The sequence below is a fragment of the Microtus oregoni genome, unplaced genomic scaffold (genome assembly GCF_018167655.1).
Source record: "Microtus oregoni isolate MIOR12 unplaced genomic scaffold, Mior012 000023F_ref0000262, whole genome shotgun sequence".
NCBI lineage: Eukaryota > Metazoa > Chordata > Mammalia > Rodentia > Cricetidae > Microtus > Microtus oregoni.
In genome coordinates, this window is record NW_024543082.1 from 35264257 (window position 1) to 35334242 (window position 69986).

The window sequence follows — 69986 nt, forward strand, 5'->3', positions numbered from 1 at the left end:
CCATGCTCTATTAGAAGAACCTTTCTTTATTAAAGGAACAGCAGCCTTAGCTTGGCTATTGTTGGTGTTGTTAATTTATAGAACTGCCTTTGACTGAATTCAGGGAGGACTAAAGAGAATCATGTCTACCTTGTACTGAGACACTTGGCCACCTGTTCAACATGGAGCGAAGTCATAACAAAGCCCTTTATTGACCAACTGCAAAATATCCTTCCTTCAGCTCCACCCTCTCTCCCCACCCTTTGGCAGAAAAAAACCCTGAGCAAATAAGTACACTTAGTGCCAAGATGCAGAGGTCAACAAACTTGCTTTGTCAGCGGAACCTGGGAACCAGGTCAAGTGAACTTCAGGGAATGTCAGCCCTTCCTTCCCCGCGGTGTTTAAGCCTGAGGAGAAACAGTAAGAAAGTCTGGAGTCTGCTCGCCAGGAAGATAGGCAGCAGACATCTGATGCCATGGCCTGGCTTGGGAACACCGAAGAGGTTTGGCAATGCAACCTCTGCTGACCTCAACCAGGGCTTGTGCGTTGCTGATGGAAACTTCCTGTAGCCTGATCATCACAAAAGATGGCTCCTGGTATCCCAGGCCCTGGCTGGTAAAATGCCCCCTACTCTGGAGGCTGGGTAGAACCTGTGAATACACATAGTATCCTTCTTGTGATCAGGTCACATGACAGGACAAAAGGGAAGGGGGGTGGAATACACAATGAAAGTCCCTAATCAGTGGAGTCTCTACTCAGGTAGGGCCTCCATTCTGTAAAGGTTTGATTTGCTCAGCTGTTTGCGAAGGAGGGTCCGCTGGATTGGCTGATCAATCAGATGAACCCTTAAAGGGACAGACTATAAGTCAGAGATGCAAGCATGCAGAGAGGTGAAGCAATTTAGACACCAGAAGCTAACCTCAAACCCTGTATAGGAATCCAACTTCAGCCAATGCCTTCCTTTGACTTCTGTGACCCTGGACAAGACAGCCAGGTATGGAACACAACAACTTCTGGTAGATTAGTCAAGTTTGTCACTGTGACAAAACACTTGGGGGAAAACGCAGCTTAACAGGAAAGATTTAGGGGCTCAGCTTCAGGGGTTTAGGTCTGTGGCCAGTTCTGTGTGTGCAAAGCCGGTAAGCATGTGGTCTTTGTTACATGGTGTGGAAGACAGCTACTTCTAGAAGGCTCCCTGGACAAGAGTCCTTGCTAAGCAAGAACCAGGATCTGAGTTTGAATCCCCAGTACCCACCAGGCATGGCTGCCTGTAGATGTAAGCCTAGCATTGCAGCGGGGAGGAGAGGGCAGAGGCAGGCATAGCTCAGCAGTTCACAAAACAAGCTGTCAGTTCAACGAGATCTCCTCTTAGATCATAAGTCAGAGATCAGTAAGAGGAGAGTCCCCGATGCCCTTCTCTAGCCTCTGTATGCAACACACACACACACACACACACACACACACACACACGCACATACATGCATACTTACACCATGATCACCATCAAAAACAAATACTTCACCTTAGGTGCCACGGAGGGACAACATGCCAGCATCTCTCCACGACTGTGTTTTCTGTCACCTTAGGTGCCACGGAGGGACAACATGCCAGCTTCTCTCCACGACTGTGTTTTCTGTCACCTTAAGTGCCACGGAGGGACAACATGCCAGCTTCTCTCCACGACTGTGTGTTCTGTCACCTTAGGTGCCACGGAGGGACAACATACCAGCTTCTCTCCACAACTGTGTGTTCTGTCACCTTAGGTGCCACGGAGGCACAACATGCCAGCATCTCTCCACGACTGTGTGTTCTGGCCATACTTCTTTTCAAAGCATGTGTGTGATTGATTCTTTGGTGAGGTGAAGCGAGCTGAGGTGTAAATGGAGGGATGTTTAGTTAGGGTTCTCTATTGCTGTGAAGAGACACCATGACCACAGCAACCCTTCTAAAGGAAAACATTTCACTGTGCTTGGCTTCCAGTTTCAGAGGTTCCATTACCATCATGGCGGGAAGCACGGTGGTGTGCAGGCAGACAAGGCGCTGGAGAAGGAGCTGAGAGTTCTCCGTAGGCAGCAGGTCTTCCTGTGACTGGGAGCCACTGAACCTGGGCTGCAGCTTCTGAGACCTCAAAGCCCACCCCCTAGTGAAGCACTTCCCCCAACAAAGTCACACCTACTCCAATAAGGCCCCACCTCCTAACAGTGCCACTCCCTATGGACCTGCGGGGGCCACTTTTACAGCTTACGCCACTGAAAACTATGGTGATGGTCAGGGAGGTGTTCTGTGGAAAGGGCCCCATTGTCCTCGCTGGGAGTGATCACTGCTGACCTCCTCAGAAGCCACCAGGTGAGTCAACACCACTCCTCCAGTTACAGATGTCACACAAGCTCTAAATGTGAGGAGTGGCCCCTTCAGAAAGCAAAATGTCTACCAAGACTTCTTATAGCAGGTGGTTGAGCAATAGCCAAGCCAAGAACCTGCCCTGGTGTGAAAGCTCTGATGGACGTGGTGATTGTCAGCTTGTCGTGGAAGCACACCTCCAGGCATGCCTGTGAGAACGGGTCGCCGTCCAGTGTGCTGGGGTCCTGAACTCACTAAAACGCTGAACGCCAGCATCCAGCTCCTGCTTTGTGTCCTGACTCTAGAGGTGGCAGGGCCAGCTGCCATGTATCTGTCTCCATGACTTCCCTGTGCATTCAGGCCGGGAGCCAAAGTAAATCCTTGACCCTCAGTGACTTCTGTCAAATATTTGTCACAGCAACGAGGCAGTGACTAACAGAGACAGTATGCATTTCTGTGCTTGGGCACTGTTCTCAAATATTATCCCTGGGGCTGAGCCCATCAGTCCGAGTCAGAACTGAGCGCTGAAGAGCTTGAGAAGACACAGAGGTGATGCCATGCAATCCCTACATTTGGCGGGAGAGGGAAAGTGGAGCTCAGGAGGGGCCAGCTGTGTCCCCCCACTCGTGTGTTTGGACAGTTGATCCTCAGTTGCTGGCACTGTTCTGCACCCCCTCAGGCACGAGGATTGAAAAACAGATGTAGAGCCCCCGAGTAGACCTGAGGGTTTCAGGACAGCTCCCCTTCTCATAGGAGCTGTTTCCTAACTACCACAGCAAAGTAATGCACTGCCTTATGTTTCCACTGCTGCAGCCTGGGGTGTCTTCGGGCCCCAGGCCTTCCAGCCACGGTGGCGGACTGCAGTACTGCTGAGAGCATGCCCTTGACAAACCCTTCCTCCTCCGGTTGTCCCGCAGTTGTCCGAGCCAGAGAGGAACTAGTACAGCTCTTTCCCACAGGCACCCAAGCCGAACTCTGCTTGGAGTTTGTCCTGGGGACTCGGTAACAAATCTGGAGTCAGTGGGTGGCGCTTCAGTCATCCAAAATGTGTAACCTTCTCACTGACCGGGAGGCTCGACTTTGAGTTCCTGTATCAGCAGAGCCGAGCTCCCGGGAAGCATTCTGGGGAAGGATGTTTCCTTGCCTCTTCCAGCTGTTGGTGGGGGCAGCCTTCCTCAGAGTTCCCAGCCTTTCTACTATGTCCCTCCAGCTTCTCACCCCACCTGCACATGGTCCCTTCCCTGTGTGTATCTGTGTAGTGTCTCTTCTTACGATGGTATCTGTGACGCTGGATTTAGGGACCAGCTTCACCAATAGGACCTCATGGGAATTTAAATAATTTCATCTACAAAGATCCTCTTTTGAAATAAGGTCACATTCTGCTGCTCTAAATCATTGCAAATTTTGAGAGAACACTTTATAACACACTACGTAAGAATGTGTGTGTGTGTGTGTGTGTGTGTGTGTGTGTGTGTATGTGTGTGTGCATGAGTATGCACGTACTCAGAGTTAACCACAGCCACCCGCATCACCTGCAGCTTCCCCAGCAATGCTCTTCACCACTACACCATATGATGCTATCCAGGACTCAGACGTCAGAGTTGAATGAGAGATAACCTCAGGGGGCACCTAGCCAATGGCTGATGATGAGCCCGGCTCCCAGCTACATGTGAGACATTGCCTCATCCACCCCTGCCTATGAGGGGAAAGAGAGTGGGGTAGGGTGGGCTATGGAGGCAGACACTCTTGGGACATCCCTTGGACAATGAGAGACATCACATGTGGGGTGATGAGGACCCTTCTGCCAGTGGGATGCCCATAAGTCCCGAAGCTGGGTCTCTGTGTCCCTAAGATTGATGAAAATACTCCTGAATCTCCTGCCAGACAATCAGCTGCCTATACGTTTGATTTCATCAGACACCATCTCTCTTGTGTTGGTGTCAGGCGTCACCACAGGCTTCTTGTCCCTGACATTGCCGTGACAAAGCAGAAAATCACGGGACTGAGCAAGATGCCCCCTCCCACAGCCATTCTTCAGTCCACCAGAGAAAACAACCCGATACTTGGGGGGTGGGCTTCTTGGAACCAACAGGGTGAATCCACACTTTGTTCTCTGGCCCTGCAAGGCCTCCTTTTGACAGGTTACTCCCCTAGGAAGACACCCGGAGGCCCAGACTGTGTTTAGATGAAGTCTCAAACCTATGTCCACATCAGGCTGGAATGGTCAGCCAGTACTTCAAGTCCAGCCTAATGGAGGGTGGAGGAGGCTTTGGGGTGGGAGGAAGTGCCACCTACTGGTGAGAAGGAAAGACTGGCTTGCTTGCTTAGATCTTGGACTCCGGCTTTAGGGAGACTATTCTTGATCACCTTTTCTTACAAATATCAGACAACTGAAAATAGTGTGTCTAAGCCGAACAAGACAGCTTCCCAATCAAGCTGTCAGTCTCCCGTGGAGCCTCTCTACAAAGCCTTGCCACCACCTCAAACAATGTCCCTGTGCTGTCGGGAGCCAAGAATTCAGTCTAAATGCTTCCCACCTATGTGATGAAGGACCCAATATTTTTTTGTAAACCTGATAATTCATGATCAACCCATTCTAACAACTCGCGTTTAATGGCAATAGACAATCAGAATAGTAAATTTTAAAAGATTACTTGGCATACAGCCAGATATGTTGTAGATTATAGAGAACTTTCTTTTCTTTGGGGGGGCAAAGCCTGAGTCTGCAGGCAAGGCTAGATTCAAACCCCAAGGAATCAATCTGCCTTGGCTGCCCCCGCGCTGGGGCTCCAGATAAGCCACCACACCCAGCTCAGATTTAGGGCCTTACGTCTGCTCAGGATTTGGCTGTTGTTTGTTTTTTGTTTTCTCAGAATGGCCTCAAAATCCCTTCTTGGGAAAGGGGCTGGAAACACGCTCAGCTTCTTAGTGCTTAATCCCTGAATGGGGAAATCAAATAAGCAAGTGAAAACCCTAACGTCATTGGAAGACATTTCCTGTTCTCAAACCAAGGCTGCTTTTCAGAATGGACTAACTCACTTCTGGGTGCTGGGATTATCACAAGATTACTCTGAAGCCTGTAGGCATCAGAAGATTGGAAGGGCCGTGGTAGGTGTTGGTACAGAGGCAGCAACCTCTTGGAAAGACACTCTGTCAGGGTAACAGAGCCAGCTGATCTGAAGGACTGTGGGCAATCCTAGGCCAGCCCTTGGTGCCACTGTCCTTGTCCCATCACCAAGAGTATTATGGGAAGCCACTGTAGGGAGGGTTGGGGATGAGGTGAGAGTAGAAAGCACCCTCAGAGAGAAAATGGTTTCTTTCCCAGAGGGTAGTTAAATCCACCGAAGAGCCGGAAACCAAAGGTGATCTAGGACAGGGGATGGTGGTTATCAATGAAATGAACAGTGTGTGAGATAAGACTCGATTAGTGCTCTGACCCGAGTCTTACTCTGAATAGATGGCTCCTCATGCCATCCGCCTCTGCATCTTACCGCGTCTGAATATAATGTCTTTGGACCACGACCAACTCACCTGTAATAGTTTTGGCCAGATAATGGTGGCTTTGGACTCTCTCTGACTATACAGCCTCATTCAGAACATCAGCTGTCAAAACTCAAGCTGAACCCTCAGCAGTGACCACAGTGACATTGCCCAAGCCAGGCTACAGCAGCACCGGTGGCCTCCTAAGGACACAGAGGACAAAGGAAGACAGACTGGACCTGCAAGTCCCAGATAAGCCTGTCCCAGTGGCCAGGGATCACCACTATCCATCTAGCACAATAAAAAGACCACACGCAGACCATGGTGACAGATGAATCAGAAAGGTAACTGACTTCAGAGGAAAAGCTGAACTCCTGTCATTCTGTAAGTTTATCACTTAATTTGTCCATTTGTAGAATCGTGGAGTACACATCCTTAGAACGAAGCATTTTTTATCCCGTTTACTGTAAAAGCGAAGGAGGGCTGGGGTACCCTCATATTTTTAAGGCAGTTATTCTAAGAATAACTCTGAACCACTGGAAGTGAGGACCAGGGGCTGGCTGGGGCTCTGCTGGGAATGAGCCATCAGTCACGGTGGCACACACTGAAGGGAGCCCTGAGTTCCACTCGCTCCGGGAGTTGGGGGAGGCTGTGCACGTGTATGTGCATGCAAATGTGCATGGGTATGTGTGCGGGTGTTAAGTACACACGTGCATGTGTTTGTGATGGGATAGTGAACATGCAATATACATGTGTGTGTGAGTGCACATGTATGCAATGGTCTACATGTATGGAGCGGAGGCCTTGCAGGCTGACCGCTCTCCCATCTCCATTTGCACATGTGTGTGAGTGCACATTATACAGTAGATCTACATGTATGGAGCGGAGGCCTTGCAGGCTGACTGCTCTCCCATCTCCATTTGCACATGTGTGTGAGTGCACATTATACAGTAGATCTACATGTATGGAGTGGAGGCCTTGCAGGCTGACTGCTCTCCCATCTCCATTTGCACATGTGTGTGAGTGCACATTATACAGTAGATCTACATGTATGAAGCGGAGGCCTTGCAGGCTGACTGCTCTCCCATCTCCATTTGCACATGTGTGTGAGTGCACATTATACAGTAGATCTACATGTGTGGAGTGGAGGCCTTGCAGGCTGACTGCTCTCCCATCTCCATTTGCACATGTGTGTGAGTGCACATTATACAGTAGATCTACATGTATGGAGCGGAGGCCTTGCAGGCTGACTGCTCTCCCATCTCCATCGGCTGGGAGGATCTAGAAAGGGTAACCATGTGGGGCTTTTCCCCAAAGTGTTATTGAAGGTCTGTAGTCAGAGGGAAGTTGGCTTTAATAAAAATATTAAAATTGTTTTCTAATCCTCAGCTCTCAACAACTAAAAGTGAGAATGGAGCTGTATCATCCCAAAAGCTACAGACAATCAGTCTGTGTGATTTCACCACTGAGGGTGGGGCTAGGGTAGGGTGGAGTGGGGCTGCGGTGGGGCTGGATAGGGCTGAGATGGGGCTGTGGTGAGGCTAGGGTAGGGCTGGGGTGAGACCTGGGTAGGGCTGGGGTGGGGCTAGGGTAGGGCTGGGGTGGGGCTAGGGTAGGGCTGAGATGGGGCTAGGGTAGGGCTGAGGTGGTGCTAGGGTAGGGCTGGGGTGGGACTAGGGTAGGGCTGGGGTGGAGCCAGGGTAGGGCTGGGGTGGAGCCAGGGTAGGGCTGGGGTGGGGCCGGGGTAGGGCTGGGGTGGGGCTAGGGTAGGGCTGAGTAGGGCTGAGGTGAAGCTAGGGTAGGGCTGAGATGGGGCTAGGGTAGGGCTGGGGTAGGGCTGGGGTAGGGCTGGGGTAGGGCTAGGGTAGGGCTGGGGTGGAGCCAGGGTAGGGCTGAGGCGGGGCTAGGGTAGAGCTGAGTAGGGCTGAGGTGGGTCTAGGGTAGGGCTGAGTAGGGCTGAGGTGGGGCCAGGGTAGGGCTGAGTAGGGCTGAGGAGGGGCTAGGGTAGGGCTGAGTAGGGCTGAGGTGGGTCTAGGGTAGGGCTGAGTAGGGCTGAGGTGGGGCCAGGGTAGGGCTGAGTAGGGCTGAGGAGGGGCTAGGGTAGGGCTTGGGTGGAGCTAGGGTAGGGTTGGGGTGGGGCTACAGTAGGGCTGGGGTGGGGCTAGGGTAGGGCTGGGGTGAGGCTAGGGTAGGGCTCGGGTGGGGCTAGGGTAGGGCTGAGGTGGGGCTGTGGTGAGGCTAGGGTAGGGCTGGGGTGAGACCTGGGTAGGGCTGAGTAGGGCTTGGATGGGGCTAGGGTAGGGCTGAGGTGGGGCTAGGGTAGGGCTGAGGTGGGACTAGGGTAGGGCTGAGGTGGGGCTAGGGTAGGGCTGAGGTGGGACTAGGGTAGGGGAGCCAGGGTAGGGCTGAGGTGGAGCCAGGGTAGGGCTGGAGTGGAGCCAGGGTAGGGCTGAGTAGGGCTGAGGTGGGGCTATGGTAGGGCTGAGGTGGGGCTAAGGTAGGGCTGAGGTGGGGCTAAGGTAGGGCTGAGGTGGGGCTAAGGTAGGGCTGGGGTGGGACTAGGGTAGGGCTGGGGTGGGGCTAGGGTAGGGCTGAGTAGGGCTGAGTAGGGCTGGGGTGGAGCCAGGGAAGGGCTGGAGTGGAGCCAGGGTAGGGCTGAGGTGGGGCTAGGGTAGGGCTGAGGTGGGGCTAGGGTAGGGCTGAGGTGGGGCTAGGGTAGGGCTGGGGTGGGACTAGGGTAGGGCTGGGGTGGGGCTAGGGTAGGGCTGAGTAGGGCTGAGTAGGGCTGGGGTGGAGCCAGGGAAGGGCTGGAGTGGAGCCAGGGTAGGGCTGAGGTGGGGCTAGGGTAGGGCTGAGGTGGGGCTAGGGTAGGGCTGAGTAGGGCTGAGGTGGGGCTAGGGTAGGGCTGAGGTGGGGCTAGGGTAGGGCTGGAGTGGGGCTGTGGTAGGGCTGGGGTAGGGCTGTGGTAGGGCAGAGATGGGGTTGGTGTGGGACTGGAGGTGGAGGTGGAACTGGGGTGGGACTGGGGGTGAAATGGGAAGGTATAGGGTAGGACTGAGGGTGGGACTCAGGGGTAAGGGGTGGGGCTGGGAGGGGGCTTCAGTGGGCTTGGGGGGGAGCTGGAGGCAGGGCTGGGATAGGACTGAGGGTGGAGCTGGAGGCGGGGCTGAGGAGGGAGCTTGGGTGGAGTTCAAGGCAGAGCATGGTGGTAGTAGGCTGCAACAAGGACCAGGACTGGGGATAACTACCCCAAGGAGTCACCTTCCTATTGCAACCTGTCTAAATGGAATGAGCTACAGATGTCTGTTTCAGGCACCTGAACACATATATATGGTCACATATATCTGCTCAGGCCTCTTTGAGGTGCCATGTCTCCAGCTTACAGCTCACACATGGATTATCTGTCACCCAAACACCAGCAACCTGTTTTAGATTTGATCTCACCTTTTTGAAAGACACTGATAGCCTTCATTTTATCCTTTAAATACAAATGGGAAAGTTAGGGGTGGAGGGGAGACAGAGAGAAAGGGGGGCAGTTTCACTTGAAAGTTTTTACTGGAACATAGAAATGGTTCAGCAGTTAAAGGGCTTGCTGCCTTGGGGTTCAGCTCCCTAGAGTACAGGTCAATGTCCGGTAGACATGGTGGCACACCTTGTAATTCCACCCTCAGAGGTGGAGATGGATCCCTAAAGCAAGCTGTCTAGTAAGATAGACTATACAGAGCTTTGGGTTAGACTGAGAGAGCCTGCCTCAAAAGAATAAGGTGGGAAGATTCTTGACATTGTCTTCAGGCCTCCCATGCATTCACTGTGTGTGCATGGGCACCCACATACACGCAAACACAAAGACACACATGTAGGCACATCACCCACACACACACACGTGAAAAGAACGTGTAAAAAACAATAATGTTGATTGAAAATGTTTAATTCATAAGGCACACAGTTGGTGATCATTTTAATATCTAACAGAACAAAATTAACAGGACTAACACCCTAACTTCTACCCATTAACCAAGTATGAACGCCACTTTGTAAAAGCAGGATCTAGAAACTAACTCCTAAAGAGGCACGAAATAATGTGGGCCGCGGTGACAAGGGCTAGACACGACTCTTTCCTGTGACAAAGAAACCGACTGCTGGGCTGAAGCCAGAGCTTCTAAGAAACAGAGAAATGAAGCAGCTTCCATATTGGACTTTGTGTCCTTACAAGACATTCTCCACCCAGTCCTGGATCTTACTGCTTTAAGGCATCCAAACAAATCGTCCACTGAGCAGACTATGTACGAGGATTCCAGCGCCCACCGTACTTCTCAGCCAAGGCTACAAGAGACGCTTCCTGTAGGACCCGTGACTGTGGAGGGACAAACTTGAGAAGTCTTGCAGAGTATCTAAGCAACCTCACATCCCTGCCTGGGCTGCAGCCAAGCAGCCTGCCCGCGGGCCTCGCTATGAGGTAAGGTGGCCACGGGGATGACAGAGGGAACGCCACAGTAGACGAAACACTCCTCCGCTCCTCGTTAAAGGACCGTTTTTCAAAATTGCTCAAGAGTTGGACTTTCTGGGTTTTATTCTGGAATTTAGTTTTCCTACTTGGCTTCAGAATGAGACAGAAAGTAGTCATGGATGAGCTAGCCTCAACCACATCCTCCTCACTAAAGAACTGCCATGAGCAAAAATCATAGGCTCACATGACATCAGACAGGAAGATTCTCCAAGCTGCCACTGACTGGAAGAGCTCCTGTGAAGACACAGTTCCTCGGGAGAAGAGAGAAGAGAAGGAACCAGGAAGGAAGCTAGAACAAAGGGCACAGGGGAACCCTCTTCCCCACACCTCTCCTGGACTCAGAGGCCACAGAATCTTCAGGGCAAGAGAGGACACCCTGGTCCCATCACCCTAGTTCCGGCTGTCCCTTGGCTCTGCAGGGAAAGAGAGGACACCCTGGTCCCATCATCCTAATTCTGGCTGTCCCTTGGCTCTCAGGTGGACCTACAGTCCTTGTGTCGCTCGGAAGGGACAATTTCTTTGCTTTAAGTCTCCTGTGATGACCACCAAGGCATCAAGAGGCCCCCTCATCAACCTGCTACAAATGCCGCACCACGAATGAATGAAATTATGTGATGTGCATGTATATGTGTGTGCGTGCACACACACAGGCATACATGAAAGACTGAAAATTCTAGAAATATTCACCAATTTGTTATCAGAAGTTATATAGCGTAAGTTTTAGGTGATTTTTACTTTCTTCTTCATATCCTTTAACACGGTTCTAAAGTATTATAAATATGAAACACCCTCTCATTATAAGCAAATATGTAAGAAGAGAAGACCAAGCTATCTATGTGATTATCAAAACTATGAAGGAAAGACTAACTTCTTTAAAATGGAGGAGGCGGAAGTCAATGCCACTGTGCTTTGAAACAGAGCACAAAACAGATCGCCCTAAGCTTGGATTACAAGAGAACTGAATCTCAAAGGCATACATTAGCATAGCTGAGCCGGAGGAATGAGCAGGCAAATGGCAAAGCCAGGCATCCTGCAGTGGCATTTTGCAGAAGCTGTTTCTGGGAAGATGCAGAGAAGGTTCTCCAGGAAGCCTCGCTCACTCATCTGAGAAAAAGACAGGAAGCAACCCAACATCATTTCATCCTTCTGGCTGCATCTGAATACGCGTGCTCAATTTCCTGGTCAGCTGGACACGTGTTAGTGAACTCATCCCGGGCGTAGGCGTTGTTTAAGTACCTCCAAATGCCAGTCATTTCGGAAGGAAACTCAAAATCTCTGTATTTCTTGGCCACAATCTGAAAATCAAGAGGAAATAATGAGGAAAGGGGAAAGGCAACTCCCTAGGTCAGGTCAGACAATCCCATCCCTTGAAGCTGCATAGCCTGGAGCCTGGCTGCATTCTGTGACCATTTAGGCTGCCCGTGGTGGCACTTAAACATTGCTAGGACACCTGGGAACAGGCAAGGTGACAGAGGTACAGGACTCAAATGTAATCACTCCATGACAGAATCTAGACTCAGGAGACAAACCTCTGATCGTGTCTGTGAGGGACTTTCTAGATTGAGTCAATTGAGGTAGAAAGATCAAGCCAAACTGTAGAAGACAAGATTCCATGGGCTGGAGGCCTGGGTTGCATTATAAGGCATAGGGAGCTGAGTGCCAGCGCCCACCACACTCTGTGCCCTAACGGCTGATTCAGTGTGGCCAGCAGCCTCACCCTTCCCACCTCCATGCCCTCCCTGCCGGGATGGCATCACCCTCATCACACTATAAACCAAAATAAACCTTCCTCCTTTAAGCTTCTTTTGCCAGGGATTTTGTCAAAATAAAATAATGATAATAGTAATAATAATAATGATAATAATAATAATAACTAATCTAAGATCCTGAAGTCCTGCCCACCAAGATAACAGAAATGACCCTTGGAATCCACCACGTGTGTGGGCCACAGGCCAGTGGCTTTCTCGCTGTGCCTGTGGAAAGGCCATGGTAGGGTATCCGCTACTGTGTCATGTGGGGCCTGAAGGCATATGACAGATCTTCATCTTGGACCACACCAGGATCTTTGAATCAACCGTGTTTCCTCCTAGCTGCTTGCTGTGGCCTCCAGCAACCCCTAACATCTGTGTACAGTATTTCTGCAGAAGGCCGTCACTCTGCCCTAAGCAGATTGCTCGACCATGAGCCTACCAAGCGCAAAGGACTTATGCATGAACACAATAGCGTGACCTCATCACCATGGAGATGGTGAAAGCGAAAAGAATAGTCAGAGTGGGTGGATGTTCTAAGAAATCAGCAGTGTGAGATGCTTTCCTGGTCAGGAGAGGGCCAGATGGGGGCAACGTTGAGGACAACGTCCAGCGGTGAGGGAGGGATGTGTATGACTTCGCTAGTGTCCTGCACCGGAAAACCTGAGAACAGTAAGCCATTCCATCATAGTCCCAGGAATCTAAAGTCAAGGAATCTAAAGTCAAGATGTCACCGTGGCTATGTTTCCACTGAAGGTTCCGAGTTAGAATCTGTCTCAGGTCCATTTAGTTTCTTTGCAGCTCTTGTCTGTGGAAGGACAGCTAAGTCTTTGCATGCCATCTTATGGTGTTTGGGTGTCCTGTCTTAAATCCCAGTTAGCAAGGACAGCATCAAGTCATATTGGAGTCAAGTCCAGCCTTCTCTACTGTACCTTCAACTTAACTCATTGCAACTGCAAAGACCCACATGTCACATGAGCCCCATCCTGGGGTAGTAGTGATTAGGACTGGGAAATACGTGCTTGGGGAGGGAGAAACACAGTTCCATCTGCCACAGATATCCAGAGCTACAATGGCCATTTCTGCTGTGTCACCTCCCTCTCCACTGTCCCTGGGATGCTGGGATGAACATCACTGGAGACTCAGCACAAATCAGATCTTAGCATTCACTTATCAGACTGTGAAGCCAGCAGCATTGGTACAGTGTGGCGGCAAATTAGGACCAAGGAACCTCTAGAACGCCTCTGGCATGGCGTTGCGTTCTTCACCTGCATGCAGACTTCAGGATGCTCATGGCAAGGGTGCTCATTTCTGTGGTTGACACCTGCTTTGCTTCTGACCTTGCTGAAAAGTCTTACCCAAGAGTCTCAGGCAAGTTAAGCAAGTGCTCCACCACTGAGCCCGGCTCTCTCTGTTTGGAGACGGGGCCTTATTAACTCATCCAGGCAGGCCTCAGCATCACTCTGTAACCCAATAGGGTTGAGCTGGCCATCTGCTCCCAGCAGGCTCACAGGCAGCTTGTAGGACAGGCCAGCACCATCAGGCCTGGATATTTTAATATTATGATATCGAGAATATTTGCTGAATGCCTGCCAGTCACACATGGACTATTGCTTTTATAATTTCTCTTTCTGTGTGTACATCTCCATGTGACTGTGAACCTACATATGATGGCATACAAGTTTTAAAATTTAACTACATTTTAAATTTATTTTAGAATTTACTTTTTGAAATTATATGTATGTATATATGTATGTGTGTATGTATGTATGCATGCATGCATCTATGTGGAGGCTGTGCATGTGAGTCCAGATGCCTGTGACAGCCATAAGAGAGTGTTGGATCCCATGGACCTAGAATCACAGGCAGCTGTAAGCTGCCTGACGTGGGTGCTGAACTCAGGCCCTCTAGAAGATCAGCCAGTGTGCCTGTCCTCTGATCCATCCCTCCTGCCCCACCTCATTGTATTAAAGACATATTTCTGATGTATGTGTGCACACGTACGTGCAGATGCCTCTGGATGCCAGAAGAGGGTATTCCAGCCCCTGCCGCTGGAGTCACAGGTGGTTGCCAGGTGCGGGAACCACACTCAAGGCTTCTGCCAGGAGCACAAGGGTCTAACTGCTGAGCCATCACCCCAATCCCCCTTCCTCTACCTCATTTTTGAGACAAGATCTCTTGTTGAGCCTGGAACTTGAAGATGTGACTGTCTAGCCAGTGACCCCATGATCCTCTTGCCTCTACTTTCCCACGCTAGGATTAAAAGCAGACACCGCGATGCCTGGCATTGTCTTGTTTTACGTGTGTTCTAGGGATCAAACTCAGGTCCTCGTGTTTGAACTGCAAGCTTTGTACCGACTGAGCCACCTCCCGCCCACATGCCCTGTGATACTCTGCTTGCTGTGTGTGCATGCTCGTTCACACACGCATTCCCTTTCAGCAGCTCCGAGGCCGTGGGTAATTCTGTCTGGGTCCCCTAATAGTATCTATCAAGTTTGGCTCCTGGTGTTGACAAAGGAAGGGTGTTTTCCTCTCCACTTCTTTCTGGCTCTTCTCCTTTACCCCCTCCTCCACCTGTGCCTGGGACAACATCCAGGTTTCCCACATCCTGACTTTGCTCTGCCCCTGAAGTTGCTGTTTGGTCTCTGTGCTAGCGTCAGCTTGGGTTCCCCACTGAAAAGGCTGCAACTCCAAGTGAAGACACTCATGGGAAGAATTTGTCCCCTCCTATTGAATTTCCAGCTTCTGACTCTTTTTATAAATTTATTTTATTTTTAATTAAAATATGATTCTCTCTCTCTCTCTCTCTCTCTCTCTCTCTCTCTCTCTCTCTGCCTTTGAGGCCTGTGTTCACCAAATAAATAAGAACAGGGAAACCAAGGAGGAGAAGGCAAAGCCTTGTGTGTTGGGTATGTGTTGTTGTTAGGTCTCTCCAAGCCCGAGTCTCTCTGTCTCACTCTTCTGTGATAGTGTCCTCTGAGAATATCTGTGCTCTAAGTTGGGGCAAGACGGCTTCCCTCTTTCTTAAGAGCCTTCTCCAATACACACCTTATCTGTCTCGGATTCTTATTCTCATGACCATTTGAGTGTTTCATCATAGAGCAATTTCACTGCTCAGGAGTGCTTATTTTGCTAAGGCCAGTGTCTGGGTGGATAATAGCTGGGATATAAAACTCTTTCATAATCCACCAGACAGCCTCCCTTTCCTCTCCAGAGGCAATGCCAGTTTTCTAATTTTTGATGTCATGAAGACACTCGAGGCCATTGTGAATCTCTTCCCCGCTGTAAATGCTTCTACTGTTTATCTGTGTCATCACTGCTATTATCGAGTGTGATCGTCTGGCTGCCTGCTGTGCTTTGAGTGCAATCCTTAAAGGGTCACATGTTGGAACTTGGGTCTCAGTGGGACAATATGTGATGGAACCTTCAAGAAGCAGGACTTTAGAGGACACCATTGGGGAAACGCCTTCAGGAAAGACTGAAGTGGTTCTCAAAGGACTCTGGTTAATTCTGTGGGGAAGTCTACTCTACATGAGCAAGTCTGGATGCTTCCTCTCTCACATATGCTCACTTCCTCTCTCATCATATGGTCACTTCCTGTCTCACCATATGGTCACTTTCTCTCTCATATATGGTCACTTCCTGTCTCACATATGCTCACTTCCGCTCTCACCATATGGTCACTTCCTGTCTCACATATGCTCACTTCCTCTCTCACCATATGGTCACTTCCTCTCTCACATATGCTCACTTCCTCTCTCACCATATGGTCACTTCCTGTCTCAGGCATGATCACTTCCTGTCTCAGCTGTGGCCATCTCTCACACACACTTACACTGGGAAGCCATCAGGTGCCCACCAGCGCTGACCCATGCTCTTGAAGCAGGCTTTTCTGCATGTCCCTGCTGCAAATGCTTTGCCGCAGCACTGGAAAAGGGACAGGGATGGTGCAGGTCTCAACGGCGTCCTTTCTCCTACAGAAGCTAGTCAAGTGCCAAACGTGTCTCTGGCTGATGGTTCTGGGAATGTCTTTCCTAAACATGGCATGACTTCGAAAGCAACGTTAGGGTTGAGGAGACCCAACTACACAGTGAGACCCTGTCTCTCAGGCTGAGGAAACCGAACTACATGGTGAGACCCTGTCTTTCAGGCTGAGGAGACCCAACCACACAGTGAGACCCTGTCCTTGATCCTTTCCCTCTCCTCTCCTCTCCTCTCCTCTCCTCTCCTCTCCTCTCCTCTCCTCTCCTCTCTTCTCCTCTCCTCTCTTCTCCTCTTCTCCCTCTCCTCCTTCTCTTTTCCTCTCCCTCCCTCCCCTTCTCTCTCCTCTCCTCTCTTCTCCCTCTCCTCTTCTTTTTCTCCCCCTTTCTCTCTCTCCTTCCTTTTCTCCATCTTCTCCCATTCTGAACATAAACATCTGGGACCTGTCTATTTGATTTGAGGTGATTTTTTTTTCAGGCCCAGCCTCATCATTTTCTCCACTTCCATCATCTCTAGCTCTACAGTGGCCCCGTGCAGATCCTGCCTTGTATCTAGTCATGGTTTTCTGAGGCAGACACACTGGAGCTACCATTTGCTTAGAGAGTATGTGGGAGAATAAGAGAGTGAGAGCAAGCTCAGTATTCATGCTTGGGAAACTCTGGCCTTATCCTGCTTCAGGGACATGTTACAGCTAGAGTTAGGGCTGAAGGTGGGGGTTAGCATCAGAGTTAAAGTTCACGTTAGAATAAGGGCGCTCTTTTCTTTACTGTTCGGCAGCCACAAAACATGCCAGTCCTTTCTCTCCTTCTGTCCCATGTCCCTCCAGGATACCCCAGTCGGGGAGGAGCTGGGCACAGGCTGAAAGGACATCATCTCCGCGGAATCCTCCAGGGCTGTCTCTTTAGAGATTTAACCCAAAAGCGTTCTCTCTACTCTTCCCTCACTGCCAGCACATGCCCACCCTGTAGGCAAAGATCTCTGATATTTCAGGACCAAAGTATTTACTTCTAAAGAACTCTGGATGGGTGTTGGTGGCGCACACCTTTAATCCCAGCACTTAGGAGGCAGAGGCAGGTGGATCTCTGTGAGTTTAAGGCCAGCCTGGTCTACAGGACAGCCAGGGCAATACAGAGAAACTCTATCTCAAAGAAAAAAAAACAATAATAAACTCAAATTTGAAGATCAAGGACAATTTTCTTGGGGTGTAAAGGAAAAAAATGCATGTATAAGAGCCCTGTCTCTAAACTTTCCTTTCATTTGTGGTTGGCCTGTCATTCTTCTGTAGTCTTGTGGAAGATGAGCCAGTTCTATTTTTAATATCATTTTCAGTGGGTTTCAGGAAGGGAAATAAATTATAAATCTCTCCACTCTCGCGTTTTACCATAATTCCCTTGGTCTGACTCTCATTTCCTTCAGAAGTACTCTGTCCTGGAAGATCATTAAATAGCCGAGCGTTGTAAGTGCTAAATGGCTTTGAAGGCTTTGTTCCTTAGTCCTGTGTTAGCACCATGACTGCCCTAGGCCCCCACCCCCACTCCCAACCCTGCAGCTCACCGTTCCACAGTTTACATACATGTGTGTCTAAATGTTAGTGCTGAACAGGCCAGAGGAAGGTGTTGGATGCCCTGAGCTGGAGTTACAGGTGGCTGTGGCTGTCTATATATGAGTGCTGGGAACCAAACTCTGGTCCTCGGCAAGAGCAGCAAGTGCTTCTAACCACAGCATCTCCATCTCTCCACCCACCTCTTTTTTATATGAATAAATCACATTGTTATTAGTGCTGTGTGGCTCTGATATTTCTCATGTTCTTTACTGTGTTTTAGATATTCAACATTTTTATAACGAAGGCTTGGTCCCCAACTGGTGGTGATAGCATCACCAATTGGTTAATTATAGTGGATTAGGTAATAGGAAGTGGAGTCTAGGTCACTGATCTTGTGCTCTCCGGGTCCCCCATCTTAGGATCTCTGGTCCTCCCTCTTGTGCCCTCTGGTCCTCCCTCTTGTGCCCTCTGGTCCTCCCTCTTGTGCCCTCTGGTCCTCCCTCTTGTGCTCTCTGGTCCTCCCTCTTGTGCCCTCCGGTCCTCCCTCTTGTGCCCTCCGGTCCTCCCTCTTGTGCCCTCTGGTCCTCCCTCTTGTGCTCTCTGATAATTCCTGTTGTGCTCTCCGGTCCTCCCTCTTGTGCTCTCCAGGTTCTCCCTCTTGTGCTCTCTGGTCCTCCCTCTTGTGCTCTCCAGGTCCTCCCTCTTGTGCTCTCTGGTCCTCCCTCTTGTGCTCTCTGGTCCTCCCTCTTGTGCTCTCTGGTCCTCCCTCTTACGCTCTCTGGCCTCCACACAGTGAGCTGCTTCCCTGAACCACATTGTTCTCCACGGGCCTGACATTAAGAGAGCCAGCTGATCACGACTGTCCCTCTGAGATCACAGGCCTAAGGAAACCTCTCTGCTCTTACATCAGTTTTCTCAAGCATTTTGTCAGAGCAACGATAATTCCTTCTTCACCCTGCACTTACCTGTGATGCTATATCATTCCCAGCAAATGAATGACATAAAAAAAAAAAAAAAACAAACACAGTGGCATACTCATTGGAAAATGACTTCCCGGTTTAGGTTTTGGAGAGTTGAGAAGCTTTTGTTAGACTTTGGGTGTTGGGACCTTAACGAGGCTACTAACGAAAACATTCACTTAAAGGACTGCTAATGTCCATCTCAAGTAGACCTCCCTGAAGCCCAACATGGAAGAGAGGAGGAAAAGCCAAGGCTGGGAGAGAGTGCAGAAAGACGGTGCTCAGGAAGAGAAAGGCGTTATGACGTGGAGTGGCCACGACTGACAGGCAGCCAGTATGGACGCTTGGAACCGGACAGGCGATTTCTCCAGGCAATCACACACGAACTTGGAACATGGCGTTGACTTGTATTCCCTGTGTTCCCTGTGCCCACCCCTGCCCTCCTGCTCCTGCTCCTGCTCTGGACCTAGCGAGAATTTCATAATAATCAAGATCTCCCAGTGCAAGTCACGGGCTTCTTCTTTGGACATCTGAGGCTCACACACCTAGTGGTGTGGGCCATGGTGATAGCCACTGACACCTGCACGTGACAGAGAGGGGACGAGAGAGAAGGGACTCAGAAGTCTGGGAATCACCACGGTTGCCACTACAAGTTCTGATTTACTAGGTCAGGTGACCTATCAGAACAGAAATGAAAAAAATTTAAAATAAAACCCTCAAACAATTCTAATTGTGTATGACCATTGACTTTTGTACCTGCCTAAGAAGACAGGGTACCCGCTACAGAAGAGGCCAAGTCAAGCAGCTATTGGCTGCTCTTAGCAGTGGAAGGCTGCTAGTAACTGGCAGGACACCCCCAGAACAACGTTGATCCCTGCAATTGTCAAGAACACATCATCCTCAGACTTCATACGGTAAAAGGCAAGGAAGACCTGAGTGTCCTTGAGCTGTTTCTTCTTCCTTATGCCTAGAACATCAGGGAGAACATGGGTCAGGAGCACCTTCACAGGTCTGTCACAAGAACACCTGGAGTTCATGGCTCTGTGTGCCTAAGCACTGCAACTCAGCCACCTTGAACCGAAACGGCTAGTTTTAAGTTCACGTCTGTGTTCCAGGCCCCAGCAAGTCAGAACAAAGGTCCACAAAGCCCGCTTCATGCACTCAGCACAGGTGTCAGGAGGAGAGACAAACCTTAATGATGTGGAGCTTGGGTAGGAGGTTACAGTCGGCCAGCGTGAGCTCGTCCCCATCTAGAAACTTCCTTCGGGAAACGGTGACATCCTCTGTGCTGTCGGCGTCTATTTCATCTGGCAGCGGGCTGTTCAAGTAGTTGTCCAGCTTCTGTAGGGCCCGTAGCAGGTTCTTTTCATAAACTGAAACGCAAAGGCAGGAGATGCCTGAGATGGATGGGCCATGCAAGCGGCTGCATGTGTATGGTCTACCCTTAGGAGAGAGCTGGGTCCACTTTCTGAGCAGCAAGAAGACCAGAAGGACACAGACACAACAGAACTTGGTCTCCCTGTTCCATCTCCACACCTGTGCTGCTTCTAGGACTGGTCTGTGTTTTTTAAGAAGATATTTTAATTTTATTTTGTATTTATTTGTATCTCTGTTTGTACCATGTGTATGGGTGCTCTCAGAGGCCAGAAGAGGGTTTCCGGTGCCCTGGATCTGGGGTTGCAGGTCATTGTGAGCCACCTAGTACAGTGACGAGGAGCTAAGCTCCAGTCTTCCACAAGAACAGAGTGTGCTCTTAACTGTTAAGCCATCCCTCCGAACCAAACTCGGCTGCTCCTCTAAATATTGATGAGACGCCTATGTCGGGGTAGTGAGTGACAGAGGCACAGTTCCACACTGCAGGTAGGAAAAGCCAGACATTGAAATGTCTCCCCCTAATAGTGTTATATTTTGGATTCCCAACCATTAGAAACAGTCTCTCCAAAGTTACATGCAAAGTTAAAGGTGGGGGCATTTCCTTGTTTCCAGACTTCCATCTGTACTCTCTGTGAAATGAACCAGATGCCCAGGGTCTCTCCAGCAGTCCTGTGGAAGACCATGTGGAAACAGAACCCAGAACAGGAATACTTACTCTCGTTTGCATCCTTCTTGGTGTTTTTAATAAATGCTGAGAATTTGGCAAAAACATCATTTCCTGCTGAGTTGGATTCAGGATGTTGGGTTCCCAGCTTAGGGTACCTTGAAGAGTTGGAGGGTCACAGACAGACAAAGGCTGGTTAGGAGAATGCAGTGGAGGAAAACGTCTTTCTCTGGGCAGATATTAAAATGACAAGCTTCCCTGGACTGGTTTAGTAAACAATGAATCTCAAAGTTGAGTAAAATACATGATTTGGGAGAACTATGTTGTATCACGCTCTGGCAAGACAAATTCTAGGACACGGGTCAACCAGCTGTTCCTGACCTAATTCCCTCCCTGTTCTAGGAAAGGTGTTTGACTGGAGGGTTTCTGAAGGGTCCACACTCTTGTGTAGCAGACACAAGGTACAGTTATCCCACACAGCAATAACGCCTCCTCCCTGGCCGCTGCCATACTGTCCTAACTGCCAAGCCAGGGGCACAAAAAGGGAAGCTGTGATGGCTAGTTCTAAGTGTCAGCTTGCCACAATCTAGAATCACCTGCGAGAACAGCCTCAGCTGAGGGACCATCTAGATCAGATTGGCCTGTGGGTTTGACTTGGCTGTTAATTGATACAAGAAGATCCAGTCCACTGTGGGAGGCACCATTCCCTAGGTAGGAGGTCCTGAGCTATGTAGGGCAGGGATAATAGTAGCAAGTTTCAGGTACTAGCATGCATTTCTCTCTGCTCTTGGTTGTGAATGCCATGTGGCTGGCTTACATCCTACCCTGCAAACACGGACAGCAACTTTGGAGCTCTGAGAAAAAAAAGGCCTTTTCTTCCCCTAAGTTGTTTTTGTCAGGGTGTTTTCTTCACAGCAACAGGAATGAAACCAGACAAGAAGCAGACTCCATCTCGACTCAAGGTAGCTAATCTGGCTGCTCCCTCTGGCGTCTGTGCATGACCACAGAGAAAAGCACCAACAAAGTTGTGAGTATCAGTTCTAGGAGGCCTACCTTGGGGGAACTAACTTCTCCTCTAAGAACTCCTCAATCTTATTCACGTCGGTCTTGACTTCACCATCAAAAGTCATGAAAGGAGGGTTCGTCCCGGGAGCCAGGTTCTGAAGGTCTGCAGGCTTCCTAGGTAGGAGGGAAGAGTGGTCTACATGGATGGTCTTGGGCATTCGGAGTCATGGCCAAGGCTTAGTCATGCCCTCACCATTTAAGAGACACAGCCCAGAGGAAAGAAGATGAGTGGGGAAAATGCATAGCTCAATAAAAACAATAAAAAAGAGACACAACCATTCAGAATTTCAAAGTGGTCCCTGAATTAATAAGGTGGCTTCCTGGAAATCAGAGCCTAGAAGGAATTAACAAATGATGGGTGGGCTCACCCCGCTGGACCCCCTTTCTGGCTGCAGAGGTGGGAAAGTTAGCTCTCCAGTTCTGTCAACCAGGAACAGTGCTCAGGCAAGCTCCTGGGAGTCACACAGCCTCTGGGCAACAGGAAAAGAAAGCTCTCCCTGGCCCCCAACCCCTACTCCTTCCTGCAGCCCCTGAGTCCTATGTAAACCCTACCACTTGGCTAGTGCTCAGTCTTTATTCCAGGCTTATGACTAAGGATAAACCTGCCATTATATGCCAATGGTTCCTAGCAGCATACATGTGCATGAGTGTGTGTATGTGCATATGTGTGTGTGTGCATACGCATGCATATTTGTGTGTATGTGTGTGCATACATGAGCATGTGTGTGTGCATGAGTGTGTGTATGTGTGTGTATATACATGAGTGCAGGAGTGTGCGTGTGTATGTGTGTGTGTGTGTGTATGCATGAAAGGGTATGTTGCTGCACAAAGGGAATTAGGACCAACTATTTCAACAAAACCAAAGCCCATCTCACCTTTTCAAGTCCACTGTCGTCACATTGAATATCACACCCTTTAGCCAGAGGATCATGAAGAGACGCTGAGAAAACGGGCAGTTTCCAATGCTCTCGCCATCATAACCAGCCTGAGAGTGGGAAAAAAAAGAGATCTTTATTTGACCAAACCTCACAATGAAAGGTGTCAGCAGTCACAGAGGACACAAGTTATTGCGGATTTTCATCAATGGTCATGTTACTATACATAGCCTTCTGAGGCCATCTAACTCAGGGTCTACAAGAGGTTAGAAACGGGTGTGGTACGGGGGATGTGCACACACACACGTATACATACAAACACATACACACACACTAAATGGAAACAAAATGGGGATTGGGGCTAGAGAGATGGTTTAGTGGTTAAGAGCACTGGCTACTCTTACAGAGAGTACCTGGGTTCAGTTCCCAGCAGGCACATGGTAGCTCACAACCATCTGTAACTCCAGTTCCAGGCAATCAGACTCCCTCTACTGGCCCTCATGGACACTGCATGTACATAGTCCATATACATGCAGACAGGTATACACATAAAAATAAATAAATCTTATTTTAAAAAATTTGTCCAAAAAAGTCTGGGACCTAGTAGATGGTAACAAAGTCATGGAGAACTTTGCTCTGGGAATGTATTCAGACTGGTCTTTAGGAGTGATTCTCATGAGAGTAAGATGTTATTTAAAAGACAAAAAAAAATTGGTGCCAGACCATACCAGCTTCTTGTGTTTGGCCGTTTCTTATTTGCTTGTTTTGAGACAGAACCTCATGTCACTCAGGCTGCTCTCAGGTTCATCCATAACTGAAGATGACCTTAAATTCTTGCTCCTGCAACCTCCGCCCTCCAGGGCTAGGATTATAGGCATGCACCACCGCACCCACCCTTGACTTCCTGTCTTACTACGCAATCACTTCTGCACCCCTGCCCTGCAATGCTGCCCACTGTCAGACTCTCACCAAAGCTGGGCAGAAGCCAATGTCATGCTTGTGAGTCCCTAGCACTGCGAAGTAAATCTTTATTCTGTCTCCAAGCTCAGGTATTTGGGTATAGCAACAGAAGATAGATTAATGTGCCTCGCTAGAATTCATGACCATGCACTTACTCTTTAACGACAAGAACATGACCACATTCCATGCGTGCGGTCTGTTTCTGCCAACTATAGTGTCCTAACAAAACTGAGAAGGAAGGACTGCTGTGCAGAGGAAAGGCATGGGCAGAAAGTCAGTAGCTTGTTTGTACCATGAAGAAAAGAAAGAAAAAATGGCTCAAAAAAAACAAGAAAAGGCCAAGAGCACTCTAAGGCGAGTCACCTGGAGGGGCTATCAATGGCAAAACAGGGAGCAGACAAGCTGGGTGTGGTGGCCAACACCTTTAACCCCAGCACTTGGGAGGCAGAGACAGGCAGAGCTGAGTTCGAGGCCAGCCTGGTCTACAAAGAGAGTTCCAGTACATCCAGGACTACACAGAGAAACCCTGTCTCAAAAAAAATAAATAGTAAGCTAACACCCACGAATGGATATTCCTATTCCTGCTGGAGCAGAAATGGTGGCAGTTCAGCTTCTGAATGTTCCAGCCACCCAAGCTGCCTCGGACTGCTGCATCTGAGTCCCCTACGCTCCATGACTGGGTTCTATAACTGCCCCCCCCCCCCAGCCCAGGCCTCCCTTCCTGCAGCCGACATTGGTTTTCTGCCTAGAAGGCAAGGATCTGGAAACTCCCCCGGTAGAGTCAGTGACATCTTTTTAATGGTCCAGTGGCTGACAAGGGCGACAGCCCTCCAGCATTCTTTACAATCCCTGTCATATGACCCTGGAAGACTGCACTACCTCAGCCCCCTGAAGACACACCTGTAGGGACCCCCACCCCCCCTGAGGACACACCTGCAGGGACCCCCACCCCCCTGAGGACACCTGCAGGGACTCAACCACCCCGAGGACACACCTGCAGCAACCCCACCACCTGTCACCCTGCTCTCCTTCTCGCTCTGTTCTGAAGCCCACAGATGAGCTGCAGAGACTCCCCAGCCCTGGTGCCTGGAAGACTGCCCTCCACTCTTACCTGCTGCAGGTTTGGGCACAGTTGGACCAGCAGAGGAGGACGAGGGAGAGGAGAGCAAGCACAGGGATGTGCAGTCTGACCAGCCCTGACTTGCTCGCCCAATTTAAGCCTCCTATATTTATAATAGCTCCACTGAGCACAATAACATCTGGAGGTTCCATGGAGTGAGGTGATGGTTTTGTCTCTTGCCCCTCGGGCCTGGTGACAGCTCACTGTGAATGGGGCAAAACCCTGCTGAGTCCTGGACCCCCGTTCTGTAGTGTGTCTGAAGTTCACGTGATAATGTGTCCCATCTGTGAAGCCTCGCTGCCCCTCACTGTCTCCCACGGCAACACCTGGAGAATCGGGTTACACAGGCGGCCTGCCCTGCTGTCTTTCTGGTGCTCCCGTGTTTGCCCTAGGAACGGTCCTCGCCATTTCCTCAACCCCAGCCGCTGCTGCCTCTGGTGGGAATAAGGGTCCAGGAACAGGACATTTCTAAAAGCATAATAACTACTTTTATCATTCAACTCCTTAAGAACTTTGGGGTTAATGATCATAGAGATAGTTCAGTTGCTAAATGCTTGCTATGCATGCATGAGTTTAATCCCCAGAACCCATGTAAAAGGAAGCCATAGTGGCCCACGCTCCAAGGCGATGGAGACAGAGAGATACACATGGGGATCATTGCAAGCTCCAGGGACAACGAGGGCTCCTGCTTGGAAAAACCAAGGTGGACAACAACTGAAACAGACACCAACAGTAAACTTTGTTTTCCATGGGTGTTCACACATGTGCATACTTACACATGCATGTACACACACATACATACAAAACAACAAAAAACTCTTAAACCCCCTCAAGCTTAGCAGGCTCCATCTCAGATTTGCAGGGGCTGAAACACCCAGTCTGAAGGCGAGCCAGTGGTCCTGGCAACCACAAAGCTCATGGTGCAAAGAAGACGTGTTTAACTCCCCATGCTCCCTCCCTGTGGCCTTGACACTGAGTTATCCCAACCCAGAAGAACCTATAAACCGAAGGCTGCCAGGCATCTTAGCTAGCTGCCCAAACTGCCAATAAAACAGCATTTACATACCCAGCATTGCCTCATCTTAAATTGCTCTAAAACTTTCTTTCTAGCTCAGTCTGCTGCAAATGAGGGGGTTACGGGAACATGGTGGGAGGGACAGGGACGCCTTGCTTAATTTTATTACTTTAATGCGCTTCGGCGCTAGGAGGTGCCAGCAAAAATGAAGGCGAAGATGCGCCATCTCCGTGGTCCATTATTGGGCAATAATGGGAGTGGATCGCCTCGCTTGTATCATTAACCCGACAAGATGATGGGATAAATACATATATATTCGAGTGAATAACTGACACTGTCCCATAATTGGGAGGCTCTATCACACAGAGTTTTATTTCCCAATGTTGGTAATTCTCTCTAGCTAATTGCACTCTGGGCTGAGATTTCTCAGCAGGGTTCTCAGCCTGCAGGGGACGTTTTTGTAGGTCCACATTTCTGATTAAATCAAATTAAGCAGCTTGAGAAATTGGAGTGGGTTTTTTTTTTTTTCGTTTTCAGCAAAGACTCAGACACTGAAAAGCCAGAGCAGCCTCATGTTTGCCTTTTGGGGGGCACTTTGGGGGCATCTTAGATGGCAGGTCTTGGAGCCGATCAGGCACACTTCTGGCCTGTTCTCAGAAGCTGCCTTTGCGAATGGTGTCTGCCCTGGTCTTGGGGATGCAATAACTGCTGGTCCCTGGCCTGTGCCTACTCAGGGGAACCCATGGTGTGGGCCGGCGCTAGCCAGCAATGCAGCAGAAACAGATCCTCTCTGTCCCAGAACCTCCAAACACCAGAGCCTGCCCCACCAATCCATCACTCTCTCTTCGCCCAGAACTTGTGGAAAGAATTGCTTGCGACCACTAAGCTTTTCTCTTTTAAGCGAACGACCTCTGACGCCCTAGAGGAGAGGATCTCAGCCTTCCTAATGCTGCGACCCTGAACCACAGCTCCTCATGTTGTGCTGACGCCAACCATAAATTGTTTCGTTGCTACTTCATAACTGTGATTTTGCTATTGTTATGAATCATAATGCAATATGCATTATGCAGGCTATCTGATATGCAAACCCCACAGGGGTTGCGAGAACCACTGACCTGGAAGCCACCCTGCCGCTTTCCACCGTGGTGACAGCTGCTGCTTTCAGAGGACCCAGTGAACTTCCCGACGCTGGTCTTACGGGTGACAACCCTCAAGCAATCTTGGTGGCTCCCAGCACAGCGCCCTCTCCCTGCTTCACATGCGGAAGATCATATACCCCCAGTTTACGCTTTCAACTATTTGGTTCTACCTCGTTTCTAGACATTTCTACATGAATCTAAATGTCAAGCAAGTCCTTTAATATAAGCACAATTTTTCTACTCCTACAGAATACAGTGAAAAACAATTTGGGGTATTGAGGAGAGATGAGGAAACAATGAGGTGATGTCTCCATTGTTCTTTTTCTGATGCCCGGATGCAGCATGAAGAGAGAGGAGACATATGCACACGGGGTGCGCGAAGTCTCCTGGTGCTTACATGGGTTAGTGAGGGGCTCGGAGTGAGGTAGGGGGATCGGAGAGGAAATATGGCCCCTCTGCAGGGTTCTGAAGAGCGACAGTAAGAAGCGATGGCTGTTGTACCCAGTGTACAAGGGGGACTTTAGGCTAAATAGAGACAGTGGGTGCTCAGAACAGGTAATAATCAGAGGTAAGCTTGATTTGGGAGATCAGAGCCATCTCAGAGGGTACTGAGGGAGAAAAGCAGCTAGAACTGGCTGCCATTGTTGGGTTTCTGCTGCTGTCATGGAATCCCGAAAGTTGAGTAATGAATGTCAAATAAAAATCATTTCTCATAGACCTGGAGGCTGAGCAGGCCGGTATTGAGGGCCCAAACCCAGCTGAGGGCCTCTTACTACATCAAATCATGGGAGATAGCGTGATTCCTGCTGAGGGCATTCTGATTACATCAGAATATGGGGGACAGCATCACCCCAGCTCAGGGCCTTCTGATTACATCAGAATATGGGGGACAGCATCGCCCCAGCTCAGGGCTTCTGATTACATCAGAATATGGGGGACAGCATCGCCCCAGTTCAGGGCTTCTGATTACATCAGAATATGGGGGACAGCATCGCCCCAGCTCAGGGCTTCTGATTACATCAGAATATGGGGGACAGCATTGCCACTGTTCAGGGCTTCTGATTACATCAGAATATGGGGGACAGCATTGCCACTGTTCAGGGCCTTCTGACTACATATGAACATGGAGGACAGTATCACTCATGAGGTCAAAAGAGACAGAGCACATGAGCATGGATCCTATCTGAATCCCACTGTGTCTCTACTCCGCAGAACATTAAAAGCAAGATGGTTCCAACCTGGGTGGGGACCCTTCAGAACACATGGGGACTGTCCCGCTGGGCCTTTCAGGGAGGCCTTAGGTCTCTCGAGAGCCAGGAACCTTCCTGTCCCTGGTGCCGGTCGTTCTCACACGTGTTAGCAGTTGCCAGCAAAGAGGAACCCTCAACAGTGACTGGACAAGACTAGTTGCAGTGACTTTATTGGCCCAGTGCACCCCAGGGGAGCACCCTGCTCCTGCTGTGTCAATAGTTATGAATTTCTGGGCCTGTGTAAAACCCACACATGTTCACTGCAAAGAAATGAAACACACTGAGTCATCTACCACAGGAAAGAGACTAGGAGGTGGAAGAGGAAGGCGGCAAGAGACCTAAGTGACGGTCAAAAGCGTCTTCCCAGTCACCTCAGCCCCAGGCTCCTGGTGCAAAGGTGAGGGCCTATGCTGCAGTGTTGGAATCTGAGACATGTTGATTGTTCTACGATTCTGAAAAAAAGGGACAATACTCAACCTGATCCTAATTTCCTTATTTCTAGTTCTCTTTCTCTCTCTCTCTCTCTCTCTCTCTCTCTCTCTCTCTCTCTGACAGGAGTTGACACTGGATGTCTTCCTTAGTGGCTTTCCCAAATTAGTATCTTGACACAGACAAGGTCTCTCACTAAGCCCCTGGGATCTGTCTGTCCCCATCCCACAGTGCTGAAGTTTCAGATGGTACCCGGGTTTTTACATGGGTTCTGGGTTCCGAACTCAGGCCCTCATGGTTGCAGAGCAAGCATTTACCCGCTGAGCAATCTGTCTCCCTAGCCTGACATTTCCATGTCTATGCAATGCCAAGTTTCTCTGAAACATGATCAAAAGGAACAGGAAGAGGTAATGGAGCTGGGGGAGCAAAAGACGTTAGCCCAACTGCTGGACAACTGCGCAGCCGCAGCCAACCCGTTGAAAGATGTTAGCCCTACTGCTGAACAACTGCGCAGCCGCAGTCAACCCGTTTGTTCTCCCAGAGCCTCATTTCGGCCTCTTAAAAACAAAGATTTGGTCTGGGCTCACGGGTCAGGATGTAAAGAGTTTGCTTTGGAAGCACAAAGACCGGAGTTTGATCCTCTAGACCCCACATATTCTAAAAGCAAGGCATGATGGCGCATGCTTGTAATCCCAGGGCTGCGAAGTGCAGACAAAAAGGTCCCTGGGACTCCCTGGCAGGCCAGAACGCCTGCTTGGAAAGTTCCAGACCAATGAGAGATTCTGAACAAACAAGGGCAGCACCTGCGGTTCCAGCTGAGGTAGCTCTGGCTTCCACACGTGTGCGTACACGCGTTCACATGTACTCACCTCGTGTGTGTGTGTGTGTGTGTGTGTGTGTGTGCGCGCGCGCGCACGCGCGGGAGGCAGGGATAAAATCACTGATATGTTAAGCATCTCGCGGGCCCAGTAAAGGGAGCTATTATTGTCATTATCAGCGGCAGCATCGCTGCTCTCCCAAACCTGGGCCCAGAACAGACAATTATGGAATTTAGGGTACTTTGTAACAAGCCTCAATTAGCGTGATTTTCATGCCAGCCCACGTCCTCCTTAGGGAAACGGATTTTTCTCTCTCTCTCAACAAGTCACCCATCCCAGACCTTCTCTAAAGAAAAATCCAAATGTCCTCAGTAGAAAAAAAAAAAGTAAATCCTCAGTCAGGAAGCAGAGAAGTGGGACTCCAGGCTGGTACTCCAGTCAGAGAGCCACAGGGTCCAGTAAGGACACGTGCAGAGCCGTGCACACCTGGACCATGGCCCGGCTGACGAGCCGGAGGGGAGATGTGACACCATGCTCAGCAAAGGTTTGTCCATGTCCTGACTTGGGTTAGTACCAGGGCAACCCAAGCAGGGGTCAGCTCACCCGGTTTGCCCAGGAGCACCCTGAGTTTATCACTAGTCTCTCACCCCTGTAAGTTCCAGGCAAGTCGGGACAGCTCTTCGCCCTACCACCTGGACAGATGCTTGTTTTTGAGGAGGGGAAGGTGTTACTAAAGTCCTCCTAGGTCACCCAGAAGCCGGCCTCCACACGCCCCCACAGAACATCCACACGGAAGGACACACCAGATTCCACAGCCGACCATGCTGAGGAGGTGGCCCAGACCCCAGCGAGGACCCATCAGTTCCCACGGAGGACACAGGAAGGAGGCAGGACCTTGACAAACAGCCCAGGCGTGCATAGAGCTAACCAACAGCCAGCTCTCCAGGCATCCCCACCCCGCTCTGGGCCTGTCCTCTGTTTAGCTGGACAGAGGAGGCAAGGCATCAGACAGCCAACACCTGCAGCACAGCTCACCTCAGAGCAGTACAGAAACGCCTGGTCAAAAGACATGGCACAAGCGGGCTTGGAACGAGGCCCTACTTGCTCTCAAAACCCAGAGTCTCTCTCAACAAAGGCCTCCATTTCTCTTTGATCCTTGAGGGTCTCCCTGAATTAAAACCAGAATCTGTGTCCGGGCTGAGCAGGAAAAGCTTACAGGAGTCCCCTACACGGTTGTCAAGAGGTGAGAAACAGGCAGTGCTGGTGGGTGTCTCCTCTGAGGAAGCCAGGGCTCAAACCACCTGTATCAGCCACAGCTTAGCTTAGGCTACAGCTCCCACCTCCATTCCAGAAATGTATAGCTAGATCGTCTCCTCAAAACAACACACCCATGGCCCTGAGAAGCCCACACCCACCCCTTCTTTTACAGATGGGATTAGAACTAAACAGTCACACTGTGAAATATCGAAAGGGAACATGATGGCAATGACCTTAACCATAAGAGTGACTTAGACATAGGCAGCATTTATTCTGTCCCATTCACTGCTTGAAATATATTACTTATATCACTACAATCGATTCTTGTAGTGACCCGAACCACCACAAGGACTTTGGTGGACAGATGTACTTTTACTATCCCCATTTACAGGCGAGAAAGTTACAGATACAGAAAGATACAGAAAGAGGAACCTGCCCAGGGCCACACGCAACAGGATTTGTGTTGAAGCACCTAGCCAGCTCATCTCCCTCCGCCTTCAAACCCCTTCCTCCACCTTCATCAGAGCCCTTCCAGAAATGCCTGCACTTTCTGGATCGCTTTCTTCATCCCTGTTATACAAGGGCTGCAGGTGACTCATAAGAAGCCCAGCGACAAGAAGAGAATACATATCGGAAGCAGATGAGTACAGCGAAAACTGGTTGGAGAGGGAGATGACGAGGCCCTGGCTATACCACCCGGTGTGCTGAAACAGTGGGAAAGAGATGCCTGACCGGCCTGGTGGGCCTTTTGGGGCTCTTAAACGATGTATCTGTTATGTATCCTTTGCCCTCACCAGGAGACTTTCACAAGCCGGAAGAGGGCAATGAGGGTGACTCTGTTACCCCACCCCCACACTGGGAGCACAAGGAGACCTGCTTGATTAACATGGAGGCTTCACCCTCTGGGTGTGGGAACTGACCCTGCAGGGCTGGCATCACAAGCAAGGAAAGCTGTGAGCCCTGGCCTTTGTCTCCTCTTTGTTGGCAACAGGGCAGGCAGGGCAAAGTCTCCTAAGGCTGCCTGTGGAGTCTGCTCCGTCTGCTCCGTCCCAGGCTACCACAGCCCCGTGTTGCAGGCTTCATGTCACCAGCCAAGAAGTTTGGATCTGAATTTTTTTTAAAGGCAGGTAAAACCATTGCCCACACTAGCCAGAGAGGATTTTCAGTAGAAGCAGGAGGAAACACTCCTTAACACAGACCTTTCAGAGTGCCCTTCCCATTGTATAGCCGAGAAAGCATCCCTTGCTGTCCTCAGTTCCAGGCGTTTGGGAAATACTCCCCAACTGGCTTTGACGGCTGTTCTCTCTACCATTGATTGACAATGACAGAAACGAGGGGAAATAAACTCAAAGACAATTATAGTAAAATACTAGTAAAATAGACGGGTGTGTGTGTGTGTGTGTGTGTGTGTGTGTGACCATTTAAAGACGCCAGCGTCCTAACACAGCACCTCTGCACACGCTGCCTTACTATGTGTGGGAATTCCCACATGGGGAATTTTGAGCCACAGGTGTGATCCTGAAGGATTAAGATGGTCCAGTCTAATTATGTGGGTTCCTGAAAGTGCAGCCTTCCCCTAGCTGCTGTGAGGAAGGTTTCCACCAGGAAAGGCCAGTCAGAGATGGAATTATTTCCTCTAAGGTGTTGGAGGAGGGGGTCGGGAGGCCAGGAGAGCAGGTGGCCTCCAGCAGCAGGAGAAGAAACAATGTAGTCAGTCCCCTAGAGCCTAAGAAGAAACCAGCCCTTCTGATGCCAGCCAGAAGCCATCGTGCTCGGACCAGCAAAGCTATAAGACAACAAGCCAGGCCTGCTCACACTTTCTAGTCTCTGGGACTCTGTGACAAGGGGACCAGAAAGCATCTACTGCTGGACTTCCAATCGGAAATCCAAACCTTTGCCTGAGACAGTTTTACAAGTGAGCCACAAGTAAGTCCCAAAGAGGGACAACCTATGACACGGCGGGTGCTTAGCCTGTTTCTAGAAACGTCCAGGGATTTGTGTAGTGGCCACAGGCGCCAAGGAAGGTCAGCAAGCTTCTTTTATTCCAAGCTGAGAGGCCAGCTCTTCTGTATGAACTCCGGAACTCCCACGGCTGTTTTGCTGTCAACGCAGGAGGCCTGTGAGCTCCTCCGCATCTTCCCTGGAAGCAGATGAAGTTTCCCTAGCTGGGTTCACAGTCTGCGCTCTGAGACACAGCCACAGGGACAGCTTCGGGAGGGCATTGGTGCCCCCTAGTGACGAGAATATATATTTTCACGCGTATCTCTTGACTCAGCACAGTCCTGGGGAGATAGTCCAGATTGAAAATGTAGCTAGGATTTAACCCGTTTAGGCAGCTATACTACCCAGATGTCCCCAGAACTTGGGGGAATGTCCTTCTACATAGGGTTTCAGGGTTAAACAAAAAAATTATGGCCGGGGAGACGGATCAGTCAGTAAATGTTTGCTTTGTGAGCATAGAGACCTGAGTTTAGGTCCCCAGCACCCGCATGACAATCGGGGACTCTATTCACACATATAAACCCCAGTTCTGGGGCAGAGGTGAGAGGGTCCTAGGGGCTCGATGGTCAGTCAAGTTGGTGAGCTCTAAGCTCAGTGAGCACATACACTTCTCAGAACATGAGGGACACCACTGATGACTGCCTCCAGCTCCCACACAGCACCATGGGTGAAGTCACCCTCACGTGGCACCATGGGCAGGGGCACACACCACACATGGCACCTTAGGCAAGTGCACACACCACACACATGCACATGTCTATATCACAGACACATAGGGAAAAGGAGACTAAGAAATAAATCCAGAAAGTCTAGGAAAACTAGAACAAAATGTCTCCCTACCCAATCCTTCCATATTGTGCTGAGAGCCTCAGGAGGACATTGTCTTTCTGTCCTCCACACTGCTGACACCCCATCCCAAACACATCTGGGCCCTTACAGCATGCTATTAAAAACACATGCTGACTTTGAGACCAGCAGGTGTTTTAGGAAAATACCAATTCCTGATTTGTTCATCATTTCTCAGCTCTCGTTGAAACTGGAGAGCGGAGACAGGGCGGGGTGGAGCCAAGTGAGCAGCACAGAGGGAAGCGCCATATGCCGGGCAGGGAGTACTCTGTGATGGAAACCAGAGTGTCTCCAAAAGCAGCCTTCTCGATGTGTTCAGAATTCCCTTTCTCATTCACAAGTCCTTCAGGCAGGAAGAGCTTCTGGCCGCAGCGGTGGCGGGGCAGGGGTGGGGGTACTTCTCTCTCTCTCTCTCTCTCTCTCTCTCTCTCTCTCTCTCTCTTCCTATGTGATGTTTCAAGTACTATGGAGATGAAAGGCCCTGAGCTTCTTGTTAACAGAGGGGGAAGATCCAGGGGCCTCAAAGGAATTCTGGCTGATTTCAGTGACCAGTGTATGAAGTCTTAGCCTCTGGTAGCTGGCGTTTCTACAGTAACTTCCGTTCCTCAGTAATTCAGAAGTCTCTGAAGGGCTCTGAAGGGAAGTGACACGGGACAGGGATTGGGCTGTGTGGGTTTAGGAATGATTTCTTTTCAGCCTGAAAAGACGTTAGAAACCAATGCTCTGTGGTTAACAGTTTGTGTAGGAGGCAATGATCACCTACGTGATAAAATCTGTGAGATTCAGAAGAATTTACCTAAAACATGTTCCCATGGTTTGCAAGCCTGAATCTTAGCAAACTATGCAGAAAGACAGACGATGGTCCAGAGTGGCCATCTTCCACAGGGACAACTGACAGAAGGGTCTAGCGTCCCTGTGAGAGGACGGTCTTGGGGGGCTTCCGCATACACACAGCAAACAAGTCCATGTGGGGGACCCTTCCACACCTTCCCACAGGTGGGAGTGGGAAAACCCGGTGATTCCGTTCTCTAGAGACACACACAGCAGTTTCTGTCAAAACTGTACAGCAGCATTTTGAGACCGTGTAGTAATGACTGCAGCTGGTCACCGACACTGAAGGACAACCACAAAACAATCTCATCAGCACAGCCCAGCAGCATGGAGCTCTTTTGCTCATTCCCTCCTGGGATTGAAGTACTTAATGGGGCACATGAGCGGCGTAGTCCTTGACTAGTTTTCCTTCGTTTTCACGAGTAGAACAAGAGCCACGACAAGTCAGTTGGGTAATTAGTTTATCCTGAAGTTGTCTTATTTAATGAGGAACTTTGACAAGGATAAAAACAAAACAAAAACCTAAAAATAAATGAGCCGCTCTAACATAATGAGAGAGATGACAGCAGGGTGCACGGTGGGACCCCAGCCTGGTGACATCAGAGGGAGGCAGGGCTCTGTCGTCAAGTCTATCTCCAGCTTCATGTTTCAGACACCGAGGCTGTGTCAACCTCCTCGAGTCTGCAGACACGCAGAGACTTTAAAACAAGCCTGTTTGACTAAACCACAATGCCAGGTTTCACCAGCTCAGGGAGCAAACCAGGCTGTGGTTCTGCTGGTGAGAAGGTGCAGAGGTTAACCAGCCATGAGTGAGGTCATGTCATATAGAACATACCAAAAGGTGATGGCAAGCTTTCAAAGCAGAAAATTAGTTGCGACGTTTACAAAAGAAGTGTGGTACCTAGAAATGAGGCCGGGGAAATCACCGAATGTTGTTAGAACTCTGTCCCGAAGGAGTACTCTTCCACTCTGAGCAGTCGGATGTCACTCGACAGCTTGTGCTAGTTAAATCTCTATATTCAAGGGCTCTGGTTTAGGATGATGAATATACAAAACTTCAAAGTTCTTTGCCAGGGAACACAGCACCGCTCTGTAGGCATTGACAGTTCAATGGAGCATTTCAGAATACTTCAGACAATACTGAATTATCTGGAAGCTTTAGCCTTCCCCATTTCCAACTTTGGCCTGGCTTGACCAACACAAGGAGAAGGGCTCTGGCCCAAGGCCCAGTGGGATCAGCTGCTTGCTCAACAAGGAGAAACACAACCAGCTGGCCAAGGCCAACACATGGCCCGGGCTAGAAGGAAGTCTTCCCGGTGTCACCTGCGTTCTTTGGCAGACCCTCCGCCCCCACCCTCATCCTTGGGAATAGAGGAGGAGAGGGACTCACCCTGTCTCAGGGTTCCCCAACCTGGGATCAGCTTGATACGGTTGCCTGATACCCAAACCCAGGCAAGGAACACACTACGCGCAGACTCAACTTTTCAAAACGGGGTAGAAGCTAGGCATCCAGAGATTCATGCCCCTAACTCATTGCGCACTACACAGTGATTGTAGCTGTCCCACGTCAGGCAGAGCTACCTTGACTTCCACATACAAATAGACTCACTGACACCATGCAAGGAGAGGGCTGCCATTTTCCAAACCATCTGTTTCATGTCCTGGCTACAACCTAGGTGAGCCCACTTACGAAAAATCCCCATTATTTCCATTTGTGTTTATTTTAAAAAGCCTCGGGAAACTGGAATTTAGAGAAAGTGGGAAAATCTCGCTTCATGCACAGGACAACTTGCAAATATTTTGGGATACAGAACCAGCAAATGACCACAGAGGGGGGACATGGAGTCCATTCTTGAGGGAAATGAGACGTGGTGACAACCTAACGTGGTCGGATGGTGGACTCGAGAGGCTGCTGCACAGGTGGGGGGGGGGTCAGTGTTGTGCTCTTACCCACAGAGGCTGAGAACTGGACCAAAAGACCAAGCTCACGCCAACCTCAACCCCCTGAAATATCTTTTGTTTGGAAAAATATATATCCAGCCATGGCTTTCAGTCCCCAGGAGTCTCAGGATAGCCAACAGGTTAGTGAATGTCAACATCACATTACAATGTCAGAAGGTTGGACACCCCTGCAGATGTTCCTCTGGGACCTTCAAAAGCTCTCGTGTTCCAGCAAGATACAGGCCTGGAAAATAATGTTAGGAGTCTTCTGGTTTTTGTTTTGTTTTGGTTCCGCTTTTGGTTTTTCGAGACAGGATTTTTCTGTGTAACTGCCTTGGTCGTCCTGGAACTCACTCTGTAGACCAGGCTGGCCTCAGACTCACAGAGATCCGCCTGCCTCTGCCTCACCAGTACTGGGATTAGAGGTGTGCATCACCACTGACCAGTGTAAGCGTCTTTTATAATGGGACTAGGAAGTTGAATTTGTCTCACCGCCATAATGTTCCCTGCGCTAACTGCACTGGGGTGGCTCCCAAAGCTGCAGGATGTGTTTGTGCAGCAGGCTGTAGGGAAGAGAATGCGTTCGTGTTGTGGAAAGGGGGAATCTGAAATGACAAGGCCTCCAAGGAAATAGCAGGCACAGACACGGACTATTATCTGAAAGCCTCTACCGAATCTAAGGTAGCAAATATCCCGCAGTCCCAGTATCCAGAGGCAGCCCCAGCCACTACGGGCACACCACAGGACATGTTCATACCCAGTCTGTGCTGGTTTGAGAGTAGTGCCCCTCAAAACACATCTGTGGTGCTAGGTTCAGGACTGGAACCATCTCAGTAAAGAATGGGGCTGTCCAGAGCCTAGCTTAGTGGTCATCAGAGAGGCTACATCCTGAACTGATGAAAACAGATGCAGAGACCCACAGCCCAACACTAGGCAGAGCTCGGGGAATCTTTGGAAGAAGAGGAGGAAGGATTGTCGGACCCAGAGGGGTCAAGGACATGACAAGAACATGGCCCCCACAGAATCAACTAGCCAGGGCTCATAGGGTTCACAGAGACTGAAGAGGCAGCCTGCATGGGTCTGACCTAGGTCCTTTGCAGATGTGTTATGGTGTCCTTGAGGGACCCCTAACAGTGAGAGTGGGGACATCTGTGACTCTATCAGTTGCTTTTGGGACTCTTTCCCTCCTATTGGGTTGCCTCGTCCAGCCTTGATACGAGGGTACGTGCCTAGACTTATTGGAACTTGCTATGCCATGTTTGGTTGATACTCCTGGGAAACCTGCTCTTTTCTGAAGAGAAATGGAGGAGCAGTGGATCTGGGAGAGAGAGGAGGGACTTGGAGTGGAGAAGGGAGGGAAAACTTTGGTCAGGATATAATATATGTGGGTCTCTGACAACTGGAGATGCATGAGACTGAGAAGGACAGGGACAGTCAGCAAACCCACGCCCTGCTCCCAGCTCTGTCCTCTCCCTCCAGAGCAAACAAGGTAGAGGCAGAAGAAACAAGGGGACACCGAAAGGTGGTGGTGCACGCCTTTAATCCCAGTCCTTGGGAGGCGAGGCAGGTGGATCTCTGTGTGTTTGAGGCCAGTCTGGTCTACGGGCTAGTTCCAGGATAGCTAGGGCTGTTTCACAGAGAAACTCTCTCAAAAAAAAAAAAAAAAAAAAAACGGAAGGAAGGAAGGAAGAGAGAGAGAGAGAGAGAGAGAGAGAGAAAGGGAGAAACAAATAAACAAGGGGGCTTCAGGGACAAGAGTGAGGGGCTAAGCTTTCCCTGGGCCTACATTGTTTTAGAAACACACCATATTTTTAAAAATAAAGTTTCCGGGGACGAAGGGTGGCTCAGTGGTTAAGCTCTCCAAGAGGACCAGAGTTCAGTTCCCAGTACTGACATGGTGGCTCACAAGTGTCTGTAACCACAGCTCTGGGCATTCAGTGTCTGTCCCAGCCTCCGCGGGCTCTGGACAGACATCTGCCAACACATTTGATGCAGCAACAGATCTTCAAGGACAAGGGGACAATGACAACAGCCCCAGAGGAGAGGGCAAGCCCACCAGATGAGTATCCGCTTCCGGACTTTGACATGCTTTCCCCTCTTGCTAATAGGGTCTCTGGTCCCCTCGAGGACACCTGGACTGTGTTTGAGACTCTTCCTGATAGGGTCTCTGGTCCTCTTAAGAACACCCAGAGCTCCCACCCACAGTGGAGAATGTTTGAGAAACATAGCCAAACACACACTCTGTGAACTTGTCCTTATGAATAAACCAAATAAGAACAGGAATGTTTATCATTCTTTTCATCTGCCTATTCAGACACTGTTAGTGCAGGCAGCAAGAGCTTTATCAAATTTAACAAACCCAAAAGCTAGTCACTCAGGGTAAGGTGCGCCGCAGGCTTAGAGTCCTGAAGCTCTGGACTTCAGGCTTACACTCTCAGAGGGAAACACCCATGGAAGCCTCTTAGGAGCACACATGCTTTCGCAGGGGGTATAATCCAACAGGAGCGGAGTGAGCAGAATCCACGGACTGACTTTTTCATGGAGACAGTGCCGTACAGAATCATCTTCTGTGATAACATCCAAAGAAACAACTTTTGTGTCAGTGTCCAAATGAACCCAAAATTGATCAAGGAGGATACAGAGCCCGAGAGCGCCAACGCACATACAAACCCTTAGGACGGCAACAGACAGTGTGAGGTAAAAGCATGGGACCCCAACTAGAATATCATGCATACTGTCATATCCGCCAACTAAGCTCACCATTGCTGGAGGAGACAAGAACACCTTTGACAAGACCATGAAATAAATACCGGGCTCTGCGGAGATGCTGGCATCGAAGACCTCAGAACTTGATTCCTCCCCCTTGTGTTCTGGAATTCCTATTTGTGAGTCTCCCAGGCAGACTGAGGGCAAGCTGTGCCATGGCACTGCTGTTGAGAGACCCACCCCCAAGGCCTACGCTCTCCCTCCCCGTTCCCTCTGCTGAAGTTTCCATTGTACCCTCAGCAGTGAGAAACAGGGTGGGGCCGCTGTAGGTTACCCGAGCAGACCTCCCTGAAGTGGAGAAAGAGAGGACAGACATGACGCAGAAAGATGTCTGCAGACACCTTGGAAAGTCTCTGGCTTCTTTAGAGAGGGGATGGGACCCTCACAAACAACAACAGAAACCACCCGGCTGGCTCTGTGTCCCTCTTGTCCCTTGTCTGCCCCAGCTGGGACAGCAACAAGCAACCAAACCCAGAGGCAGAGATGACGCTCCTTCCTCTGCAAGGAGCTAATAGCTAGTAGATGGGCAGGCGCCTGCCACCTGAGGAGGCGAAAGAGAAGCCACCGTGGCCTCAAGTGGCCACCCACACACCCTCGGTATTGTTCACTGTCTTGTTTGACAGTGACACCACACAAATATATCAGGAATCACACTTCTCTTAAGATCATTAAAGGAAAAACTGTTCTAAGGGACGCAAGGTTTATTTCAGCAAAAATAAAAATCTAGTGGGCTTTTTTCCCCTTCTCAAATGAAATTCTGCACAGTGAGCCAGTCCCAGTAGGGAGGGGAGCCAGTGCTTTGTCCCCTCACTGTTGGTCAAATGTGTCTGCAGGTTACTCGGGAATTCTGTTCTATTAGGACGAAAGCCCGCGTCCCCGTTTAACTCAGAACTGATTCCGCTCAACAGCGCTCTAACCCACTACTAAATACACTTTAGATTTCAAGACTACAAAACTCAGAAGTTACTTTTCAAACAGCCCCCTCATCCTAAATGTAGTCTAAACTGTGTATAGTATTTATTCTTGTCAACTGTTGCAATGATTAATTTATTATTAGAGAGATCAAGGAGTTGACCCACATAGCTTAATTGCCTAACCACATAGTTTTCGGCTTTCAAACGCTTAGTGATGAGGGTGCTCCTTGTCACAGCAAGTAAAATCAAGTCATGAAAAATAAGCGAACAAATAAAATGTCCCTTGACATTTTTTTCCTTATGTGAATTAAGCTCAGAAAATGCAGGGCTATTTTTAATCCTGAGTTAATAATATGGCCCAATACCAGCCGGAGCTTTTACATGGAGATGAAAAGCTTATTTCCTTGTAAAATTCTCAAAAGGAATTATGACAACAAAGGAACACCTTGTCCTGAAAGCCTGCTTGCTAACGCAGCCCACTGCTACACACCCTGCACACTAAGCTCTTGAGTGACAGCATATTTCAGTCCCCAGACTGACTGCGAGGGGGAAATGTAGAAACCGAATAGAAAGACAGAGAGTGACAGGATCCACCTCTTCTGCACACCGCCTGCTACTGCCCTGGCCCCTTCCATCCCTCCCATCTGGGCCCTTTCTTCTTATCTGCTCATATTTGACCAGTCTAGAAAAGATATGAGCTTACGTATTCCCATCACCAACTGCCACGTCACAAGCTATCCCAGAGTTGGGAATCTCAAGTGATGGTTTTGTTAGCTCTCATGATGTTTTAGAAACAGTATGTGTGCCTACGTGTTCAGCTGCACGTGTGCCACAGCATGCACGTGGAAGTCTGGTGACAGTTCCACAGGAGCTGGTTCTTTCCTGCCACCTTGTGGGACCCAGGCATCCAACTCAGCTTTCCAACTTGGACAGCAAGTGCTTTTTACCCTCTGAGTCGCCTCGCCAGGCCTGCCTGGTTGTTTAGACACAGTCGTCCAAGCGATGCTTGCACCCCGCATGGCACTGCTAAGCTGGTTGGTACTCAGCCCAGGCATGGGTTAGTCGTGGGAAAGATGATGTGGCTTCACACAGTGTCCAGTGCCTTGTGGACACAGCTGTAGGCTGAGTTCAGCCAATACCATCAAATGGACTGACTGAAGGGGGTCTCTCCAGCATGCTGACCTCAGGGTCACCAGCAAATAGCCAGGAGCCACACAATCTTCAGCAGTAAAAAGGACCTCGCGCTGAGATAGCAGCTGGGGGACAGCAACCTGGGGCTGTGCTTGGCCTGGGCTGTGCACACATCTGCCTCCTAACAAAGCATCTGGCAGCTTAGACCTTACCTGAGCATAATGTACATACCTCTCATGAACAATGTGCCTAGCAACCCCTTAGCAACCTAGGACCCCACCTGAACCCATCTATACTTGCACTGAGCACATGTGTATCTGACTCTAGCAATGGAAGTAAGCTGTTCTCCTTGACAGCTGCATGATAATGCCCCATAGCTACTCAAAGCACCCTAAAACAAACATGGGAACTACAGGTAATGGGCCAGTCCAGCTTAGACTAGTTCAGAGGTGTGTATATGAGACAAACTGTGTCATCTGAGTGAGCCTTTAGGGGAATCTCTTATTTGCCTCATGCTTATTTATCTTATGCTTTTGCATAACTGGATTGCATAGTACTGAAATCAGACTCCTCTGGGAAGGGACAGGTACTGTGAGCAAAGGTTTGCATAATCTAAGACCATCTATCAAAACAGAGAACCACCTACGATATAGCCCTTAGAAGCCAAACTCTGGCTCTTCCTGAACCCCAGAAAAGAAAACCCCGGCACTGATCATGGCCCTTGAGTCCTCTTGTTCATGTGGTTCACTGTAGTAACACTCCATGGCTACATTTTGCAATCTGTTAGAGCATTTGTTTCAGTTCCTTGAATAAGAAGCAAAAAAATAACTATAGAGAATTTAAAAACTAAAAAAACCTGGAAGCACCCAGACCTAACCTGGATCACCAACTGGATCATTGTAGGCGTCATATTCTACCAGTCGGCATGGGGGTCAAAAAAGTCAAATCAGATTCAGAGGGAGGAAAAGCAAATCCTATTTCTCAGTGGCCAGCATGTTACAGAATACAGAGTCATGTTGTGGAATATTAACTAGGCAGAGATGTGTTACATTTGTTTATGCTGCCTTTGTTTAATTATGTACAGATGTGTTACATTTGTTTATGCTGCCTTTGTTTAACTCTGTACAGATGTGTTGCTTTTATTCCACCTTGCCTGCCTAAGGCACTTGATTGGTCTAATAAAAAGCTGAATGGCCAATGGCTAGGCAGAGAAAGGGTAGGCGGGACTGGCAGGCAGAAAGAAATAGTAGGAGAAGAAATCTAGGCTCCAGTAGAAAAAGAACAAGAAAAGAAGAAAGGAAAGAACAGGGGAGATGCCTGGGGCCAGAAGCCAGGCAGCCACCAGATAGACAGACAGACAGACAGGAGAAACAATGAAAGTAAGATATACAGAAGGAAATAAAGGTAAGAATCCCTGAGGCAAAAGGTAGATAAAGAGAAAAAGGTTAATCTAAGTTGAAAGAGCTAGCGAGCCAGAAAGGAGCCTAAGCCAGGCTGAGCGTTCAAAGCTAATAAGTTTCTATGGCATGACTCGGGAGCTACATGGTGGCCTAAATAAAACACCCAGTACAGAGTTTTTTCTAACCCACCATACTATGAGAACCCGTCGACTCAGCCCTTGACTAACTTGAACACACCAGAAAGCTTCAGTGATTCCTGGGAGCAGTGGAGCTGTGCTCTTACACTTAGTGACAGGAAGAGCTATGAACAACGTCCTCACCTCAGCAACCCCAGCATCTGCAGCATCTTCCATCAGGGCTGCCACTTACAACTCGGAGTCATAATACATTGGTTAAAATGTCAGTGAACGAAGACCGGCCCCTCATATCTGATTGCTGCCACCTTTGAGCTTTCTTGAGTATTGAATTCTGTTTGGGGAATTCAATGATGCTGAGAAGCCATTGAGTGCAACCTAAAACTTCGTGCAGCCTGATTGTACATGGGAGCGGAATAGAAGGCCTTCGGCTTGGAGCTCAAACAAAGAAAACGAAGTTGGGGGGAGGGGGGCGGGGGGGCGGGGAGAAGATTGCATCTTCCCAGCTTTTTTTGAACTGGCCTCCAAGGTCCTGACACCAAAGGCATCAGAAAAAGTGTTAATTTTCTGCATATCCAGACCAAGAACACCTTTGTTCTGGGAAGCTCCAACACTCACGATGGCTGTGATGCACCCAATACCTTGGCCACTGCTCCAGTACCACATCAGAACACTGTGTGTATCTCAACCTTGGGGATGGGAGCAGCAGTTGCCCTGCTCTGATCACTTATCTCATCCCTGCAACCTACTGTGGCTTGAGATGCAGTAGGGGTCCTGCAGAGAACGAGACTGAGAATACCAGTAAAGATTTCTCCCTGCTGGGCTGCTGCATCCCACATCCAAAACAGAGCAAACACAAACAACAAACATGCAGCCGGTTGTCTCCAGGTGCCCGCCCCAAACCCCCTCCCCTCTACTTGCCAAACATTCCTCCTGATTTAAACCAAAAGGAGGCAGGGAGAGTGGAAGAGGGAACCCCTGGGCATTTAAGAAGTAACAAGGTATAGCACACCAGAGAGCACTTAAACATGGCAGCAAATGAAGTGAGAGACATCCAGACCAGAGTAGCCTACACTGATGCCCAAGCACCGATGGTAAGACATGACCAGAAAACAGGTCACCCCAGTCCACAGCCAAAACATCCCATGAAAGGAAGCAGGGCACGTGTGAAGACAGACAAACATCTGATTCCTTTAGGTCAAAAATCAAGAAGAATAAAACCAATGCCCGTTTGAAATCAGACAAAGGACCTATACAATCAGCCCCAGGAAGCAGGAGACAGGAGATTCAGACACAGGAAAACAGCCTCACCGACTGCATCATAAACAGACACCTGAATTAAATGACACCATAATTTCTATCTTCTGGAGTCAAAGTGTTTGATAACTCAGGACCTGAGTGGAGAAGGCCATGGGGAAAGCAGAGTACCGGCAAGATGTCAGAGGAACTTGCATAGCTCATCTTGGAAGAGGAAAATCAGTAAAGGTTAGCACAGGCTACACACACATCCCTTTTCTATTGGCCATGCCAGTCCTAAAAACTTAACTTCCAGGTGTTGCTACCTGACTGAAAGGATGTTCAGTACAGTGCTGGTTAGAGTATCACAAAAGGGAAACACCTGCATACGCATGAAGGATTGATCACAGAGTACATCCATCATGACATGACAATAATAGGGCATTTTCAACAAGCATAAAGGATGATTTCTAAGAACCTGCTAACATACTGAAATAAAGCGATGTGTTTCATAAGAGACAATACAAATAGAATTGAGTTTGAATTAGGTATCCACAAAGACTTTGACTTTCCCTTGAAAAGGTGGTGTGTGGCACCGCTCTCTTGAAGGGTGGGCTTGGTAACTCCAGTCTGATGAGTAAAATAACTTACAAGTCACCCTTCTGTTTTTGGGACAGGGTCTTGTGTGCGGCCAGCAGGACTCCAACTTGGTATATAGTGGAGGATGACCTTGAACTTCTGTTCCCTGCTTCCACCTCCCAGGCTCAATTTATGTGGCGGTAGAGATGAAACCCAGGACTTTGAGCGTGCCAGGCAGATATTCCGCTAACTGAGCTATGTCCTCAGCCACAGTACTGTGTGAAATGAAACCATAAAAGGCATTACGGCCTTTTCTTCAATTTTCCTTGGATTCCTGTTCTAGAGACAGCCACAGCCAGGCTAGAAGACCCAAACACAGCACAACAGTGTACCACGTGATGAGGAGTTGAACCTCCTACCAAGAAGCAAGTGAGTCTGCCATCTTGGAAGGAGCTTCCCTGCCTCTGTCAGTCCTTCACCCTAGCCAGCATCCTGACTACATCCCACCCTAGCAGTTCCAGAATTCCTGTGCCCAAGAGACTCTGAACAAAAAGTATTTGGAGTTCAAGGATTGGCATAATTCTCCAAAGCTCTTAAGAGCAAATCTGAGGGGATTTGCATACGAGTTTGGTATGCATGGCAGATGTCTCTGGAAAGACCTTTAATAGTTATCTCTAGGGAGATAAGCTGGAAAGCTCTTACTCAGAGATGGAAGAAGACTTGTTTTTCATTGTATTATAGATTTTATGTTCCTTTTTTCCCTTATGCTAATTTTTATCTTTTATCTTTTCAAAAAAAAAAGCAGAGTATGTTTCACAGAAGAGCCACATAGACTACATACAGCTCCTGCTCCGGTTTGTATATGAACACACTTAAGCTGTGTTTTATTCTGACCTTACTGAAATCAAAACTCTTGACTTTGTGCAGAAAATGAATTTCTAGCACGATGTGAGATGCTTACTGTCATATATATATATTTCCTGCTACTCTAGTAGAACCTGAGGGTCCTTTATTCTCCACAGTCTGCTCCCTTTTTTGCATCTAAATCAATCCCAGCTTTGTGGACATGGCGACGTGTCTACCTCAGGCACCGGCCCAGAGTTGGTATCCCTAGAGGTCAGCAAACTGTTTCTTAGGGGATCCAGCAGTAACTATTTTAGGCTTTGAGTTCGACAGTGTCCTTCACAATGGCTCAGTTCTGGTGTCACTGAGTAGGAGCGGTCATAAACAGATCATTTGGGGATAATCGTGGCTGGCTCTGAAAACCTCTATGGGTGCTGATGAATTCTTAATTCATCTACTTCTCATGGCCCTAAAATATTCTTCTTTCTTTTGATATCTTCAACCACGTAGAAGTGACTAGCTCGTCTTGGGTTTCAGATGTACAGACACTGGACCAACTTGTCTCCTCACTGGCCTGTGTCTTGGAAAGGTCTGGACGGGCAGGGGCCGTCAGCCAGCTCTAGCCAAAGGGACAGAGGGGAAACCCACTTCCAGGTAAAAGAAGTAAGAAGTGGGCCTGAGGAGAGGGCTGCTGGCCTGTGTCAGAACTCTCCAGAGAAGGTCTGATGCAGGTGAAAGAGGTCGTCTTTCTGAGACAAAGGGAGAAGGGACCCAGATTGTCAGCCCCTGCTCTTGTTAACCCTGCTCTTGTTAACACTGCCAACTGCCACATCCTGTTGCTTGTACAAGGAAAAAAGAAGCTGTTTCAGCCCCCTGTAACTGCTACTGAGCATACAGCTCCTGGTGCCCTTCCCAACATCAGTCACCCGGTTTAGCTCTACTGGAAGAAAGACTTTGCTAGGTAGACGCAATTGCTCAGTGCTGTGGGAATGCAGCATCCATGGCCCTACAGCCAAGATGTCCTCAGAGAGAACACAGCCTATTCCTCTTCCAAAGGACACGTTGGGCTGGGGTCGGGGGGAGGGGGGCTAGGATTGTGTATAGAACTTGCTTCTCTCACTATTAGTCACCTTGAAACCATCAGTCTGGGTGCTCATCGATCATCACAGAAAGCAGGCACTGAGGAGGAGCATGAGTCAGTGTCAGGGCCAAGCTGGAGGGTTGATTCAAGTAGGCCCTATCTCATTCAGGTTAGTGGGGGGCGTGGTCACCCATCCCCACCCCACCCCACTGCAGAGTGTGTATGTTTACTGTGTCCTGTTGGAGGAGGGAAGCAAAATTTCTCATCCTCCATATCACTCCGCTAAGCCACACTGCTCATTTCAATGAAGAGTACATCATTCTCAAAGCAGTTTTGGAAGAGACTAAGAAAACACAGAATGAAAAGACGGGAGTTGTAAGATGCTTTGTTGCTCCTTTTCCTTCCAAACACATAGTACTCACACTGTGAGGAAAATAATCTTCCCCGGCGGTTCCCTAGAGACCAAGTTCCACAGGACAGGTCTCAACTTGTTCTCTCTGGAATGTTCACAGGGCGCGGTAGCCTACTGGTCGACCAGTAGTCTCTAAGAAGCAGGTCCTGGTATAGTCCCGTCCAGCTGTGTTGTGTTGAAGTCCTTGTTATTCTCTTGATTAGCTTATTTATTTTCGGCACTTCTGATGACATAGCCAAGAGCCACATCTTCCTTGAGTTTTACTTTACTTTCATGAGATTTCAGTTTCTTTGGTTTTTTTGGGTTTTTTTTTTGTTTGTTTGTTTGTTTTTGAAATCCACATCTGATGGTCCAGGCAAGTCCACAGGTTCTATTACACCTGTATGATTTAGTTATATGTGATTGAGGAAAATACGACTTGGGAATGCTTAGACTCTAGTTCAGGGTCATTCACTGATCATATGGAAGATTTTTAAGTCATGTAGAATTTGCCAGGAAAGCCATATCTCAGACTCCCCAGCCCTAAAGCGGCTTCAGAGAACACAGGCCGGATTTGAGGAAACAATGTTGTGAACCAGACTTCCCTGAGGATTAAACCACTGTGGTTACGCAGTTTGTTGATCATTGCCCCACCCCCACCCCCGGCATGTGCTGTTATGAAGTTCTTTCCTCGTCCTGAGTGACAACAACAAGTATCTCTCTTACTAAATATATTTGGGGATCACCCTACAGTTTGGTAACCTAGTTAACTCTTCTTTAAGGCAAGAAAAAAAGATTAGCAATTAATGATTAGCCATTAATTTGACAAGCAAAAACTCAAGGGAGTCTTCCTTGACATCCTGCACATGGCCATAGCTCCTTTACAAAAATACATCATTGTATATTAATAGAATAAAATAAATGACAAGTTATTAACATGATAACTCTCATAACATGAGCAATACAATCTACCAGATGACCAAAATTATAAGCCCACTTAAAGTTGTGATTATTAGTCTGGGTCATTAGGATACCATCTAGTACATAGTATAATAAAATGTATTTAAATAAATTTGTGTATAATAACATATAAAATATTATAGCTAGTATATTTGAAAAATAAGAAAAACACTAAAAGGGGAAAAGTCATGGACAGGATGCAGACAAAGTGCAGTGCAGGGAAGCCTAAAGCCAGACCTCAAAGAACATCTCCAGGAACTCAGCAGGTCAGCTGGGCACCAGGAAAAGCACCGCAAGCACAGGCCTTAATGCAGGGACAAAGATGGTCAGTCTGCCACTGTGTACTGCAGAGTCCACATGCAGGAGGCCCGGTAAGAACTAGACAAGCCTGAACTGGTAACAAATTGTAATTCTGACCTAACGGCAGGGTTTCCAATACAATGTAACAAATCTAGAAGACATAGTGACACAAAGGATTTTGTTGTTTCTGCTTTGGGTTTCTTTGTTCCTTCTTTGTTCCTCAGGGAGAACGATTGGAAGGATCAGCAGAAACCAAGAGGCCTTATCAACATGAGATGGATCTCAGGTGACCCTCAGAAGCTACCCAATCTCACTGTTGGGAAATCCATTTGTTTTCTTAAAGAAGAGTAAAGACAAACAGGGAGTTTGGATTCAGCCAACCCATATCCTATGTACACCAACTACGGGCAAGCTCCCTCAGCCAGCCCACCTCCTATGTACACGGGCCATGGATGAACTCCCTCAGCCAACCATATCCTAAGTACGTCGACCATGAGCAAGCTCGCTCGGGGCAACCCATATCCTATGTACACGGACCATGGATGAGCTCCCTCAGTGCTACCCAAACCTTTGCCTATACCAAACACAATATCCACAAAGATATATTGAGTTTTCATAACATTCTAATCTCTAGCAAATGAAAATTCAGTACCTAGAGGGAGTCTTCCTTAAAAAAATGGCAGGAGGGAAAAGCACCTTATCAAAGAAAGCTGGAGGGAAGAGAGAAAGGGCAGCCGTGCGCATGCGCATCGACACCATGCTAATACAGAGCCTTGCGAAACTCCAAGGCTTTACAGGATTTCTTCCTGAGACTTCCTAATAGCCTCCGAGGCTAGGTACCGGTACTATTGCTATATTAAACAACTAGCATCAAGAAAGTGACAGAGGAGGGATTTGGCCAGTTCCTCAATTCCATACCTGCAGTCATACTGGAGGTGTAATTAATGGTGCATTTAATCTGTCCAGGGAAAGGGACATGAAGACAGCAGGGGGTCTCCTGCCTGCAGCTGACAGCCAAGTGGAGGAGGTAAGGTCAGGGCACTCTTGGAGGAGACCCCACTCGGGCAGAGGGTGAAATATGTGCAAAGGTTCAAGGCTCAGAGGACCAGGAATATGGTTCTCCCCTGGTGACGAGTGCTTTCCTATAGCCAGCACTGTGGTGCCATTGGTGACACAATGCTAACGGAAGGCCGGAGAGCAAGGAGGGCAGAAACAGAGGCACGAAGCGTTTGTGTTGGGTTTACTTGAAACTCTATAATAAACAGATTAAAGAGGGTCAGGCAGCGAAGCAGAAGAAGCAGTCAGAGCTGCAGTTCACGTCCTAACTTCAACCCAAGAGGTTGGCTGGAGTCACGCAGCCATGTGACCAGAACAATGAAAAATCTCCCCGAGGGAGCAGACTGCAGTCACCCTGCCCGTGCAGTCGGTCCCTGCAGCATGTGGTTGGACTCCATCATGCTAGGGTCTCCTAGGGTCTTTAACACAGTGCCGAGTGTGAGAACCATCTCACCATTTAGAAACACAGGCAGATCCTAGCCACCTAGGCGCTTGGCTAAATCCTGATGTTGATCTCCTGGGAACATTTTCCTTTTTACTTATTAAAGTCTCAGTCAAGGAGGTTTAGACCTGAGTGCTTCCATAAGCTTGAAAGATTTTCTGGAGGATTAGAGTTCTACACGGACCGCATTCTTCGTCCTATTATCTCTCGCTTCCTGGGGTCTGACCAAAGGTCCCAGGAGGAACTTTGGGTTTGTGTTTGTTTTTTTTTTTTTGAAGCTTTGTAAAAAATGCCTGTTTACACTCAAAACTTCCTCCTGATGTGTCTACAGGCTCCATCACAAATGAAATCGGGGCTTTCTTCCCGAATAAAGGGGGAGCCTGCTACACAGACCATGATGTCATCTCCAGCATCTTTAATTCTTCCAAAGCAAATCTTAAAATGTCCAATAAACCAGACAGCATAAGGGGCTTTCCACTGGCCCCTGAACACACATATCTGCTCTGCCAAAACCAAGTATATTTTTTGCAGCTGAAAATGTTGGGCAACCCTGGGCCTCTGGGAGTTAAGTCTGGAGTTGGACCTACCTGTTCACATTTGTTTTTCCCACTTCAAGGACTAAAGGTTCCTTTGGCAAAAATCTTTTGAAGACCAATAAGGTGGGTTTCCTTTTTGTTTTCCTCCTAATTCTTTAATAACCTTGGGACTAGAAGGGCCAGTTAGAATGTCCAGGACAAGGGACTAGGAACACCCCCAGACTGGACTTCCAAACATTTCTACCCTCGAACACCTGACTCCCAAACTTTACACTGCAGGTTTGTGCCGCAGACTTTTTTGCGGTGTTGAAACTTGGCACCTCACACACGCTAGGCAGACGCTCAGGCTTACCACTGAACTGCATCCACAGCCCTAACTTTTCCGAAATCTTAGCTGTCCCTTCTGGCTGGAGATGGAAGCGCCTGTGCACAGTTTTGGTTCTGCACCGGTCTAGATTAGAAAGACAAGGTAGTCCTAGGCCTGGGGATGCCCGGGATTTACCTTGACAAAGAGGGTGATGTCGTGCTCCTGTCCTGGCTCCCCCACCTCGGACGCTGGGCCATTCTGCCTGCGGCCATTCACTTGTTCCAATTCTTCTCCGCCCTGAGCGCTGGGCTCCTCAGTAAGGTGGTTGTTGATGCTGAGCTCCGCCTGGGACTGGTCGTGCCGGGTGGATTTGGCCTCCTCCTCATCAGGGCTGCCGTCGGGGAGCTTCTCCTGGAAGCCCTCCTCACAGCGTCCCTCCAACCCTGGTTCTGGCCTCGCTTCTTCCTCCCCGGTCTCCTCCTGGAGTTCGCCCTGCTTCCCATTCTCTCCAGCGTCTACCCTGGCCTCCTCGGGAGCTGCTTCTTCCGACCCGTCTTTCCCCAGGGCTCCCGATTCCCCCGCGGCATCTGCGGTGGGAGTTCCCGCCAGCTCCCTGGGGTCGTGCTCTTCGACTTTTGTGACTGCGACCTCAGTCGCCTCAGCCTGGGGCTCTGAGCTGCTTTCCCCTCCACCCTGGTGCTCACCCCCTGACTCCTGTGCCTCTCCTACTGGTGCATCTGTGTCCATGCTGTACCCTGCAGGTCCCTGGTCTTCAGTATTGATCTGCGACCCTGGTGCACTGCCTCCCTGTTCTTCCAGACTGGACTCTACCTCCTTCCACGCCTCTGAGCTCGTAGGGTCCTCCGGGTGCTGGCGATCGGCCCCAGGGATTTCCCGGGCCTCGCCCTGCTCGCCGAGCCCAGGGCTCGGCTCTCGCACCTGCTGGGCGACCGGCTCCTCCTCCGCTCCCTGCAGGACCCCGGCGCCCTCTGGGTCTCGTTCTGCAGCCTCAACTTCACCCTGCTCTCCGCTCGCGCCCGGAGTCTCAGTCCAGGGGCCAGTCTGCGGGTCCTGCGCCTGCGCTCCCCCGATCCCTCCGTCCGGCCCACTGCCTCCTGCTTCCTTCCCCGAGGCAGTCGCTTGTGCGCCCGCTCCCTGCTCCCTGGGCGCCTCTGCAGTTCCCTTGCTGGCTTCCCGACCCTCTAGGTCTGCAGTCCCAGGTTTTTCTAGACCCTCAATCCTCGCAGCTTCAGGTTGCCCCTGGGGACCAAGAGCGATCTCCTTGGGCTCCGTGGCCTCAGCCATGGTGAAACACCCTTCCTCGACACTTCTCAGGGATGAGTGGCAGGGGCTACCAAGCCCCCTCCTAGAGGACACCCCACCCCCGGTTCTGGAGTCAAAGGTTTCGCTTGATGCGAAATGCAGCCGGCCTCAGGAGCTATGTCCCTATCCCCTGATTTAAGATCTTTGGTCTCTTCCTCCAGCTTTCGTGCTTCTAGATTCGTACCCAGACCCCAATCCTGACGCGCAGGCCAGGATGTAAGGCTAAAGAACGCAACTTTCCTCTTGAACCCTTAGAAGAAATGGACTGGTTCTTTGTTGCCTTGGAAGTTGACCGGTAGTCCTCAGAGGCAACTCTACCCTCCCAGGGCTTGGGCGGGGTTTGTCTTCCCCACCTCCAGCCTGTTCGGGTGGCCTGGGAACCTAGCCAATGATAGCCTTTCCTGTGGCTTTTGTGGATTTTAATGAAAAGACTGAGTTTCCTGACCACTTTGGCGTTTTTCTGGAACAGCTTCAAGTTTCAGTGCCCTTTAAATCACAATCACATACATCAGCACCTAATTCTCACCTTACCTATCCTTACCCCCTTACCTCGCGCTGGAGGAGACTTAAGCTCACCTGGTACTTAGTGGAACAGACCCACCTGTACCTCTGATTCTCCGGCAAAGGAATAAACCCAAGAGCGGGCGGTGGTGGCACAGGGCTTTAATTCCAGCACTCGGGAGCCAGAGGCAGGTAGATCTCTGTAAGTTCGAGGCCAACCTGGTCTACAGAGTGAGTTCCAGAACATTCAGGACTGTTTCACAAAGAAACTCTGTCTCGAAAAAGCAAAAACAAAAAAACAGAAAGGTATAAACCCTAAGGAGGAATCAAAGAGGTGAGCCTGCTGCCTTCCCATTCCCACTGGTTCAGGGAACCAGGCTGAGCTCTTACCAGGGACAAGCTTGTGTCTCTCACTTTGCCGAAGACGCCAAGAAGCTGCGTCTGCCCACTGATGTTTTCTAAGTCATGCCAGTGCTTGGGCCTCAATATTGTGGGAAGGGGTTTTGGACAGAAGGTGGGGAAAGAAAATTGAGGATGTGAAATAAAGAAGAGTTATGGAATTCTGAATCTCCCAGGATCATCCATCAGAAAACCTCCCCATAAAGAGAAACGAGTTAATGTCTAAAAGGAAAACCACCAATTCTTCTCAAAACTACTTCATAGACTTGAAAGAGAGGAGCCCTCCCCAAATTATTCTATAGGGTCAGTATTTCCCTCTTACCAAAGGGCACACCAACTACAGACCAGTATTTCTAATAAATATAGATGAAAAATTAACAAAGCACTAAGGATTTGAATATAACAGCATATCACAACGGTCATCCACAGCTATTAAACTGGTTTCCTTCCGGAGTTACAATTATGATTCAACACAGGGAAATTTATAGATGCAATGCATCACGTCAACAGAATGTCTGAGTTCTTTAAAATTATACGTGGGCAGGAGACATGGCTCTGAGATTAAGCATGGGTGCTGCTCTTTCAGAGGACCTTAGTCTGATTCCAAGCTCCCCACATCAGGTGGCTCACAACTTTCCCAGTTCCAGAGGATCCAATGCCCTCTTCTGGCTTCAAATGACACCTGCACTGACATGCACAAACCCACACACAAAACATACATACAAATTAATAAAAATAAAATAAACCTTTTGAAAAATGGGTTCATCTCAGTAGGTGCAGACCATGCATTCGATAACATTCAACATCCCTTCATAATAAAAGTCTTGAAATTTTTACATAAAAGGATAATTGCTTGATATAATAAAAGGGTTTTTTTTTTTGAGGTATGACCTCATGTAGCCCAGGATGGCCTCGAACACACTATATAGCTGAGGATAACCTTGAATTCTGACCCTCCTGCCATGCTGAGATTACAGACACTTGTCATCTTGACAAGTCTTTATAAAATGCTGGAGATTGAACCCAAGACTTCCTTGCATGCAAGCACCCAAGAGGAAGCTGCCTAAAAATGCTGGGACAGTGAGGATTTCAGTTGGACTTGGCAGCGCTTACTGGTTTTAGCCATCACACCCAGGGGATTCTCTTGTCTTTACAAGAGTGAGATGTATTCTGAAAGGGTACTTAGCCATCCACTTAAATTCTTCCTTCCAATTTCCATTGCCCATCTCTGATGGATGGCTAGAGATGAGGCTTAAATGCATCCCTGAAAAATCCACATGTTTAAAACTTAATCTTGAGCTTCACATTTAATGGTATTTATAGGTGACCTTTGGGGAGTAGTTACAGTTAGATCAGTGTGAGATGAGGAACCTCATGGTGGTATTAGTGGCTTTAGGAAGAGGAGAGGAAACATATACAGACTCTCCCTCCCCCTCTCTGGGAGTGTTTGTGTGTCTCTCTCTGTCTCTCTCTCTCCCTCTTCTCTGTGTGTGTGTCTTTCTGTCTCTCTCTTTTCTTTCTCTCTTGCCCTTTCCTCCTGTATAAGAAACACCTTCTACCGCAGGACAATGCATCAACAAATTACTTATGAGAAGCTAACATATCTGATACTGGCGTGCCCAGCCCCCAAAACTATGAGCAACAAATTTCTTGCCCTTATTAATTACTCAGTCCATGATTTTCTGTCAAAGAAAGTACAAAACCAAGATTACAGATGGAAACCCAATGACACCCACATTCATGGCACTTCTTTCCAAGGCTGAACTCTACCTAGGGAGAAGTAGGACAGAAGCCACGGCTTTGAAGAGATGTCACAAAACAACCACTCAAAGTAAGATGAATGGACATGCCGGTAGAACCTCTGTGGCCCCAGAGACCTAGAGAAGGAATCCTGTTGCATTCACCAGAGCAGGGAAACATCCATCACTCATGCTTGTCTCTAAGGGAAGAGCAGGGGCAGCAGCGAGGTCCTAACAGCAAATGGCCTATGTTTATGTTCCTTTATGTAAAGAGTGCAGGCCAAATGTACTGCAGAAAAGAGAATTCTGGAAAAAAAGTGATTGCGTGAATCCTCATATTATATATTTTTGACCCATATGACCCACCACCCTGTGATTAAATATGGAAGGTAGTTTTTTCAGAGATACAGATAAATAGCATAGTCTGTAGGGAATGTAAAAACCAGGCTCTGGGAAGATGGCTCAGCATGTAAGAGCACATTCTGTGCGGGCATGAGGACCTGAGCTGGGATCCTCAGCAGCACCTAAAAAGTCAGGTGATGGCCACACATGTACCTGTGAGCCCAGAACTATGGGAGACACGGAGAGGAGAATTTCTGGGGGTTGCTGGTCACCAGTCTAGCTTTGGGATCAGTGAGACCCTGTCTCAAGGGAATAAGGTGGAAGAGAATGTAAAGCCGGACATGTGGTGTCCTTCTCTGGCCTCTGCATGTGTGGGCACACACGTACATGCACATATATGCACATGCATTACATCACACACACACACACATATGCACACACAAAAACCCAAAAATAAATATAAAAACTACATAACTTCAGATGCACACACCCAGTTAAAGTTGACCTTCAAATGATTTCCGCTCAGACTGGTTTGCTTCAAGGTGAGTGTCCTGCAAAAGCTTACAGTGTTGGGAGTTGTTGGGGATTTCGGAGTGTAAACAGGGACTGTGGATAGGAGCCCCTGGAGAGCTGTCGCTAGGGTTTGCACTGTTTAGAAAACTGGGAGCCCCAGTCCATGTGAAGCTTCTTAATACAGAGCCAACATGCTCTGCGCCTCCCATAGACAGCAGAGTGAGGATCCACACTTACGTAAGTTGATATTCAATAAACTTTAACTCAAGAAACCGGGTGCAACGTCCTGATAGCTAGAGGGCCGGTTGAACTGTTTGTGGAGCTGGCCCAGCCCCAGGCAAGCCTGTTGCCTGACTGGGTTATCATCAGCCTCTGTGCCCTTCCAGAAAGACAAGGTTAACGAAGCCCATTTTGTTGGGGATGACGGACCTGTATTTGCAAGCTACTGAATCTCACGGCTTTGGTTGTATTGTTGCTGGTTTTGCTAAGAGGTCTAGCACGACTCCTGCACCCCGGAATCCTTCTCCACCGTCCATGTCCTATAGCAGCTGACTCCTTCTGACATACACTATATCTACACCTAGCCTGTCTCGGCCCACAGTGATGCTGCTTCCATGTTGATAAGGGGTTCTTAGTTACCATTATCTAGAACAGAACTGGGCACATACTAGGATCCTGGTAGAAATGTGTTGGATAGATAAGTACACACGTCACACGTCTTCAGATTCATATGCATCAATCTGAACCAGTTTTTAAAACAACTTTTCTCCATTTTTCTTACAATGTCATGAGACATGCTAGCCACAGAGACCCTTACCTATTTATTCCCTTTGGAGACGACTTCAGCACACGCATTAATTATTAGCAAGGGACAAGTCCTATATTGGCCACTAAAGAAACACCAATAAACAGTCGTGAAGGTCGTACAGGTCGCTTCCAACCACTCAGCAATCTGCACACTGTTAAGAACTCACCATCACTAGATTAGCTGTTTAAATACTAGGGAAGATTAGACAGAGGTGGCAGCCTGGTGGATGGGTGAGGCGCCACATAGGATAAGTAACCACACGGTACACAACTGAGCTTACAAAGGTGTCTTAGACCTAGAACAAGTCAAAACCTGGTTGTTCTCCTCTCTCTCTCTCTCTCTCTCTCTCTCTCTCTCTCTGTATCTCTCTGTCCTTTCCTCCTTCTCCCACTCTGTCTCTCCTTTCCTCCCTCTCTCTGTCTGTTCCTTTCCTCCCACTCTTTATGCCTTTCTCTGTTCTTTCCTCCTTTTCTCTCTGTCTCTCTCCTTCTCTCTGTCTCTGTTCTTTCCTCCTTTTCTCTCTCCTTCTCTCTCTCTTTCTCTCTCTGTCCTTTCCCCCCCCCCTCTCTCTCTCTCTCTCACACACACACACACACACACTAGTACCTGCTTCTCTCATATGGTTTCTATAACATTCGGCCGTAGGGTTTGTTTACGAGTCAGCTAAAGTCCACCTTGTAATTTCTTTCTAGTTTTCCTCTCCTACAAGTGACTCCAAAATCACTCCTCTGTCTGCTCAACTTTGCTCAGTGGGGGAATTTGGCTCAGCTGGCTCAGTGGTAGACCATTTGCCTAGCATGTATAAGGCTGTGGGTTCAATCCCAGCACCAGAGGGTGGCAATGGCTGTCAGTACCGAATAGGCTTAAACACGGAAGCAGGACCCTGGAGTCAGCTAATCCCTCAGGAAGTTCTGAATGCATCTTCACTATCATCTTGCAGGTTGATAAAAAACATTGTGTAGAATAACTTAAAAGATAACCAGGGAAAATGGGTAGATTCTCCGGTCAGATTGCTACCCTATCTTAGAAACACTGTAAGATCTTGATCCTCAGGGACAGTGGTAGTCCAGATAGGATCATTGTCATTCTGAGCTTTGAGTCTGAGAACCTATCAGCGCTTTGCCTAGAGTTTGCTGTTGTTAGCTGGTGACCTTACTAGTGTTGTCTCAGACAACAATGCTATCACATCCTGACAGCGCTGTGTAATAACTGTTAGGAAAGTCACACGGACTGGGGTAACCCTTGTCATTTACCCAGTGACAATGCTGGAAACGGTGTCTCTGGTCTCCGCAGCATGACTGCAAGACCCCCGTCCCCCTCAGTGGTGTCCTGGGTTGGAGTACGAATCACACTGAAACACACCAGACACGCAGCTAGACCATCAGAGCCCTTGCTCTCTGTGTTCTTTGAGCTGTTCCCCGTGACCTTGTACTCCCCTCAGAACAGATCTAATTCTGACAAATATTCCTTGGACGGTTAGAAAGATGGACGAGGAGGGGCAGAGAAGACCCTCCTCCACGATTTTATTATAAATCCTTCCCAGAAAGTTCTTCTTGAGAGATAACCTATAATCTAGAGAGGGAAGAGAGGGGTAACATGGGCCCTAGCTGTAATGCAGCCGTCACCTGCAGGGCTGGTGATGGAATGGAAATGAAGACCGGTCCTGGGGTCTGCATTTAAGCCTCTCACCCTCACAGTGCCTTTTCTTTTGGCCCCAAAACCAAGAGTGATGATTCTTCTGGAAATTTCACAATACTACATTTTAACAGTTTTCACCTCCCACCTCTACTTGTGAATATTTTACTTTATATATTAATATATATTCAAAACTATTCAGTCTCCTGTACTTTCTCTCTACCTGTTTAAGGACCTTCAGTATCCTCTAACCCATTTCTGCTTCCCTCTCACCTTCCGGAGAGAACTCTGGATCGCAGGTGGATGCTGACCTGCTGAACAGGTGGCCGTGTAAGAAATGGTCTCAGCTGAGGGACACTCAATGTCTAAGCGCAGGTTTTGGTTGTCATAATCGGTGGCACTACTGGTTCCAAGTGGCAGAGGACAGGGGTGTTGTTAACTACCATAAGATCTAGAAGGAGACCCCTACAATCGTTCATCAGATAAAAACACCAATAGCTGTGTTGGAGGAGGTCCAGTCACCCTCCACACCACCCTTACAGTCTCCGAGAGAAGACGCCTTGATGCCTCAGTAGCTTTGGAAGTGAGCAGAAGGATTCATTTTGTGCAGGGCAGATTCCTCACCTCTGAAACACCCGTCACTTACACAACTGAAGATTCTTCTCGGAGAGCAGAGCAAAACACTGCTGCTTTACAAGGATGCCAGCTTCTCTCACGGAATATGAAAAATATTTTTTAAAAAAAAGGAACTACAAACACTTGACATTCTTATGCATTTATCTGGTCAGTCAACTCTCAGACAAGCACAAATTGGCCAAATGGCTCTAGTTCATGCCCAGGTAGAACTTGTGAGTTGAATGTATAAATCAAGATTTCTATACCATCCCCTTATTTTTTCTTGCTGAAATATTTGCATATATTTGCATAGGGCATTTACATGTCTTCCTTTAGGGTCTCCCCAGCAAGGATTGGCCCACAAGCCCAGGGGTTTCTTCAGGTAGAAACCACTAATACCCCGTCCCACCCAAAGCAGATGCTCAAGGGATGAGAGCATTTCTTTTCTGAAGAGTCTCGCCAATCTCAAGGAGTCATACCAGCCAAATCTCCTAAGGGACCTGTCATTGTCCCTTGCCTCCAAGTTGTCGGGAGGATGCTCCCCAGTTCAGTCCCAAGGAAATGCTTCTGTGGGTTTACACACCCGGTCCCTTCCCTGTGTCCTGAATGCCTCGGCTCCCGAATTCCCTGTGTCCTGAATGCATCAGCTCCCGAATTCCCTGTGTCCTGAATGCCTCAGCTCCCGAATTCCCTGTGTCCTGAATGCCCCAGCTCAGGACACAGGCCATGAGGCAACCTGCCTCTCTTGATGTGGGGTAGCTTCTTCATTCCCCCAACCACAGCCTCCTCTACAGACTCACAGATGGTAGCTTCCCTCACCAAAAAGAAAGATTCAAAATATAAGTATATATGTGTAATATTCAGCACACCGACCCTCTGAAGGGCTTTCAAGCACTTCTCTTCATTATTTTCACATGTATGATGTGTGGTGTGTACATATTTACATGTGTAAATCCGTGTGTGTATGTGTGTTCAGATGTGTGTGTGTTCAGGTGTGTGTGTGTGTGTGTTCAGATGTGCGTGTGTGGTACAGATGTGTGTGTGTGTGTGTTCAGGTATGTGTGTATTCAGGTGTGTGTGTGTGTGTGTGTGGTTCAGATGTGTGTGTGTGCACACATGTGCACGCACACAGGGTCTTATTCTTAAAAAATATCCCTTGACGGGCTGGAGGAGCCTGCCATGAGCGGGAGGGCCCGCGCTGTGCTGGCGGTGGCGGCAGTAACAGACATATAAACACAGGAAATAGCCATATAAGAATTTATTAACGAGGAGAGAAAGAAAGAAAGGGAAAGAGAGAGAGGAAGAGAGAGAGAGAGAGAGAGAGAGAGAGAGAGAGAGAGAGAAGAAGGGAGAGAGAGGAGGAGAGAGGCAGAGCCCCGTGTGTACACGGGGAGAACACAGGGAGAGGGAGCAACGGCCGGCGGAGGGCAGAGGTTAAAATGGAGTGGGCGTGGCTAGGGCAGGGACCAAAAGAATAACACAGGGACCAGAGGTTGATACCAGATGTCTTTCTCTGCACATCTTTTGTACGAAGGCAGGGTCTCTCACTCACCTCGTCCAGCTGGCCGGCTTGCTCTGGAGATAGCCTGCCTCTGGCTCCCAAGTGCTGGGGTTGCAGGTGGGCCATCACGCCCACCTAGCTTCCTGGACAATGCAACCTGCTGCTCACAGATGTGCATCAAGAGCTTTTCCCACCAAGCCATCTCCCCAACTCCTGACTGCATTTTGTAAAGCCAACTTTTTAAAAAGATCCTATTTCCCATGCGAGCCCACACCTCCCACTGACTCGTCATGCACACACGTGTGTCAATGCAGTGGATTACGTCAATTTTTCAGAAAGTTTCAGCAGAGGGCAAGGACGAGTTCGGCTGCTCTTTTCTTTCACCTCTGATCCTGGAGCCTGATTATCTCCCACTGACCTTTTTATACCTCCAGCCCTCAGTTTCCCAGCCTGCATGTGTCGTGGGAAAGCGGCCCCTACTGTTGACCTCACGTTTATTTAGGATGAAGCAAGAATCTTCGTGATCAAAACCCATGAGCTGTGGCCTTGCAAAGGAGAGACACTCTTCTCCAGACTGCTGGTGTTCGGGGGTGCTGGCGTCAGCTGGACGTCAGAATCGCTAGGCGAGCATGTCAGAATAGATGGTCCCTGGACCTGACCTGCTGGCGCTCTTCTCCAGCTGGGCAGGCTGGGGCCCTGACGTCTGCTTCCAGGGGCTTTGTAGTAATGAATCATGCTCTTCCAGACCGGGAGCACGCACTCCAAAAATCAACCACCGTACCATCGCAGTGACTTAGGCCAATGAGCAAATACTCCAAGTGTTTATACCCCACCTGAGAAATAAAAACTTCCATTAAAAACTTTAAGGCATCTAAACATCAAGTGACATCATTTTTTTGTACTTTGACAGGTGGTTGACATTATGCCATGTTGTAAGGAATGTAACTGAGGTACAATTTTACCTTGTGTGTTTTTACAATATAGAAGTGGCTAAGGCATCTGTGTTTCTACAAGTAATTTAACAATGTGATGGAAAAGGACACGTTTGTTTGTTTGTTTGTTTGTGGAAGGAGAAAATGAGTGAACGAAGATTCTTCAAACACAACCATAGATGGGGTAGATTGTTTTTTTAAATATATTTATAAGTATGTGGCTTATAAGACACAGCTGGCCTGTACATTTCTGGCGCACTCCCATCCATGACATGTGAAGAAAATCCTGTTGGGCGAGTCTGGAGGCATTCGATATACCGAAAAAACGCAAAGCTTCCTCTAAGCCTGTCTTCACACCAGGAAGCTGCGCTTTCCCAGAATCGTATTGGCCCCTGTTTCAAGAGAAACTCTGAGCTCACAAATCATCACGTGTATTTTCTACCCTCGGCTAACTTCTTGCCTCTCACTCTTTCAGGCTTTGCTTTGGTGTGTGGACCCTGTGATAAGCCTGAGCGGCACATTTCCGAGGTAGAGACGAAGGTGCAAATTGCCTCTGCTGTAGAGAATGTTCAGTGCTTTGGTCACTTGCGCCTCCATTAGGGTTGAAGGAATCCAATCCGTGCTGAGGTCACAGAAACTGCTCCAGAGAGGTGTGTTATACTCGGACGTGAGTCAGCATGCAAAAGGACCCCCACTCGACCCTCAAGGTGTATATGGAAACAACAAAAAATGAGTCTGATCCCTTCTTTAAGGTTATAGCAACCAAATTATCTAAGTCATACAGCTTAGAATATTTTTATCCTGCTTTTTCCATTTTTCATAATGAATTTGATATCCATTCATGTTGCTAAATGTATCAATAGCTTGTTTTTTACTGTTATTTCTCTGGTTCTAATTGAGAAGTGTTTTTGTTAAATGGATATACCATAGTTTGTTTAACTATTTCCAGGTCCTAGGGTATTTAGGCTGTTTTCATTAACTATATCATTTTGGTAAGGCCATATTAACACAATACCTGCTAGGTAACAGGGTTGTTCCCATTGCACTTGAAACTGTGTGAGCCCAAGCCATTGATGATAGGGCATTCATGGATGTAGGCTCACACTCCAGGAGAATAGCCTGTCCTTAGTTTCTCTTCTAGCAATAAACTGTGTTCAGAAGTTTGAGGTCACTTTCCCTTCTGTGATCTATCAGCTTTATACCCCAATATCTGACCCCCAAGCTGTTATTGATAATAGAACAACTTTGATAAAAACAGCAGTAGGCTGGTTTGATCACGGCGTCTCCACAGCTATTGCTATTGAACAGTAACTAAGACACCGTCCATGCGCAAAACCCCAGAGCTGACACCCCGATTCCTCTCTGGCTGACTGCAAACTGAAAATGCAAACAGAGGAATTTGGATTAGTGTAGCATCCTGTGGCCCAAAGTGGACTTGAATTAGTGTAGCATCCTGTGGCCCAAAGTGGACTTGAATTAATGTAGCATCCTGTGGCTCAATGTGGACTTGAATTAGTGTAGCATCCTGTGGCTCAATGTGGACTTGAATTAGTGTAGCATCCCGTGGATCAACGTGGACTTGAATTAGTGTAGCATCCTGTGGCCTAGCGTGGACTTGAATTAGTGTAGCATCCTGTGGATCAACGTGGACTTGAATTATTGTAGCATCCTGTGGCTCAATGTGGACTTGAATTAGTGTAGCATCCTGTGGCCCAGAGTGGACTTGAATTAGTGTAGCATCTTGTGGATCAACGTGGACTTGAATTATTGTAGCATCCTGTGGCTCAATGTGGACTTGAATTAGTGTAGCATCCTGTGGCCCAGCGTGGACTTGAATTAGTGTAGCATCCTGTGGATCAACGTGGACTTGGATTAGTGTAGCATCCTGTGACTCAGCGTGGACTTGAATTAGTGTAGCATCCTGTGGATCAACGTGGATTTGGAATAGTGTAGCATCCTGTGGACCAACATGGATTTGGATTAGTGTAGCATCCTGTGGATCAACATGGATTTGGATTAGTGTAGCCTCCTATGGTTCAACGTGGAGGTAGAGATGCTTTCAGATTTTTTCCACTTTGCCCAGTGCCTAGCAAGAGACAAAATCACCCTGGTCTCACATAACACTCTGTCCCCTTCCCATCAGCAAGTCAAAGGACTTAAGATCGTGCTTAGATAAAGCAGCAACCAGGTGCCAAAATACTCCTTCATGTGAGTCTTGGGTAGAGAGTCCAGAAGAGGAGAAAAGAGAAGAAAATACTTTACTCTCCTTCCGTGGATCCAAAATTAATAATCTATCCTAAATTCCTGTGAAATGACTGACTCTCTGAGATAGTCTTACCCATGTTTGTCTCCCTCTCTGGGGGCCTGATGTTATTTTTTTATTCTATTTTATGTGTGTGGATGTCTCGCCTACATGTATGTCTGTGCACTGCGTGCATGCAGAGGCTCTGAAGGCGGGAAGAGGACATCGGACTCCCTGGAACTGGAGTTGAAAACGGTTGTGTGTAGCCATGTGGGTGCTGGGAACTGAAGCGGGGTCCACAGGGAGAGCTGAGACACTCCTCCAGCCCCCAGAGGTCATTTCTGGCTTTTTTCTGCCTTGCTGAGGTTTCCCAGCACAGCTCCCATCATTCCTTGCACCACCATTAGCATCTGCTGCTCCCTCAAATCGGAAGTCTTGTCTTTCCATGGAAAGAAATTTCTACGAAATATTTGGACACTACAGGAAATTCCCAAGTGGACTACAGGCCAGGCCCTGTTTTAAGCTCATGATATACATCAGCCTATATGATTTTAGTAATAATCCTTGACATGAATATTGTTTTGCCACCTCTCTACTAAAAAAAAAAAGAACTAGAGAGGCAGTTGGCCCAAGGGCACCCAGATGGAAAGCAACAGGGGTCGAGAATGGACCTAGATAGCCTGGTTCTGGCGTCTGGGACCTTAACCCTCCCTCACCTTTAGACACCTTGCCATTCCTGGCACTGAGCCATGTGTGCACACACTCAGAAGATATGCACAGAGACATGTAGGGTATTTATCACTATGCTGGGGCTGAGGACACAGAGGTGACAAAGCCATACAGGTTATGTCCTCATGAAGCCACATTCCTGGGAGACTCCAAGCAATTAAATGAGTGGTCCCACTATGGGGAGATGAAACGATCGACAGATTCAGGAGCATGTAGGGTGAGGGGCCAACTGTGGCCGGGAAGTGAGTCTGGAGTCAGCATTTAAAAGATCCAAGGTCCAAGGTGAAGAACTCCCCCCCCCCAAATAAAAACATAGGAAACAGCTTTCAGTCTGATAGAAAGAGAGATGAACTTGGAAAAAATCCTTGCCAGGCAAAAATATGAACCATCTAGTGCAGTACAAACTTCCTGGAACGTGTAAGGGTGACCCCAGCAAGGACTCTTAGGAGTTGAGGGTATGGAACCTGAACTGGCCACCTTCTGCAGTCACACTATGTTCCCATCGGTAGGATTAGGATACCAACCCAGCCACAAACCTAGGACCCACAACCTGTCCTGGGATCGTGGTGGCTCAGAGCATGGGAGTGGCCAACCAATATCTGGTCTTACTTGAGGCCGGAGCCATGAGAGGGAAGCCATGCCCAACACTGCCCAGATGGCCAGGATCTGGGAGCTGGACGGCTCAGACTACTAGGGAAGAAGCACACAGCACTGACAAGAGAAAAGGCAATGAAATGACTCCTGATGGCATGCTGCTGTCTGTCAGATCAGTGCCTAGCCCCATTGTCACCAGAGATGATATCAGAGTCACCAGCAGCTGAGGGGATCAGATTCACAGACCCACCGCCAAACATTAGGTGGAGCTTGGGGAAACAGGGGAGCCAGAGGGGTCAAAGGCACCAGGAGAACACCTCCCATAGAATCTACTAAGCAGGGATCATAGAGGCTCACAGAGACAGGAGCGACAACCAGGGAGCTTGCATGGGTCTGACCTAGGTCTTCTGCAAATATGTACCCACACATAGGCCCACATATATACACATAATTTAAAATTATCAATTAATAAATCCTTTTATAACCCTACACAGTAAAATAAACAAAATAAAATACCATGTTGCTATATTGGCCTTCAAATCCATTCCTAGTCTCTGGACACCCCAAAGCAGGTCAGCAATGGGGTTCACACCCATCTGCAGGCAGGAGTGCCAAGTAACACATCACCCACTTCAGATACAAGTACCTCAGACGGTAGGTCAGATGACCCCTGCTCAGATACCCAGGTACTTTGGATGGTAGGTCAGATGACCCCTGCTCAGATGCCCGGGCACTTCAGATGGTAGGACAGATGACCCCTGCTCAGATACCCAGGTACTTCGGATGATAGGTCAGGTGACCCTGCTCAGCCGCCCAGGTACCTCGGATGGTAGGTCAGACGACCCCTGCTCAGATACCCAGGTACCTTAGATAGGAGGTCGGATGACCCTTATGTACAGAACATGAAGAGCTGAGAATGTGTCTGGCTCATTACAAATACCCAACCCTTACACCTCCCTCTTTAGCAATCTAGAACATTCCGTGAAGGGCCCCCAAAAAGAAAAGAAGCCAAACCAGCATAGAACTTCACTCTCAGGGCTGGGGGATGTGAAGCAGTGGTCTCTAGAGGAATGGGGTGTTCACCCCCACCCCAAGAATCAGGTCATGACCTTCTGAGAACATACTAAGACATCCTTGCATGTCAACCTCACTCTTACTGTATATTTTTTTGCATAATTTCATAGCACAAATAATATGCAAGTATAGTAACATCCTTACTAATATATAAAACATGAATAAAATGCATTTTATGCAAGCAAATATGTAGAGAAATTTATTAATATATTTCTAATACATTGGAATATTGGGAATATATGCTTGAATTTTTTCCCATTGATAGCAGAGGCACCCAGTCAAATGCTGGCTCTGGAGCTTTAACCCATTAGTACAGTAGCATGTGTTTAGCACACATGAATTCAGTTCTCAACAGACACCCGCCCACACAGCTTGGGGGAGCACCTCAAACACTGAGATTTGGGGGTGACTAGATCAGAAAAGGTTGTTCTATTTATTCCAGGACTCTACAAAGATTTAGGCCAAAAGTTTCTAGTCTCCAAAAATTGAAATTGGAAAGGAAAGCTCATTGCCTGGTTCCTTGGAGAATTGTCTATTGCTTCCAACAATCACTCAGAGCTCTGGACCGGGCCTGCCTCTCTGCGCTGGCTAGAAGACTCCATTTCAGTGGTGATGATTACCACCAGGTGGAATGTTGCCCGCATAACCTGCTCATCTCGGCCACATAGAATTCTGACCATGTCTTTCTGAACTCTGCCCACCTTTCTCCCCACTCACTGTGGAAGAAATCAGTGAAGAGCTGTTTGCATCTCCCCAGAGAAACCCTGGAAGACTAACCAAAGAGAAGGCCTGTGAGCGGGTGTGAGCCACCATTGTGAATCCCTTCTTAGCATGGCCTGGACCTTTGGATCTGTGAGTTGTGGCTAACCAAAAATAACAATATTTTAAAAAGAAATGAGCAAATCCAGTTTCCAAATTTCCATCCCCTTCTGAACTTCTTCCTATGTAGATCTTAGATTTTTCTAAAGCCCTTTCTTCCTGATAAGCGTGTGACGTCTTTACTAAAATGCACACGGACTGTTCTGCACACTTCCTGTAAATGTCAGGTGCATTCTGCTGATGTCCTATGACATGTACCAAGCAAGCGTGCACCCTATGTCTTTAGAAAAGGCTCCGTCTCCGGTTTAAACTCTCCTGGGCCAGCCTCCTCAGTCTGGTTTCGGTGAACTTTGTTTTGTTCCGGCTTAGCCGCTAAATGCTTTTCTCCCCCCTGGGAAGCTTTTCAAAGAGTCACTTGATCCTAAGCTAAGACCCAAAGGCTAGGGGAGGTCAAAGTTCCAGTTTTCTTCCATGGCCACCATCCCCTCTGAAGGCTTTTAAAATGCTGGATAGAGGGCTAGGAGGATGGATCATATATCTGAGGTGTGAGAGCCCCCTCTCAGAATGCATTCACCTGTTAAGGAGTTTTTGGCAGGGGATCAACCCCCAGGAATTTGAAGCCTTAACCTGCTACCAAAGCCCTAGATTATGGGGCTCAAACTCCCTTATTTGAAGGGCCTTGGAATTTATGACACGCTCAACAGTACCAGGTACTTGGCGTGTCTCTGTGCCCAGGTACCTGGACTCTAAAGCCTCCCTGGGTTCCCAAGGGCTAGCTCTGTGCTGGTTCTCTTTGAGGGAGCCAAAGTCCTGGCAGGACCAGAGAAAATGCTCATGCTGGGAAACTGTATGAGGAGGCTCCCTTCTCTGTCAGAGGACATGTTAGAACATACCTTTCTGACGACAGCATGAGTCAGTTTGTCGGAAATAGCTTCGGAGTGTGAAGTATCTTATTGGGGGGGGGGTGTTCCCGTGTGCGTGGGTATTCATGTCCAGAAGCATGTGTTAATATGTGCATTTATGGAAGCCAGGTGTTAACCTGCGGAACCGTTCCTTGGGTACTGTCTATCTGGGCTGTGTTGTTGTTGCTGCTGCTGCTGCTGCTGCTGTTTGTCATGTTTTGTTTTCAGACAGGCTCTCGCACGGCTCTGGAACTCTCTCAGTTAGACCGGCTGTGGCCAGCAAGCTCCAGGGCTGTCCTTCCCTGCACCTCCCCAGTGCTGAGATCCCAAGCCATGCCTGGCTTTTTCACATGGACTGGGAGGGGGGGTCAACCTCAGGCCTGTGTGATTGCATGGCAAACACTTTAATGACTGGACTATCTCCCCAGCCCATTGTCTGCAAAGTTTTGTTGAGACTGAAATAGCCAACTGTGATTGATCGAAACATGGCATAATGGAGTTCCTGGAAGTAACTAGGTAGTCCGACTGGTTTGTTCCTGTGTGGTAATACATGCTTCACGTCAAGGATACAATGAATAAAATCTGTAATGAGATCTGTCTTTACATGCGAACATAAATCTTTCCTGACAGAGACCTTTGCCAAAAGGTTAAAGGTAAGTATTCTGGCTGGGCGGTGGAGGTGCACACCTTTAATCCCAGCACTTGGGAGGCAGAGGCAGGCGGATCTCTGTGAGTTCGAGGCCAGCCTGGTCTACAAGAGCTAGTTCCAGGACAGGCTCCAAAACTACACAGAAACCGTGTATGGGGGGGGGGAGAAAAAAGAAAAGAAAAGAAAAGATACGCGTTCTGGCTGAGAAGCACAAAAACTGTATACCAAACTGTGTATGATTCAGAAAACTCATTTAACCATTTGTCCTTTGACCCAGTAAACCTGCGTGGTGGAATCTGCCCTAAATGCTATTGAAAAAATAAAAAGGAGATGTATGCACAAGACTAGCCAGAAGTATTTTATCACCATTGGGTGGGGATGTAGATAGGTGCCCATCACAGGAAGCTGGGTAAAGAAACTATGGGGGCAGGGGTGAAGGAAGACCTGTTCTGGGAGATGCTGTGGAATGAATTCCAGGATATAGGAGTAAGGGGAAAAGAGCTAAAAAAAAAAAAAAGGGCGAAGGGGGTGGTGAGGGGACACCCACACACGCGCACACACCCACACACAACCCCCCACACACCCCACACACACACCCACACACATGCACGCACACACATACATCCTACACACACGCGCACACCCACACCACACACACATACCCCCCACACACGCACACACACCTCCACACACAGTATTTGGAACATCCAGGCAAAGAGAGGTGTAAACCAAGAATGATCAATAAAATGGAAACAAGCAGACGGTTTTTATCTGGGGCATGGATGAGACTCCAGATAGCAAAAACAAAGGGTCAGGTAAAACCCAGGTGAGGGCCCCACCCGGTGAAGCAGGACCAAAGACCTACAAAAACAAAAAGAGCATCCCTCCAAGGACAAAAGCAGTCCCGAGGTTGGTTTCAGCACTTGGACACTGCTCAGAAGTGGCGTAGCAAGATCTGCAAGTCTGTGGAATGTGTCCATCAAGAGGCAAGCTGGATAACTTAGTATTTCTCAAGCACTGGAAAGTTATTTGCTAATGGGAAGTTATTAGTTTGGTGGTTTTGTTCATTGTCAGCTTGACAACCTAGAATCACCCAGGAGATGGGCCATTAGGCATGCCTGCGGTGGGGGCATCCTTGGTTATATTAGTTGAGTTGGGAATGAATGCCCACTGTGGGTGGCACCATTCCCATGCTTGGATCCTGGACTTCATAAACGGCAAGGGAGTTAAGCAGCAGCCTGAATTCACCCAGTTCCTATTTTGGATGTGATGTAATGACATCCAAAGGATGAGCTTTAACTTCCCGGTGCCTCGACTTCCCTGTCTTGATGGAGAGGACCTTGAGCTGTGAATAACAAGTCCTTCCTCCTTCAAATAGCTTTTGCCACAGTATTTTATACCATCAGATTCTGTGAAGTTGTTCCCATGGGCTGACTCATTTCCTAGGATGATTTTTGCTGGCAACTTAACCTGTCACAAAAATATCTAAGGCTTGGAAAGGACTTTTCCTCTCTTTCTGACCATCTGAGACCATTTTGGCATTTGTGTTATAAGGGGTTTTGTCTCTAGCAGGTGCGGAGAAAGAAGCCGTGGAGGTCCCTCGAGACAGAGTTTTGAAGTTCTCGGAAACTCTCTTTTCCTACCCTGTTCCCCACAGTTTTCCCGGAGGTCCCCTATTCTGAGCACCATGACTGAGGTGTAGCCCCGAAGAGTATCATGCAATTATTATGCCATAGAGACGCCCTGCTTTTCTTCAAGTGTTGTTGCGGGCTCGTCAGAGGAACGGATGCCAACTGTTAACAGTGGCATTTGCTTGAGTCATTTCACAGGCTCCTGCGTGGCCAGGGGAAGGCACTTCAAAGGTGAAATAAGCAAGGACAAACCCAGTCATTACAACTTTGACATGGATTCTCAGGGGGCCAGGCTGGCCTCGAACGCCCCATGCAGCCAAAGGGTGACCAGGACTTCCTGCATGCCAGGGGAGCGCTCTCCTAACTGAGCTACATCCTCAGCCGTTGTTATAACTTTAGTTGAACCCCCGATCCTCTTCTGGAGACATGTCCAGTGCTTTCACGGACACTGCAGTAACTTCTGTGGTCGCCGTGTCTCTCCAAACAGCACAGCCAGGAGGCGTGGAAGACTGGTTCAGAGAAAACCACAAAAGAAAATGCATCTTGGTGCTTGGGATGTTGCTGTGTCTAGCAGTGAAACCTAGAACACTGTATCCATCGCATAGAAAGTCTGTGCGGAGGGTGTCACCGACTACATAACGCTGGAGCCCCCAATGGGTTTGGTCAGCCCTGAGGTTTGAGTTTCCTGCAGATTTACAGTTGGATGGGTTAATAAATCAGCCACTTGTTAGAGCCTTTCCAAGTTGGGGTTTCTGGGATGCAAAGCTGAACACACCCCATTATAGGGACACTATCTGTGTGTCCTTGATCCCTGGAGACTTGTGTTCTCTGTCTCACCAT

The 69986-nt window shown here is 48.6% G+C and overlaps 1 protein-coding gene across 2 annotated transcripts; it reads right to left on the reverse strand.

Moving 5' to 3' along the window:
• Nucleotides 1-9722: 9722 nt before the first annotated feature.
• On the reverse strand, nucleotides 9723-51635 carry Clic6 (chloride intracellular channel 6). 2 transcript variants are annotated; one of them, XM_041673163.1, is made up of 6 exons: nucleotides 50394-51635; nucleotides 22516-22625; nucleotides 21629-21754; nucleotides 20627-20733; nucleotides 19729-19910; nucleotides 9723-11601 (listed from the first exon to the last, which is right to left on the reverse strand). In XM_041673163.1, exons 1-6 carry the CDS (start codon nucleotides 51501-51503, stop codon nucleotides 11440-11442), a joined length of 1797 nt encoding a protein of 598 aa, XP_041529097.1. In that variant the 5' UTR covers nucleotides 51504-51635; the 3' UTR covers nucleotides 9723-11439. The 2 variants fall into 2 exon arrangements, with proteins under 2 accessions (XP_041529097.1, XP_041529099.1); XM_041673165.1 differs by lacking the exon at nucleotides 21629-21754.
• Between the last annotated feature and the right edge of the window lie 18351 nt (nucleotides 51636-69986).

What these genes read in the sequence shown, in the direction of transcription:
- Clic6 (XM_041673163.1), bottom strand. Translation starts at nt 51,503, where the DNA reads ATGGCTGAGGCCACGGAGCCCAAGGAGATCGCTCTTGGTCCCCAGGGG. An exon ending in ACATCACCCTCTTTGTCAAG is followed by an intron (nt 22,626 to 50,393) that starts GTAAATCCCGGG and finishes TCCCACTCTCAG; the next exon opens with GCTGGTTATGATGGCGAGAG. An exon ending in GAGAAGTTAGTTCCCCCAAG is followed by an intron (nt 20,734 to 21,628) that starts GTAGGCCTCCTA and finishes CAACTCTTCAAG; the next exon opens with GTACCCTAAGCTGGGAACCC.